This window comes from Ammospiza nelsoni, chromosome 1 (assembly GCF_027579445.1).
Source record: "Ammospiza nelsoni isolate bAmmNel1 chromosome 1, bAmmNel1.pri, whole genome shotgun sequence".
NCBI lineage: Eukaryota > Metazoa > Chordata > Aves > Passeriformes > Passerellidae > Ammospiza > Ammospiza nelsoni.
The window spans coordinates 136,395,507-136,467,369 of record NC_080633.1 but is presented as its reverse complement, the minus strand read 5'-3'; the positions used below and the strand labels follow the sequence as shown (position 1 = coordinate 136,467,369).

The 71,863-nt window shown below is 38.2% G+C and overlaps 3 protein-coding genes across 3 annotated transcripts; 1 reads left to right on the top strand and 2 right to left on the bottom strand.

The window, feature by feature from the left end:
• Positions 1-14,882: 14,882 nt before the first annotated feature.
• LOC132073099 (ATPase family AAA domain-containing protein 2-like) lies at positions 14,883-35,321 on the bottom strand. The gene is made up of 16 exons (XM_059471893.1): positions 35,285-35,321; positions 34,862-34,960; positions 33,720-33,798; positions 32,790-32,958; positions 32,459-32,574; positions 28,925-29,099; positions 28,266-28,354; positions 27,795-27,954; positions 26,551-26,641; positions 25,803-26,108; positions 23,991-24,084; positions 22,399-22,582; positions 20,657-20,842; positions 19,425-19,560; positions 19,081-19,199; positions 14,883-15,432 (listed from the first exon to the last, which is right to left on the bottom strand). The coding sequence occupies exons 1-16, from the start codon at positions 35,319-35,321 to the stop codon at positions 15,394-15,396; spliced, it is 2,079 nt and encodes a 692-aa protein (XP_059327876.1). The 3' UTR covers positions 14,883-15,393.
• A 3,615-nt stretch (positions 35,322-38,936) lies between these two features.
• Positions 38,937-49,101, bottom strand: SLC7A13 (solute carrier family 7 member 13). The gene is made up of 4 exons (XM_059490542.1): positions 48,302-49,101; positions 45,742-45,873; positions 43,722-44,086; positions 38,937-42,979 (listed from the first exon to the last, which is right to left on the bottom strand). Exons 1-4 carry the CDS (start codon positions 49,023-49,025, stop codon positions 42,734-42,736), a joined length of 1,467 nt encoding a protein of 488 aa, XP_059346525.1. The 5' UTR covers positions 49,026-49,101; the 3' UTR covers positions 38,937-42,733.
• Positions 49,102-51,462: 2,361 nt separating this feature from the next.
• On the top strand, positions 51,463-70,246 carry LRRCC1 (leucine rich repeat and coiled-coil centrosomal protein 1). Its single transcript, XM_059477344.1, has 19 exons — positions 51,463-51,616; positions 51,698-51,903; positions 52,254-52,319; positions 53,074-53,241; positions 55,052-55,221; positions 55,322-55,531; positions 56,352-56,554; positions 57,264-57,435; positions 57,758-57,906; positions 58,944-59,148; positions 61,482-61,621; positions 62,896-63,097; positions 64,199-64,384; positions 65,562-65,736; positions 66,432-66,595; positions 67,436-67,644; positions 67,824-67,961; positions 69,300-69,435; positions 70,044-70,246. Exons 1-19 carry the CDS (start codon positions 51,540-51,542, stop codon positions 70,173-70,175), a joined length of 3,108 nt encoding a protein of 1,035 aa, XP_059333327.1. The 5' UTR covers positions 51,463-51,539; the 3' UTR covers positions 70,176-70,246.
• Positions 70,247-71,863: the final 1,617 nt, after the last annotated feature.

Sequence of the window (71,863 nt, the reverse complement as noted above, 5' to 3'; positions counted from 1 at the left end):
TCGGGAAGGGAAAAGGAATCTTGCGGACTCAAACAGAAAGGCTTACAAACACTCTGGAAAGGAGATAGGTTCAAATGAAATGCAATTGAAAAAAGCAGAAAATCGGGAATTTTAGTGTCTTCAAAAAATGGGCTGTCAGGAAATCAGCTGCATTGTTAATGACCACAACATGCCAAAACTAAGTTCACAGATGTTGCAAAAGCAGGGGAAAAAGTCAAGGAGGAAGGCACAACTTGCAGAGGAAGATATGAGGGACATGGCATGGATACTTACAAAAAAGAAAAATAATCTTTCCCAAACTCAAAGCCAGTAAATGCAGGCAGGCCATACGCCATCAAGTGCAGGCACATGCCGCAGTGCTTGTGAAAATTGGTCCCCACTGAAGGCCAAAACAGAGAAGAAGGACTTACAAGCATGCTGGAATGGAGATACCATCAAAGGAATTGTAGTTGAGGAGAAAAAAATAAAATTTGGGAAATTTAGTGACTCTAAGGAAATGGCCCGGGATGATACCAGCCAAAGGGCAAAGGACCAAAACATGCCAAAACTAAGCTCACAGATGTTGCAAAAGCAGAGGAAAATGTCAAGGAGGAAGACACAACTTGGAGCGAAGATATGTTGGACATGGCATGGATACTTAAAGAAAAGAAAAAAATCTTTCCCAAAGTCAAAGACAACAAAATGCAGGCAGGCCATACGCCATCTAGTGCAGGCACATGCAGCAATGCTTGTGAAAATTGGTCCCCACTGAAGGCCAAAACAGAGAAGAAGGACTTACAAACATGCTGGAATGGAGATACCATCAAAGGAATTGCAATTAGAGGAGACAAAAAGAAAATTTGGGAAATTTAGTGACTCTAAGGAAATGGCCCGGGATTATATCAGCCGCAATGCAAAGGACCAAAACATGCCAAAACTAAGCTCACAGATGTTGCAAAAGCAGAGGAAAATGTCAAGGAGGAAGATACAACTTGGAGCGAAGATATGTTGGACATGGCATGGATACTTAAAGAAAATAAAAAAATCTTTCCCAAAGTCAGAGCCAAAAAAATGCAGGCAGGCCATACGCCATCAAGTTCAGGCACATGCAGCAATGCTTGTGGAAATTGGTCCCCACTGAAGGCCAAAAAAGAGAAGAAGGACTTACAAACATGCTGGAATGGAGATACCATCAAAGGAATTGCAGTTGGAGGAGAAAAAAATAAAATTTGGGAAATTTAGTGACTCTAAGGAAATGGCCCGGGATTATACCAGCCGAAGGGCAAAGGACCACAACATGCCAAAACTAAGCTCACAGATGTTGCAAAAGCAGAGGAAAAAGTCAAGGAGGAAGGCACAACTTGCAGAGGAAGATATGAGGGACATGGCATGGATACTTACAAAAAAGAAAAATAATCTTTCCCAAACTCAAAGCCAGTAAATGCAGGCAGGCCATATGCCATCAAGTGCAGGCACATGCCGCAGTGCTTGTGAAAATTGGTCCCCACTGAAGGCCAAAACAGAGAAGAAGGACTTACAAGCATGCTGGAATGGAGATACCATCAAAGGAATTGTAGTTGAGGAGAAAAAAATAAAATTTGGGAGATTGAGTGACTGTAAGGAAATGGCCCGGAATTATATCAGCCGCAGTGCAAAGGACCAAAACATGCCAAAACTAAGCTCACAGATGTTGCAAAAGCAGAGGAAAATGTCAAGGAGGAAGACACAACTTGGAGCGAAGATAAGAGGGACATGGCATGGATACTTAAAGAAAAGAAAAAAATCTTTCCCAAAGTCAAAGCCAACAAAATGCAGGCAGGCCATACGCCATCAAGTGCAGGCACATGCAGCAATGCTTGTGAAAATTGGTCCCCACTGAAGGCCAAAACAGAGAAGAAGGACTTACAAACATGCTGGAATGGAGATACCATCAAAGGAATTGCAGTTGGAGCAGATAAAAAAAAAATGTGGGAAATTTAGTGACTCTAAGGAAACGGCCCAGGATTATATCAGCCGCAGTGCAAAGGACCAAAACATGCCAAAACTAAGCTCACAGATGTTGCAAAAGCAGAGGAAAATGTCAAGGAGGAAGTCACAACTTGGAGCGAAGATATGAGGGACATGGCATGGATACTTACAAAAAAGAAAAAAATCTTTCCCAAAGTCAAAGCCATCAAAAGGCATGGCATGCCAGCAAGGGCATGGACATGCACCAAAGATTCCTCTATTGGTCCCCATTGAAATCGCAAGATTCCTTTCCCTTCCCGAAAGGAAATGAAATTTCCTTTCGGGAAGGGAAAAGGAATCTTGCGGACTCAAACAGAAAGGCTTACAAACACTCTGGAAAGGAGATAGGTTCAAATGAAATGCAATTGAAAAAAGCAGAAAATCGGGAATTTTAGTGTCTTGAAAAAATGGGCTGTCAGGAAATCAGCTGCATTGCAAATGACCACAACATGCCAAAACTAAGTTCACAGATGTTGCAAAAGCAGGGGAAAAAGTCAAGCAGGAAGGCACAACTTGCAGAGGAAGATATGAGGGACATGGCATGGATACTAAAAAAAAAGAAAAAAAATCTTTCCCAAAGTCAAAGCCATCAAAATGCAGGCAGGCCATACGCCATAAAGTGAAGGCACATGCAGCAATGCTTGTGAAAATTGGTCCCCAATGAAGGCTAAAACAGAGAAGAAGGAATTACAAACATGCTGGAATGGAGATACCATCAAAGGAATTGCAGTTGGAGGAGAAAAAAATAAAATTTGGGAAATTTAGTGACTCTAAGGAAACGGCCCAGGATTATATCAGCCGCAGTGCAAAGGACCAAAACATGACAAAACTAAGCTCACAGATGTTGCAAAAGCAGAGGAAAATGTCAAGGAGGAAGATACAACTTGGAGTGAAGATATGTTGGACATGGCATGGATACTTAAAGAAAAGAAAAAAATCTTTCCCAAAGTCAAAGACAACAAAATGCAGGCAGGCCATGCGCCATCAAGTGCAGGCACATGCAGCAATGCTTGTGAAAATTGGTCCCCACTGAAGGCCAAAACAGAGAAGAAGGACTTACAAACATGCTGGAATGGAGATACCATCAAAGGAATTGCAATTGGAGGAGAAAAAAATAAAATTTGGGAGATTGAGTGACTCTAAGGAAATGGCCCGGGATTATACCAGCCGAAGGGCAAAGGACCAAAACATGCCAAAACTAAGCTCACAGATGTTGCAAAAGCAGGGGAAAATGTCAAGGAGGAAGACACAACTTGGAGCGAAGATATGAGGGACATGGCATGGATACTTACAAAAAAGAAAAAAATCTTTCCCAAAGTCAAAGCCATCAAAAGGCATGGCATGCCAGCAAGGGCATGGACATGCACCAAAGATTCCTCTATTGGTCCCCATTGAAATCGCAAGATTCCTTTTCCCTTCCCGAAAGGAAATGAAATTTCCTTTCGGGAAGGGAAAAGGAATCTTGCGGACTCAAACAGAAAGGATTACAAACACTCTGGAAAGGAGATAGTTTCAAATGAAATGCAATTGAAAAAAGCAGAAAATCGGGAATTTTAGTGTCTTCAAAAAATGGGCTGTCAGGAAATCAGCTGCATTGCAAATGACCATAACATGCCAAAACTAAGCTCACAGATGTTGCAAAAGCAGGGGAAAAAGTCAAGGAGGAAGGCACAACTTGCAGAGGAAGATATGAGGGACATGGCATGGATACTTACAAAAAAGAAAAATAATCTTTCCCAAACTCAAAGCCAGTAAATGCAGGCAGGCCATACGCCATCAAGTGCAGGCACATGCCGCAGTGCTTGTGAAAATTGGTCCCCACTGAAGGCCAAAACAGAGAAGAAGGACTTACAAACATGCTGGAATGGAGATACCATCAAACGAATTGCAGTTGGAGGAGAAAAAGAGAAAATTTGGGAAATTTAGTGACTCTAAGGAAACGGGCCGGGATTATATCAGCCGCAGTGCAAAGGACCACAACATGCCAAAACTAAGCTCACAGATGTTGCAAAAGCAGAGGAAAATGTCAAGGAGGAAGATACAACTTGGAGCCAAGATATGTTGGACACGGCATGGATACTTCATAAAACAACAAAAAAAGCAAAAAATCTTTCCCAAAGTCATACCATTAAAATGCAGGCTGGAAATACACCATTAAGTGCAGGCACATGCAGCAATGCTTGTGAAAATTGGTCCCCACTGAAGGCCAAAACAGAGAAGAAGGACTTACAAACATGCTGGAATGGAGATACCATCAAACGAATTGCAATTGGACGAGAAAAAAATAAAATTTGGGAAATTTAGTGACTCAAAATATTGCCTGGGATTACATCATCTGCAGGGAAATGAACAAACCATGTGAAAACTATGCTCACAGATGTTGTTAAAACAAAGGGAAAAAGCCAAAGAGGAAGACACAACTTGGAGAGGAAGATATGATGGACATGCCATGGACACTTTGAAAAAAAAAAAAAGAAAAAATCTTCCACAAAATCAAGTCCATCAAAAGCGTATGCCAACAACTTTAGGCATATGCAGCAAAGCCTGCCTAAATCGATCCCTACTGATGGCCAAACTCAAAAAGGAGTACTTAGAAACACTGTGGAATGGAGATTCCATCCAAGCAAGTGGAATTCGAGGAGAAAAAAACCAAATATGGGAAATTTGGGAAATTCTTGGACTACAAGGAAATGGACTGGGATTCTATCAGGTGCTGTGCAAAGGACTAAAACATGCCAAAACTAAGCTCATATATGTTGCAAAAGCAGGGGAAAATGTCAAGGAGGAAGACACAACTTGGAAGGGAAGATATGAGGGACATGCCACGGATACTTATGGAAAAAAAAAAACCACAAAGATCTTGTGCATAGTCAAAGCCATGAAAAGGCTTGGCATGCCATCTAGTGCAGGGACATGCACCAAAGATTCCTCTATTGGTCCCATTTGAAATCGCAAGATTCCGTTTCCCTTCCCGAAAGGAAACGGAATCTTGCGAACCCGAAAAGAAAGGCTAACAAACACTCTGGAAAGGGGATAGGATCAAAGGAATTGCAATTGAAAAAAACCAGAAAATCGGGAAATTTATTGTCTTCAAAATCAGTCTGTGAAAAATGAGCTGCATTGCAAAGCACCAAAACATGCTAAAACTATACTCACAGATGTTGCAGAAACAAGGGAAAAGTCAAGGAGGAAGACACAACTTGGAGGTGAAGATATGACGGACACGGCATGGATACTTTGGAAAAAAAAAAAATCAAAAAAATCTTCCACAAAATCAAATGCCATCAAGAGCATATGCCAACAACTGTAGGCAGATGCAGCAATGCCTGCCTAAATCGATCCCCGCTGAAGGCCAAAGCAAATAAGAAGGACTTACAAAGACTCTGGAATGGAGATTCCATCAAGCAATTTCAATTGGAGGTTAAGAAAAGCAAATGTGGGAAATTTGGGAAATTTAGTGACTACAATAAATTGGTCCAGGATTCTATCAGGTGCAATGAAAAGGACCAAAACATGACAAAGCTAAGCTCACAGATGTTGCAAAAGCAGGGGAAAAAGTCAAGGAGGATGACACAACTTGGAGGGGAAGATATGATGGACATGCCATGGATAATTAGGGAAAAAAGAGAAAAAACCCACAAAGATCTTCCTCAATGTCCAAGCCATGAAAAGGCATGGTATGCCATCTAGTGCAGGGACATGCACCCAAGATTCCTCTATTTGTCCCCATTGAAACCGCAAGATTTGTGAAGAGTGCGAACTCGAAAAGAAAGGCTTAGAAACATTTTGGAACTAGATAGGATCATATCAAATGTAATTGAACAAAACAGAAAATCGGGGGATTTATTGTCTTCATAAAACGGTCTGTGAGTAAATGCGCTGCAATGCAACGGACCAAAACATGCCAAAACTATGCTCACAGTTATTGCAAAAGCAGGAAAAAAGGTCAAACAGGAAGACACATCTTGGAGGGGAAGATATGAGGGACATGCCTTTGATACTTAGGAAAAAAAATAAAAAAACTAAGAGAAAGAAAAATCTTTCCTAGAGTGAAAGCCATGAAAAGGCATGGCATGCCATCTAGTGCAGGGACATGCACCAAAGATCCCTCTATTTGTCCCCATTGAAAAGGAAATTTCATTTCCTTTCCGGAAGGGAAACGGAATCTCGCAAACCCAAAAAGAAAGGCTTAGAAACTTTCTGGAAAGGAGATTGAATCAAATGAAATGAAACTGAAAATCACCCCAAAAAATCCAGAAATTGGGGAGTTTTAGTGTCTTCAAAAAACAGTCAGTGAGGAAATGAGGTGAAGTGCAAAGGACCAAAGGAGGTAAAAACTAAGCTTACAGATGTTGCAACAGTTGGGGTAAAAGTCAACGAGGAAGACACGACTTGGAGGGGAAGATATGAGGGACATGCCATGGATTTAAAAAAAAAAAAATTATCTAAATTAAAAAGCATTGAAAATACCTTTATGTCATCAAGAGCAGGAACATGGACTAAAGCTTGCCAAAATTGGTCCCCGGCTGAACCTGAATTAAGGACTTAGGACCACTCTGGAACGGAGATATCATCAAAGAAATTTATTTGATGGAGAAAAAAATAAATTTAGTGACTATAGTGAGTATAAGAAAGTGTTTGCAAGTGTTTCCTGAAGAAAAGCAAGTGCAGTCTGCATGCTGAGCCAATGTAAAGGGAGATCTCCACTGTCAGGCACCCAGGGATGATGTTTTGGGATTGATCTACAAGCACGTCTAGGGCCATCAGAGCCACACCAAAGCTTCTGTTTCACTGTATTCTCTAAAACACCCTGTATGTAGATACAGGGAGTGGATGATGCAAAACTAGCACATTCAGCTTTTTTACTAGAGGCTGTGCCCAGTGTGGCACAGGTGTCTGCTCCCTTAGCAGCAGACTTCCATCTGCTTTACAGCAATGAAGCAGTGTGATGCACCTGCAATGGACACTTAAGGGACTGAAAGGACACCAAATTCTGGGACAAAGGAAAACTCAGATAAATCTGCTTCTCCAATTCCAGCTCAGGCTGCTGACACAGTAAGAGAGGCCATGAGAGAAAAAGAGTCATTCCCATTTCCTAGTTGTATTGATTGGTGTGTTTTATCACAGACTTTCAGTTCATCCTGAGACTCCTATGCTGTCACACAGTTGCCTTTTCTTGGGAACACATCCAGGATGCTTGAAAACTCCCATTTTTTTTTCCAGAAGAGTAGATTACTGCAGCTACTGGTAGCATCAGGATGTGCAAGAGCAGTGGCAGAGTACAAAACACTGCAGCAGTTACTGGGGGTTTTCAGTGCACAAAGAAAGAGACTGGAAAGAAGAGATGTTATGTCCGAGTACAATCAGAGGAAAAAACCTGAAAAGTCTCAAAAAATACATTAAGGGAAATTTTCAAGGGATCAGTTTTGGTGATTAATTTTAAATAATGTCATTTGGATCAATACAGTGTATAGGGACAAGTGTTTCTTTTCAACATGTGAAAATGTTTTAAGAGATGCATTTTAATAAATTTTAAAAGAATTTTTGGGAAACAAGAAAAACACACTCAAAGGATCTTCAAGGAGTTGAAAGGTAGTGGGGTGTTCTTAAATGCATTAACGTTTACATGAAATGGAAGTTCAAACAAGACCCTTCAATCTTATATATGATTTATGCCAATAGAAAACAAAACCCTGGTATGTTAATGGGAGTCATTGCTTTCACTGGGATTGCTGCAAGCCTCATGATAGTCCTACTTTAATTTAAAGTTTATGTACAACTTTTAATTTAAAGTTGTAATTTGCTCAAATTAGGACTTTTTATTTGAGGAAGATTTCGTAAGCTATATTGAAATTCAGCAGACGAAGATGAATACTGCTTCCCTGCCCATCTCCCAGCTTCTCAATTTTCATGTGTTTCAGATCATCTCACAGACAGCTATTCACTGATTAGCATCATGCTGCAGCTACCTGCAGGTGTATTTCTACCTGTTCCTCTGCCAGATCACTGATCTCTGTTTTGTACTGCTAGTATGCAGTTCATAATACAGTATATAATTCACCATATACAGTATATAATGCACCTTACTCCAGCTTGGGTCTGGAGCATAAAAGCCTTCTGGCTCTGAAGGAATTAACCTTCCACTTGTCAGCCTGCTAGAGCACCTCAGCTGATGTTGTAGCGCAAACAGGAAAGTTACATTTCTTATAATAAATGCACAGGGGATGGGATCAGCCACGGTGATGGCAGTGTTTACCTGGAGCTGCTGGTTCCTGACCCTTTCACTGGTGTGAGGAAAACCCCTCTCACAGGGCTCCACTAACATCTTGGCGCAGATGAACACTGCCTGGCCCTCAAAGTCACTGATAAGGAAGATGCAAGTAGCAGTACCCACTCAGATTTCAGCTAAAGTGGCTGGAAAGGTATGGGGGGGTTGGAGAAGTAGTAACTCTGTCTTTTACCTGCGCAATAAGTGTCTAGAGCACTTAGACTAAAGCACAACTAAATGCTGCAAGACTAATACATAAATCACTGGTCTTTCCTACTAGTGAAGAGAGATACCAGAGGGAAAGAGAGGCTTCTCTGCTCCCAGTAGAGCTTGAAAGTGACTTTCTCTTCTACCCTCATCTAGTTGTTAAAGGACTTCTCTGATGATAGACTTTCAGAATTTAATCAAAGACTGTTTTGTTAACCATGGGTGAAGGGAGATACTTCCACTGGACCAGACTAAAGCAACTATGATCTGAGACATATTCTTGCATTTGAAGGTTTCTGCTCACACCCCCTACCTCAAGTGCTTGTTTGTGTGGCTTTCAGTGGAAGATGGCTAAATGGAACCATAGACCATGCAGAAATCATGGTGACAGGTAATTTAAAATTTTTTCAGGCATCTCCACATGATGGTGAGATACCTTTCCAAAAATTAACTCTTATGTCTGCATTATATGATCAATATTTTTAGAAGAAATACTGTGACATGATCAATGGCTGGATGCACTTTAGCCAGGTCCCAGTTAAGGTTATGAACCTGATACCAGCTGCTACAAGGCTCACTGAATAATCTGCACTAAAAAAAAGAACTAGGAAATTTTGTATCACCCATCAAGAACAAGAAATGCAAGTCGTCTCCAGGACTTAGAAGTCTCCTGGGAATTACTGCTTTGGAACAGGCACTAGCAGCCTTGGCAAACAAGTGGCTGAAAATAACTCCTTGGAGTGACACTGTGGTCTAACCTGGAATCTAAATTATGCAGTCTGAATGAAAATTCCCCATTTCACATATAAAATATCTGCATTACTTATTTTGTGTGACTGCATTTCAGATACAAATTCCAGTTTCAGTGTCGTCAGAGAATGCTGACAGAGGTCTCTTAAGAGAAAATGAAGAAAGAATCACATTAAACACACTTTTGAACCCCTTAATTTTAGTGAAGATTTCCCTTCTGACCAGGGCAGGTTTTGAAATGTCTTGGTCAGTCTAATAATATATATATGATGAACAGAAATTCAGTAACAGAAAGTAAGGAAAAAGGCAAAATCAATCCAGAAAGTGAAGAGAGACAAATTCAGAGAGGAAATACTTTTAGAAATGCATTTTTAGACATCAGAACACATACTAAGGCCTGTCCATTAGTGGAACAACAAACGTCATCAAGCAGCAAGTGTAAGATAGCAAGCATGGAAATGAACACCCAGAGGAGATGCCATTTCTGACACCAAATTTGAAAGCTTCTTCTTCTGGAGACAAAATTCAAGACACTAATTCCATGTCCTGAATGTTTTCACATTTGGGTGACATTTTGATATTTTGCATGTACTTCAATTCTGCTGAACTAGTCCAACCACTGACTGCAGCAAGAATAAACTAAAGATGAGAAAAGAGTGAAATGATAAAACTCACATTTTGGCAGATGTGTTTTTCCCTCAGCAGCTTCTGAAAGTAAATTCAAAACAGTGCCATAATTTTTTTTCTCTTAGAATGAGCTCAAGACCACAAATTGAGATTATTAGACAATTCAGGGGAAAAAATTGAAGCAGAACAGAAAGGTCTAAACATAACAGAAAGAGCTTCAACAGAAATTTCTGTTGGAAATAATGTCAAAGTCTGCAACTTACTTGTTGCAAAAAGGGACTAAGGAGAAATGGGAGAAATAACTTATTCTCCTGTTTTCCGAATATATTTTTTCCTGTAGCTTTTGTGAAAGCTCTGGTCTTCACTGTTCTGGCAACTAAAGTATAATGCAGTATAAAGTCTTTGAGACAGAAAGTATATTATTCCCCTTATTTGATGTTGCTCTAGCAAAATGTAAAAGTATGTACAGTGGGTGGAGTTTTTTTCTTTAAATACTGAATTGAAAGTCATTGTCATTACCACAGCATTCAACTTAAAATACTTAAGCTTAAACTACCTATTTAAAAGCCTAATTTGTCCAGCAACTTTTAAATAGACTGGAAGGCCATGATTGTGACAGTGTTCACAGGGTTTCTTGGATGAGGGAAGAGATGAGGATCTGCCTCCTTGTTTCAGAAAGCTTGATTTATTATCTTATGATATATATTACATTAAAACTATACTAAAAGAATAGAAGAAAAGGTTTCATCAGAAGGCTAGCTAAGAATAGAACAGCAAAGAATGATAACAAAGGTTTGCAGCTTGGTTCTCTGTCCGAGCCAGCTGGGATATGATTGGCCATTAATTACAAACATCCAACATGGGCCAATCCCAGATGCACCTGTTGCATTCCACAGCAGCAGATAGCCATTGTTTACATTTTTTTTCTGAGGCCTCCCAGATTCTCAGGAGGAAAAATCCTAAGGAAAGGATTTTCCATAAAAGATGTCTGTGACACATGATGACAACAAACATCCAACTTCTGTTCCATGTGGGGTCAAATTTATTCCAGTTACTTCTGTCTGGAAAAGTGGAAACAACAAAGTAATAGACACATCGCCATGTTAGTTTAAGTGCAGCTAGGCTTTGATCTCATAATCCCAAATATAAAACTAATTGTGAGCTCAGTAAATAACAATTAATATTGCACAAGAAGAACTTAAGGGCATTTCATGCCCATTTCCACATTCAGCCCAAGACTGGCAGGATGCTGCCTGGAGCTACTGGATTTTCCCAGCTTCCAGCAAGCAGCCTCATGGCACCAAGCCTGCTTGTGTACTCAGCACAGCAATTTGGTTCCATGCAGTGGGTTTGTGCATCTTATGAACAAATTAATTTTCCCATATGTTACAATACTGCAATATTTCCTCATTCTTCAAGAATGATTTACAATTAATCTTTGTCCTGCAGTCTCCAAAAAATCCAAGTTACAAATAAATCTGAGCTAAAGAACAGATTCTCTAGTGCCTAAGAGCAGGCAGGAATTCACACTGCATTCTTCCCAATCATTAAATGAATCAATAGCATCCCCTCCTGTTTGCACCGACATCTTTTCATGAAATTCCAAGGAAATTCATTATGTTTGTGGTATCCTCACAACTTCAGTTGATTTTAACTGATGAGCTCAGAAGTTTTTGGAGCCAAGTTAAATAGACAAAGTGACCAAATGCAATCCTTCTCAGAAACCAGACTAAAAGGGACACCTAAGAGATTACTAATACTTATCTTTATAATCTTCCTTTTTTGGACCCAATTTTGGCTTTACCAACGGGCTACATTAAGAAAGAGGACAGAGGAAAAGAGAAAAGGATTGCTGAATTAAAAGTGTTGTACACAAATCTTGCATTGCATTGCATTGTACACTTCCCCAAGACTGGGGAGGTTTACCAGGTTTATAATCTGATGCTGTACATCATGCAAAGAAAAGCCTGTGGGCCCCAAGGAGACTCTGAGTCTGCTGCATACCATACACACACAGTACTCAAAGGACAGACATTTCCTAACCATAGACTTGATACTCCATAGGACAACTAGCATGTCAGTAACCAAAGAGGAGGGGAGATCTCAAAGGAATTGCGAAGAAATACATAGGTTTTATGCAAGAAGTTGTTTACTAAGAAGAGTGATTCTGGTTTTGAGACACTGGTACTGACATTAACATACTCATATTCCCCTGTGGACTTTTAGCTGTAGATTTGCCATTACATGTCTCATTGTGCATGCTTTCTCTTTTCATTGCATAAATTGAACAGGAATTGAACACATAGAAATAGAATACATTGTAAAACATCAACTGACATTTTCCCTTAGTATTTTCATGCTTTTGTCAAAACTAGAGTCTAAAACAGATGCCATGTTTTTCACATTGATCTTACACAGTGTTCACTGAAACACTCAATGTTGTCAGACAGAAATTCCTAGGACAAGAAGAAAGAGCATATTTATGTGAACAATGTATATTGACTCTAATCAGAATTCAAGACCAGCCATACCCAGCCCCTCTGAAGACCAGCTGGGACACAAGGCTGTTTGTGTTCTGCCAAACTTTTATGTCCTTAATGCAGCAGAAAAACACCTTGTCCTGGGAGTAAACTCTAATTAGGAGAGTTTTCCTCTGGTATCTCTTCCATTTATGACAGTATTGAGAGGAACATTAAAAGATTTCTTTCAGAAGGATGGCATTTACCCACAGAAACCCAAAGGGAACCAAAGATAGACCTTTTCATGGCTGTTGATCTTGTTCATATTGGTGTTTCCGCAAGGTGTATGATACTATTCACATTTACTATGTGAGGAAATCTCTGATGGCCATGGGACAGGGCTTGTTCAGTTTAGAATCCAAAGTTTCATAACAAGTACACCAAACTAAATCTCATGCTGAAAGCAGCAGAAACCAGACCAGATTCTTCTACTTCACCATGGTAATGCTACTAAGACATAAGTCAATGATGAAGAGGACAGAAGTATGAAGAAGTACACAAGGACTACAAAGATGTGAGGAAGTTATTCAGGGAGAAAATTAATAGGCCAAAGTTCAAGTACAACTTTGTTAGGGCCATAAAAGGCAAGAGAAAATGTTTTTACAAATATATCAGCAACAAAAGGAGAGCTATGGAGAATCTCCATTCTTTACTTGACACAAAAGGAAACATAGAAATCGCAGACTTCAGGGTACTCACCCCTTACCCTGGAAGACAGGGACTGGAAGCAGAATACAGCCTATATAATTCAGGAGAAAATGGTTAGTAAACTGCTACATCACTTAAAACACCCATAAATCTATGGGCTCTAATGGGGTACACCAAAGGGTACTGAGGGAGCAGGCAGAAGAACTTGCCAAGCCACTTTCAATCATTTACCAGCAGTCCTGATTAACTGGAATTGACTGGAAGCTGACAAATACAACATTCATCTACAGGAAGGGTTGGAAGGAGCATCCCAGAAGCTACAGGCCTGTCAGTCTGACCTTGGTCCAGAGGATGTTGAGTGCCATCATACAGAACATAAAAGACAAACATGGGCTCAGGATCAGCCAGCATGGGTTTATGAGAGGTAGGTGCTACCTGCCTGATCTCCTTTTACAACATGGTGTTCCTGCTTGGTGGATGAGGGGAAGTCTGTGGATATTTTCTACTTGGACATGAGTAAAATCTTTGATACTGTCACCCATGGCATTCTCCAAAAGAAACTGTCACTGTCTGCTCATGGCTTAGACTGCAAAAGCAAAGCAGCAATTTTAAAGCAGATTCCTCAATCCTTTGCAAGGAAAAAAACCCACCAAAAAACATCAATGCACCACTCCAAGGATTTCTTCTTTCTTAGTTCAGTAGTTTTGAAACTGATGGATAAAGAAAATAATAAAAAAACACCCTAATCCATGTAGCTGAAACTCCTGAAAGTGTTCCTTGGGAAGGAAACAGAGTCCATGACAAGCCTCACTCCAAGGCAGGGCAGACCATTTCTGAGTTGGATTTGGTCTGTGTTTCCCATGGAAATGCAAGACAGTCTGGAAAGAAGAGCCTGACTTGGAAAGATAAGAATTTTAGCTTTTGAAAGCTATGTTAAAAATACTGAACTCCTGCAAGTTGAATTATCCAGTCATTGAAGTAGCAACACTGAGATGCAGAAAGCATGGGCTACATGACATGCTTTATAGTCATGTAAGTTGTCTCTTTTTTACTAAGCTAGACCAAGATTATAAATAGTTTAAGTAACATTTTCACCAGTTTAGATTATGAGTTTTAATTAAGCACAAATGAGTCCTGATATCTAAACAGAGTTTTGTTTTTAAAGCATCTAAAGTAAAACATACAAACACTTGACTAAAGAGTATTTCACAGGTACTTGAGGCCAGCTAAAATGCACTCAGAGGTTATGTATTTTTGTCTTAAGCACTGGTCCTGATGCCTTTTTGTCATCAAAATATGGGCACTCTCTGTGTGACCATTATTAAAAAAAGACCAAAGCAGTGTCTAAGATAATCTTTGTAAGATAACTTCACAGGTAAGAAACTGAATCAAAATAAACAGGAAGAACAAATAAATCAGCACATCCAGATGCATCAGCTACTGAGGGAGGAGGATCAAAGGAGCTGAACTCGGAGCTGGAGCCCTGGAGGAGGCTGCACCACAGCTGCCTACGAGGCGGCAGTGCCACCCCAGCCTGCCTGCTTCTGCACCCTGGGCACTCAGGTGCCTCCTGACCCATCCCCGTGAGGTGACAGGGCAGCCAGAGCCACAAGTGTGTCCTACTCCTGGCCCCTCAGCTTCTCTTCACTAGAAATAAACTTGAAGCAAAGAAAAAAATAAGCTATTCCAGTGTCTTCCAGTGATAAAAAATATTTGGAAGGTTTGAGACAACAGCAGGAATCAGAATCAAAACACTTTAGAAGAATTCTATGCTGTTCTCTTGAAAAGAAAACACTGTTGTTGTGAAACGGGTTCTTTCACCCTGTGTGCAAAAGACTGAGCCATACAAAGTAGAGGTATTGGATTTATTTTCAGTTCTGTGCAGAAAAGGGTGGTAGGCAGTGAATCCACAAAGCCAGCATACTGATTATCAAAACTTTCCAGACACTAACGTTGATTGGCTCCCAATTACACAATCTTCCTATTCATTAATATTCAATCTTCTATTGGTTGAATGATTCTCTTGCTTCATATGCTAATTAGCCCACATGCTCCATCTTTTTTCAAGCTGGTGCCTGCTTTTCTCCAGCTGATGCCTTCCCTTCTTCAGACAGATCCTTTCTCAATCCAGTGGGCATGATCTACTTCTGTAACTACCTAGTTGAATAAACTTGGCTTGTTTTGTTCCTCATACTCTGGCATTATATTGGTCATTTCACCAAGTGTCACTGGTTCAGCACTCCGTTATGTCTGGTGTCAGTTACATACTTAGCTTCTTTCTTCTCATCTTTTTTCCTATAGCTGTTACAATTAGTGAGACATGCTAAATATAACTTATCTATTTGGGAGCCATATATTACAGTGTGTCAAGTACACTGACGCCAAGTATCACAGCCAACTCAGGGCTGCAATTTCTTTCTTCATTTCCTAATAACAGAAAAAAAAAAGACAAATTAGAAGTCAGTGCAAATACAAGCCTGAGAACCCTGATAACTTCTTCATCAAAAGAATCAAGAATCTGTACATATGTGTTAGTGATATTTAGCCAATATATGTGCTACCACCATCACAATTCCTTTCTAGCCCCACTAGCTTCAAACAAATCCTTAGGCACCCAAAGCAGAGAGTAGGCCAGAGAAACTGCAGGGATCTATCTCAAGGAACAATGGATCTCTATCAAGGTGCTTTCTACAATAAAAAAGAATACAGTTCCTGAAGAGCCACTACTGAAAGCTGGAACTAAAGCTAAAAGTAGACACAGAAAATGAACAAAAAAGTCAAGTCCAGTCACAAGAGCCCACAAGCCCTGGTATAACATAAACAAATCTTTCCTCATACTAAAACACATTATTTTGCTAGATGAGAGAAGGGCACATTTTCCAGGAATGGTCTCCTTGACTAAAGAGAAGAGGCTTCCTCTTTTTTTTTTCCTTGAGGCAGACTTAGAAGCATAAATAATTTTACGTAATTTCATGCATAAACATCTGAAAGACAAATGGATTCAAGGATCTTAAAGACTGAATACTCAATCTATCTAAAACAACTTAATACTGAGAATGCCTGCCTGGGACCATGGATGCCTGTGGAAGATTTCTGCTGAGCTCCACAACTCGGAAATACTCTCTCAGTGGAGGAGATTAGAGCATTGGACTCAGTAGCATCAAAGCATTGTAGGCAGAAAGTTCCCCACATATCATATTAAAGATGCTTGAGCCATGCCAAGTTAAAAAGGAAGTCTATTGAGCCTACAGAAAATACTGAAATTCTTGTAATGTTTCATATTTAATTTCTTTTCAAGAATGGAATGAGTGCTATCCAAGTGTTACCCTATGTGCCTGCCTGCAAGGGAAGAAATAGGAAGTGGCAGACTGAGAAAAGTGCTCTCCTTTCACAGCCCCCCATCTTCTTTATAGAGCTGGAAAAGTTCTTCAGAAAGACTAGTGACAGACAAACTGGTTTGAGAGGCCTGTGTAGGTGAACCCATTGCCTTTTTCTACCAAAATTACCAACAATTATGCAAAAGTCAATAATGGGTTTGCAATATGAGTCGATGTCTTCTATCCAGAAATGAAAGTCTTGTAACACAGGCAACTAAGCAGTAAAGAGTGATAAATAATTGTGAGCACATACATATGCATAACATACATATACATAATACTATGTGACAGAAAGTGCTATAAGACAAAAACAATTACCTCCACTAATTTGGTTTTGTCTGGATTTTCCCGCTGTTGATAAATGCACATGCTAAGAACAGAATATAGTTTTGCCATGCTCGATATACTGACATTCTCAGTTGCTGTGACGACAGCATCCAACAATTTCTGAAGACAAAAAAAGTGGAAACTACAATTCAGAATAGGACAAGGTATGTCCTACTTTCGTATCTTGTGAAATAAAAGTGGCACTTTGGAGAGCTGATTAAATATCTCACAAGATTTAACTGGAGAAAACAATTTCTCACACTTCAGACAAAAGGAAGGTTTAAAGTTCAGACAATATTTTCTTACTCATCAATCTATGACATCAATGATCCTAACTGCCAATCAACTGCCTCCAGAACAGAGGGGAATGACACAATCCACTTTGTTATAGAGTAGCTGCAACTGAGAAGCCACAGTTGTATTTCATTAGAAATGCAATACAGGGCCCTGGAAAATATGTCTTTGGAAGACAAGTTACAGATCTTCCACGTACAACTGTGCCAGCTGGAAATAGCAGCTCCTTAGGCACTCACCCCTATCCATTAGCTGGATGTTACTGTGCCAAACACCAGCTAGCTCCTATCTTTCAACTCAGAAGTGGATGAACTAGCAGAATGACCACCTGTAGCAAATTGCCAATCTGGCATACAGTTCCTTCTGTTGTGGAGATGTGAATGTGATAATCTGTGGAAATGCAACACTACCAAGCCAGTGGCACCACTGCTGTCCAGTAACTGTGGTGTGTGAGGTTGTGAAGATATAGCTTAAGAAAACAGCTGCATCAAATGAAAATATTACTGCCTCACAGCTGCTTGCCATTAACTCAGCCCTTTTCAGATTAGCTAGGACAACATTTGAGTATTTCCCTGAACTTCCTTCTATCCAACGTGCAGCTAGGAGGCACAAAACCCACACAGCTTTCAGCTGCTGCAAGCAAAACACGTAGGACATGACAGCGGTGCATGGCCAACATCTCCAGTGAAATGACCTCTAATTGCTGCCACACAGGTGAGTGCATGCTTTGCTATTTGTTCATCAAGTTGTATGCCTATTACCAAGCAAATAAACAAACAGAAACTGCCACTAATCAAACCAACTTAACAAACCCAAACAAATAATAAAAAAAAATCCTATCCCATACAAAACCAAGCGGATATATTTTGGAGGTTCATGCAGCTTAATGACTTCAGGAAAGTTCCAATGAGGTTCTCTGGTACAAGTGTCAAGTTCCAGTGACACTCATGTTAAGGAAATAAGTTTTCTAAACAGACATGTTTCGTGACTGTAGCTTTCTCCTCACAGCTGAAAATATATATAAGCTGAAATATCTTACCCTTTCTCCAGCTGGAAATAACTTTGGAGCACATGCTATTAGCACTCTCACTCTAGAAAAACCTATGTGGTTTCTCTCCATATGCAGGCAGATGTGAACAACAAAATCCCCTAAAATTTGCTTCCTTAGGACACCAGCCTTAGAATGCTAGTTTCACTTCTACAAACTATGTCACAGCTTAAAAATGTGACAGAAATTGTTTGGATAAGCCCCTTCATCAGAGGAGATACCACTCTGGTCATATTATCCCCATACAGAGGAAACATCCAAACAACACTCCCTTTCTCAGACAGATAAACACTGGCCTCCTCTGCCTTGACCAAACTCCAGGAGTTCAGCCAGCAACTGCCCCAATTTTTGCCCAACCAATATTCCCTGAAAGTCAGGTCCTTCTTTTATACCCTCTCCAGTTCAAGCAAAGGAACCTCTTTTACCCCCAGCAGCTAGGCCCACTTTTGACCCTTTCCCCAGCTATAGCCTAGGATAACAACTCCTCTCCTATAGGGGATTATAAAAACCTTATAACTCTGTAACTGTAAGAACATAAAATTCTAACACTGGATTTTGAATGAATTCTGCAAAAGTGGGTATTAGTATTTTATCCAGGATGTGCTTTAGGTCAACCGGCTAATTTCAGGTTTAAAGCCACAATTGCTAAAAATCAACGTCTTTTTCTGGTTCCAAATACATGAAAACATGCAAACAGAAAAACAAAACAACCTTACCAGAATCCATCATAAAAACTGCATTAATAACTAACAGTAATAAAAGGTTGTCATTGGGCTATATTAAAATCTAACAAGCCCTTTTACATTAAAAATTAGGACGAGAACCCCATCTTCTAAAAATACAGCAAGAGCAGCAGTTTACACCAGCTGCAGAAACAACTGTCATAGTCCCTTACAGGCTGAATTATTTCACAAGCTATATATCCCTCTTGTAAATTGTTTGAACTGGCATTGGTTAACAACTGACTTAATTCACAACCATAAAGAAAATGTCCTACTTCAGAATTAACAAAATTGAAGTTAGACTTACTCTGAGCTCAGAGTAATCTACAAACACTCCTCGTTTTAGAATTTTGATTGCTTTCTTGTCCAATACTTGTGGTTGCCCATCCACCTGAGAACATCTTGCAGAAGGGTGTGCCTGTGAATCTGGAATAATGTAAATTTAAGTCAGGATTTCTCGTAATGTGGAAGAGAGTATCAGCTAAGTATCCTGTACCTGAAATAGGGTACCTCTCTGCAATAACAAAGAAAAATTTTAGTCAATTCATGGTGCTCAAATGCAAGTACATGAAAAATGATTGATAGAGAATTATCACCAAAGCAAATACTGTATTAGCTGTTAACAAAGTTGTATAGGTAGAAAATCCTTACCTGCATTGTTTCTTGATGCAGGGGGTTCAGCAGCTTGCTTCATAATCAAGTTCTCATAAAACCCTCTCCTTTCAGCACAGGTAGGCCGCGGGATATTGAAAACTTCTTCACGATTAGTATTAAACAATGTTTTTATCTAGACCATGAGAAGAAAAGAGATTTCAGATATAAGGCCACAAAGACTTTTTGTTTTCTATTCCAAACAGATGAGTGTATTTCTAAATTACACTGAATACTCATCTAGATAAAACAAGCTTTAAAAGTCAACTTCTTGGCCTTAAAAGGCTGGATTCCCATAGCACTGCAGACTAAAATACCTTCTCTAATCAACCTTCTCAAGTTTAAGATCCATGAGAAGAAGTATGATAAACCAATCAGAAAGGGGTGACATTTACCTCCCCAAATACTGCTTATTGTACATTTACCCAGCTTGATGTCCTTCAGCTTGAATATTTATGACAGTTATAGAGGGAAGAGGCAAGGATTGGCAGACAAGTGACAACTTTTGGTAATGTGGTATTCTTGTTTTTTTTTATTTTTTATTTTATTTTAGAAGGTACTTAATAATTTTATAAAAACTTTGCTACTTATACAAAACAATCAGAGCAACATATTAATATTTTAAACACCTTCCTTTAATGAACACTCTCAGATTCTAGAAAACACAGCATGTGTTCTTAATTAATTTCATTAAGAAATACAACTAAAAATTGTTTTCCAAGTTGCTTAAACAGAAGTTTGTCCTTAGCTTTTTAATTTGCCAAGTTTCCACCCAAATGAAGACATTGATTTTTTGTGAAATAATTTAAATTAGAAATTACATTCTATCACTAACAGTATGACCACAGCACTTTTTCAGTAAAAATGTTTTCAGAAAAACAATCTTTTTCCGAGCTATCTTTCAAGCACTGTGTATTCTTCACTAAGTACACACCAAACAATCTCAAAGCTACTGAACTGGCTGTCTGAAGTGTATCTATTTGTCTGTCTAGTAAGCACAAGTGTGTGAGAAGGGAAAAAAAATTTGGGTCAAAGTCAATCTCTTCACTCAGAAAACACTTTAGACAAATGCTTTCAGCATTTTTTATTCTAAGAAAATTTTAAGAGGTTCTGGTGCCTGAGTAATAACAACATAAATTGGCTTAAGAGCAGCAGAATACTCCAGCATTTCAAGAAGTTGTAAATTAGCAAGAAACTGAGTAACAAAGAAAGAAAAGTATTGGCAGAAATACCTCCTCAGGGAGATCTTCATGTGGCACATCAGATGTTGCCAGGAGCAAAACTGGAGCGAAGTATGGAATGTTATTCAGCAATCCTGTAAAACCAGCTTTCAGTGTAGGTCCAACAGCCTCCCACCACAAAGAGATTTGTGGGATATAAATGATACTTGGTGCTGTCCTTTGAGCTTCTCTTATCAACTAGTAAAATGAAAGCTTGGATAAGAAAATTGCATAATGTAGAACAAGCCACTGAGTAACTACGTATCAGTCAGACTATCTTGTGAAATAGGAGTGCATAAAGCCAAGACATCAAGACAAACCAATGAATGAACAATTCCTTAACAATAAGGTAACATTTTCACTTTGAGTCAAACATAGACATTGCTATGCAGACAGAAACAGAACTGAATCAGATTTCAAAACTACTTAGGGGTAAGGTAACTCCTAAAGAGCCTCAAAACTCAGATGATGTGATGATGTGCCTGAAAAATCAAGACTAATCCTTCAGCAAGATGTATTAGCCTGGAGAAATCAATACATAACTCTGCCTGCACCATTTCCATTTCAGTTCATTTGCCCGTACCCATGTTAGACTGGAGCACAGCCTGAACAAAGACCTATGTGAAAAGATGAGGGCTAGCACAGTAAAATAAGACTGGTCACAAATCATAATTTCAAGAACATTTTATAAGAGGTCACTAGTCCTTAGCCTGCCTGAAGAGTTAAATCACTCAGAGCCTCTCATTCCTCTCATTATCAAAGCATCCACCAGACCAGATGATGTGCTTTGAAAGACCACAAACCACTGCTGACAAACAGCATTTCAATCACAGAAGAGGACAAAAATCTACTTCATGAGGGAAGTGCAACAGTCCTTTCACATGGCAATTTCTCCATGCATCATTTCGCAGTAAGAATATGTAGGGAGTCCCTGTCACAAATGTGCGATATATCCATGCAGCAGTCAGGGTATTTACATAGCCATAGGTGCAACCATGACATAAAAAAAAGAGAATTGCTCCTTCTGTATGGCAAACGAGTATCGAGTCACATGATGAGTCTGTCCTGACTTGTACAGCTCTAAAATGCTGCTAACAAAGATAAACATATTTTAATACAGCAATGCCAAGTAATTAAATTGATTTCCTGCCTAAAAGTAAAAAAATCAAAACTGCAGTAATCTGCTTATATTTTTTTTCTAGTTAAGGGACACACATCGGTTTGCACATTTAAGCATTCCATTAATTGGAATGCTTTCATTGCATTTCACTGCAGTAGTACAGACTGCATATGTATATTCAAAAAAAACTTCTTTTCACAAAAACTTTGGCTGCCTTACAAATACAATAAAAAAAAGGTTACAAAAAGTGCATGACACCATCAGGCTGATGCAGAGCCAGCTACTGGGAGCAGAGAGACCTAAGAAGTAACAAAACCAACTTTCTGGATCCCATCAAGACAAGCAGGATCACTTGCCACAAAGAGGGGCTTATTAGCAGCACCTCTCACCTTCCCAAGCTGCTAGCAACATCCTCCCTCTTTCATTTCAAATAGAAATGAAACATGGCTATGTAAAAATCTCCTTATTCAGTATCATTCCATCTACAAGAAAAGTGAATTTTCAGACAAAAGTCAACACATAACAGCAAATTCAAATCAGGCCAACTCCATTAACAGTGATTTGTGCTTATGTTACTAGTTTATATACAGTTCAAGAATCCTATGAGAACAACAACAGCAGCAAAAAAAGATACCTGTGAACATGTTTCTTCCTGTGATGTGGTGCTAACAAACAAGGTGGGTAGATCTAGTGTATAAGCTGGAAACTTTTCCAGGGCATGTAATATGGCAGGTGCCAAATCAAAAGCCTGCCCACATCCTGGCTCTTCAACTAGTAAGAACCGTGGCCTGAAAGATGTTGGCTGGTAAGAAGGATTTCTACAACAGTAAGAAGAAAACAAGTTTAAAAAAGTGTGATGAAGATGCACAGAGATGTTAAATACTTTTCCCTTTTTTTTTTTTTTTTGGTAAATATGTTCCATGTTCCACTAAATAATAAGCTGCTCTGTGATTCTGTGATCAAGAAGACCAGTCTATTTATCAAAGTCTATTTTCTCAAAAACTGGTATCACTCCTCTGCTAAAACATCCTGCCAGTTCCCAGCATGTCTATTATTTCTTTGGCTGGGTTAAGTAACAGTTCTTAAATCCCACAGGGGGAATGTCCAGACAAACACACACAAAACAGCTGGTCAGTAACCTGATAACAGGGCAAAATAACAATTCTTACAGCTCAAACCAGTCTGAGTCTCTTTACTGTCCATACACAGCCATTTTCTGGGTGTCTTTACTGTCCATACACAGCTTGTCTTGACTTTAAGTGAGATCTCTACACCTGTCAAATTTAGCTAAAATTTGGCCACAGTTCCTGGAGATGGTGGGAAGAAAGGGGCAAAACCACATTTCTAGGAAAAAAATGAATGTGGTTAGTGAAATACATTATATGTATCTGAAGAAGAACATGACTTGATTGCTTAAATTACAGCACTACACTAAATATGTGTAAGATTTATATTAATTTTATTCAGTCATTCTAGTTGTTTCATATTTGTCTTGGATATTAATTTCCTAGTCATCTTGCTTTACTTGCATGAAATACACTTGTGAAGAGGTTTGTGCATTTTCCCACCACATTACTATTGTACCTTTACTTGCTGAAGTAAAAGACCCTAGAAACCTAACCAACCTCAGCAAGTCATATTTCCTGGGCAGCACAGCCATAGGAAGGGAGAAAAATATCTGACAATAATCTATTTTTAGAGCTATTGGACTACACGACTTCGACAATTAAAATGTCAAAAGTTCACAAAAAATCAGTAGGGTAAAGGTAAAAATGGAGGCATCATTTAAATTTTTCTCCCAGTGATTTAACAAACTACTTCTTGATTTTGTTTCTGATACATAATTTGCTACTGGTTCAACCATCTTGGAAGGTAAAAGATGGCTACATAAATCCATGGAGGTTTTTTAAGCTAAAAGGACAGAATGAGCATTTTTTTTGGTCTTTGAAGGAATACTATGGATTAAACCAGCTTGCTTTAATGGTATGTGAACCAGTTTGACTCAGTAAAAGAAGGCTGGGCTGATCTGTTTTACAAGTTAGGGCACTATAGTCAGAACAGTTAGATCTAGTACCCAGCTGGATCTTCATGGTTGAATTCTTGCAAATATTGATCACCCCTCCACACACTCTTAACTCCTTCATCTAGCAGCCCTCAAATATTTACATAACATTTTACAGATGCAGCCATCTCAAAAATGTCACCATAAAGAGGACAAACATGTACCGGCTCAAAGTGCGGAATTCTGCCTTTTTGCTCTCAGGCTTCTTTTCAGAGACTGATGGTGAGTCATCATCATCACAGTCAATCCCATAACTCCCTAAAATAGTATTTAAAGACAAGAGAAATTTGTTATCTTTACTGAATAGTTCATATTTCACTCTTGCTTTAATACACCTTTGAAACCAGTGCTGGAAAACATTTCTCTTGCATTTTGTTATTTGAATGCTATTATCTGAAGGGTACATCCTACCGCAGATCTAAGGGCATTGCACAAACTTATGCAAAGCTGTCCCATGTCCTGTGATTTGCATCAGGTATTATCTCTGTATTGACAAACACTTGGGAAGTGTTTTCCTTAGAATGAAGATGATCAGGAACAGTTTCTGTAGTTGTTAGGTATCAGAAAAACCCTTCTCCCCTCATTTAAGCATTTATTTACTATATTTATAATAACTATTGATTATATCAGTGGACAAAGAAAGGGTTACAGATGTCATTTATCTGGACTTCTGGGAAGTTTTCATTTTCATCATTCCCCACAGTGTCCTTCTCTTTAAATTGGAGACAGACGGGTAAGTGATAAGTGGACTATTAAACGGATAAGAAAGTGGTTGGATGGTCACATCCAGAAGGTAGTAATCAATTGCTCAGAGTTCCAGTTGACGTCAATGACAAGTGGTGTCCCTCAGGGGTGCCTACTGGGACTAGTGTTATTTAATATCTTCATTAATGACATAGATAAGGGAATTGAGTGTAACCTCAGTAAATTTGCGGATGACACTAGGCTGAGTGATGCAGTTGACACACCTGAAGGATGGGATGCCATCCAGAGGGACCTGGACAAGCTCAAGAACTGCAACAATGGGAATCTCATGAGGTTCAACAGGTCCAAGTTCAAGGTGCTGCACCTGAGTCAGGGCAATTCCCAGTATCAACACAAGCTGGGGATGAATAGATCGGGAGCAGTCCTGCCAAGAATGACTTAGGGCTGCTGGTGGCTGAGAGGCTGGACATGACCCAGAAATGTGCTCTTGCAACCTAGAAAGGCAATTGTGTCCTTGCCTCCATCCAAAGCAGTATGGGCAGGAGGCCAAGGGAGGGGATTCTGCCCTCTGCTCTGGTGAGACCCCACCTGAGGGCTGCATCAGCTCTGGGGTCCCAGCAAAGAAAGGACATTGACCTATTGGAGCAAGTCCACAGGAGCACCACCAAGATGATGAGAGCGATGGAGACCTTTCCTCTGAGGAAAGACTGGGAAAATTGTGTTTGTTTAACCTGGAAAAGACAAAGCTTCAGGTTGACCTACTTTTGAATTTTCAGTACCTGAAGAGAACCTACAGGAAAGATAAGGACTCCTTACAAGAGCATGTGGTGGGAGGACAAGGGGAAATGGATTCAGACTAAAAGAGAGTTAGTTAAGATTGGATAATTGCAAAAAATTCTTTACTCTGAGAGTGGTGAGGCATTGAAACAGGTTGCCCAGAGAAGTCATGGATGCCTAGTTCTTGGAAGTGTTCAAAGCCAGGCTGGATGGAGCTCTGAGCAACCTGGTCTAGTGGAAGGTGTCCTTGTCCAAGGCAGGGGGGTTGGAACTAGATTACCTTTAAGGTCCCTCCAATGCAAATCATTCTATGATGCTACAATTTGGAAAGAAGTGCCTCATATGTGAAACCTTAGATCCATCTCTGAGATTACAATGGGATGTGAGCTACTGTCAGTAATAGGGGGCTCCAGTAGAGAACTCAGAGCTCTCCACTGAAACACAGCTCCCACTCTGCACATGCAAAGTATAACAATTAGATGTTATTGTAATACCTTGAGTCTTCAGTGCAAGCTTTGCATGGGGAAATGGTCTCTGCAAGGCTTGTAAAATTCTTTCCAGGGTGTTTTCTAACAGAGGCTTTGAAATAGATGGTAGTGCTCTCCCAGGTGAAGCCCCAGCTCTCTGTGATGCTGGAACAATCTTCTGCATGGCCATGGCAAAATCCTTTGCTGTTACTTTAATCGATCTGGCATCTATCTTCAGTCTTTTGTCACTTTCATGTATCTGTGGATAGCGGCGGCGCAAAGCACAGAGCCCAGCTTCAACACACAAGGCTTTAATATCAGCACCACAGAATCCTGACAAACAAAACAAGAACCAAATGTTACATCAACATATATTTGTGTTATATAGGTTAAAAACTGCCTGGATGGCCTGGCCAGGAGTGTTGGTGAATGATGCTACATCCAGTTGGCAGAGAGTTCACTAGTGGTGTTCTCCAAAGCTCAGTACCGAGTCCAGTCCTTTTTAATATCTTTATCCATGATGTGGATGAGTGGATTGAGTACACTCTCAGTAAGATTGTGGACAACACTACGCTGGTTGGGAGTGTTGATCTGCTGGAGAGCAGGAAGGCTCTGCAGGGGGATCTGGACAGGCTGGATCAATGAGCATGAGGTTCAGCAAAGCCAGGTGCCAGCTCCTGCACCTCTGTCACAGCCCCATGCAGTGATACAGGCTGGGGGCAGAGCGGTTGAACACTGGCCAGGGGAAAAGCACCCACACTGCTTTCAAACTCACCAACACATTTCTCAGCCAGGTCTTCAAGTATGTTGTCTGACGGCTTCAGGGTCCAGTCTCGTGTGTGAATTTTGAAAATTTCTAATCTTGCCTAGAAACAAAATAGTTGCATTTAGTTTGCCTTAAGTTTTCTCTTAAGAAAACAACCACAACACAAAACCCCCAAACCTCTCACAATATTACAAATACTTTTGTCTGCTAAACTTCTAAGTATTTTAAACATCAGTTATTAATACATTCGCTGCTTCTTCAAGCAGGAAATTTAATCATTCTTAAATTCTTACATCAAACTCTTGTAGGAGAAAAAAGGCAGGTGCATCTTCCATAAAAAGTGAGTTTTATAAGCATGAGACCTAATGATTTTGAAGAACAAATTGTAGTAAAAGCCTCATCTGTAAATGGACATTTTGCATCGAAGAAAATTCTCTCAAATTTAGCAAAATTTCACAGTGAGGTTTCAGTAGTTCATCAAATTTGCTTTTCTGCCAGTTGATTCAAAGAAAACAGTCCTATTTAAAATTGGTACAGTTGCTACCAAGAACAAAAACTATGACTCAGACTACTGTCACTCATCCAGAAAATGTCAAACATGGCCCATTATCATCTCTGATCCGAGCAAGACTTTCAGTGAAGTATCTTCTGGTTCACAGATTAATTATGGCACACTTCTAGAATTCTTCCACAGCAGGGAATTGTGTATTAGATCTGTTTCATGGCACCTTGTCTCTTGTTCCTGAAAGCACATAGATACTGTATACAAAGGTTTGTGCTAAATGCAGTGTTTCATGCACTTTTGCTAGCCTTCAATACAACTAGCCTTTTATCTTCGCTCCAAAAATTGCCAAGAAATACCAGTGATAGTCAGAGAAAAAACACAAAAGTAGGGTTACAATTTTGTACACCATCTCTCCCCCAAACATCCCCATCCCAATATTTTTGTTGCTATAAAACAAATTTCTTCATTGCTTAGCTATTGCCACTGAACTCAAAGTGCTGCCCCTGTGCAGTGTACTTCATATCTTTGTCCAAGAGATAAGTAACTACTTGTTGACATCATCTTACTCCTATATATATTCAGTACCAGGTTTGCCCTTCACAGTACAATGGAAAGTCTCCAGATATCCCTCTTGTATCCAAGCTGTACACTACAGATGGAGACTTGCACTCCTCCACGATGCTGCCTTGTTAAAGGGGGTTGGTACAAAGATGGACTTTGTCACATAAGACTGATTTGAAGTTCTGACCTCTTTGTTTGGCAAGTTGAAGCGGAATTCTCGTTCAAAGCGCCCAGGTCTTCGTAAGGCAGGATCTATGGAATCCAGTCTATTGGTCGCTCCTATTACCACAACCTCTCCTCTGCTGGCTAAGCCATCCATGAGTGTCAGAAGTGTCCCCACAACAGAGCTAACAGAAAAACATAATTTTCATTCACTGGTATAGTAAATTTTCTTGAGTCCCACATAGTGATCATTCAAAAACGACAGGTTTCTATTGACAAGACACTGATCAGTGAAAGAATTATTTTAGTACAGCAAAATACAGGTAAGGTAACACAGACCTTGAACTGATATCAAGCTTAGTGAATTGTTTCCATTTATTGTTTAAAAATCATCTGAAATTCACTAGCTCTGAATTACTAGTTTTCAGGTAAAATGAAGGTGTCACATCAAGATAAACAGGTTGTGGTCTTTTCACAAAGATCAAACATGTCCTACCTGTGAACCTGATCTTGCTTGCTGGACCGTACAGGAGCAAGAGCATCGATCTCATCAAAGAAAATAATTGAAGGTCGCATCTGGTAGGCCTACAAATAAAACACAGGAACACGGACATCAGGAAAACATTACTACTTGAAAGAGAAGAAAGACATTATGGTTGGAAAGGCAATGGAACTAGATTTTTTAAATCAGGGATCTCTATTAATTAGCCTAATGTGAAACAGCAGCTTGTCAACAGAAAACAGCAGCTTGTCAACCCACTGAGACTGGGTGACAGGAAAAAATCATACCAGATTTTTTTACTGCTATTTGGCAACCATGAGGACAGGGCTCAAAGTTTCTGGAAGTGACTTGCCATTACTAATTTGAATGAACATGTGCATCTGTTTCCCTGTCACGTAAAGCTACCATCTCTTGCTTCTTGAGACCATTTTTATGACTGAGTTGTGTACATGGTGAAGGGTTTTTCAGGGTGGTGGTGATTTTCTTGTTTGCTTTAGTAATCTTTTCAATACATCTCAAGAGACTCCACTGAGAAAGGGAACACTGGTAATCCCATTTCAGTGGAAGATTACAAAACATGAAAAAGAGTGAGTTCTTGACCACAAAAAGTTAGCTACAATTCCAACAGAACACATGGCATATTTCAACCTTACCTGCTCAAACACTAAACGCAGCTGTCGTTCAGATTCTCCTACCCATTTACTCATGCAGTCGGCAGCACTTCTCATAAAAAAGGTCACTTTCCTGTCACCTCTGCTACATTCATTAGCAAGTGCACGAGCAACCAGGGTCTTTCCAGTACCTGGTGGACCATAGAATAAACAGCCTCTACAATTTAAAAGAAAGAATTTTTTTAAAAATTCACATAAGAAAAAATGTAATGGCAAAGTATTTATTTCAACCCCCATCCCTAAAATACACAACTCTGCACTCCTAGGCTGAACACTTCATGGATATTTTAGTAACAGCTGAAGTGCGAGAAAAGTCAAAAGTGTTCCTACACAATTCTGCAAGACAAAGGAAACAAAATTAATACAGAGAATAATGCAGATGTACAAAAAGATAGTAGCATCCCAGTTCTGACAAACCAACAGAGATGGTTGCAGTAGAGTGAAGCAAAACAAGAGCAAATTTCCAATGCAGAATCTAAGACTGAGCTATCTTAGGAATCATCAGTTCATTTTTTCAGAGATAAACTGCATATTCGTTCTTGTTTTCATAAAAGTCGAGATTCGAGAGCAAAGCATTTCATTCCCCCTTAAAAAGTTTTGAGTTACTGGATTTGGTCTCCCTTTGCTGGTGATTAAGGAAGAAGAAGTAGTCTAAAAATGGGAAGGTATTCTGCATTTCTGTATTTCCATCAACTAGAAGAGTCAATGCACTGCTGCTTCAAAAAGAATTTCAACGAATAAAGAAGCAAAACACAGATTTTCTTTTGTTTGTAATACTTTTAAATTCACTGGAAGCAAATAATTTAAAGTCCTATTTCAATATACCATGAGCAAAGATACATAAAGCCAATTAATCTCCAATAATTTCATTTCATAAACACAGAACTGGCTTAGCTGTGTAAGAAGGGGACATGTGGAGGGATACAATGTAAGAAAATAGTGCAGGAGGTAGTCTCACACCTGAGGAGTTGCAGCTGTACTAATCACCAAAGATTAGGAACAGGCCTGCCCTTAATAGACCACAGCTGTGTCCCATAAGAAGCGAGTGCTACAAAGAGTGGTTTAGCTGGTTGAGGAGGGAGTTGGAGTTTGTTGGTTGTGCTGTGAAGAAGAGTTAGTGCTGTGAGGAACTACACATGAGAAATCACCGAGAAGGTATGGGAGCTTTGCAATAAGATGACAACAATTGGTGAGACTGATTTGATTCTGACATAATCCTGTAGTGATTCAGGTAGAGAACTGTAGAGAGAGCAGTAAGGAGGTGATCCTGTGGTGGTTTGGGAAAGAGGACTTAAATATTAAACAATGTGATCCCAAGGTGATTCAGGAATATGACTGCAGACCTAAGAGAAATTAGATGGTGGAGTCAGGCAGACCTGGGAGCCTAGAAGTCTGGACAATGTATGAGATACCACCCCCAAGAAGAAGAGTGCTGGATATGAGGAGTGGATGCTACACACTTTGCTTGTTTGGTGCATTGGAGCAAGCCCTGTGGCCCCTGCCAAGGTATGGCTGCAGTCCAGAGGGGACCCAGTGCCAGGTTCCCCCTGAAGGGCAGTATGTGCAGCAGGACACAGGAATGGCACCATAGAAGCGGCAAATGGCCTGGCCACAGCAGCAGCAGCTGGTGCCTCAGCAATAGCATGGCCCCTGAGGAGCACAGGGGGAGGTTTGCTCAGTTGCTGCTGCATGAGCACTGGAACAAAAGCAACATAGAGCTCTGACAGGCAGAGTCAGAGCTGCACAGACAATATATAAGAGAAGCCTCCTAAAACTGTTTAGTGGCCATCTCCACAGCAACCCAATGTCATTTGGGATTGGGCTGTAGGGCGAGATGCAGCCGGAGATGGAGCCCAGTGTAGCACTGAGAGCAGCAGGGGAGACTGCTTGGTCCAGACCTGACAGATTTTGATACCTGGAGCACAGGTGAGCCGCTGGGGACACAATGAGAAATAACATATCAAGTGAAGAACAGATTGTTTCATCTACATGGAAAACAGAGCAGGGCAAGAGAGGCTTGCAGTGACCAACTAATACAACAAAAAACTGTAAAAGGAAGAAGAGAATTATTAAAACAGCAGTTGGAACTGGGGACAGAGTAGCTCTATCATTCAGTATAGTGTATTTGTTTGCTGATGAAACGTGTGTTTTGTTTGTGAATTGTAGCTATTAATCTTCAATTAGGCATAAGTGAAAAAGTTTATATTCCATAAGCATAAGTACACCCGACAGATACTGGATTGATGTTGTTCAAGTTGTATAGCTATTGATAAAATGATGTAACTGTTGATTTGTTACTATCCTAATATATATAGCCTTTAGCTTATTCTTGTGAGTTGGCTTATGAAGGTATACAGCTATTGATACTGTCAATATTCTAGAAGTGTAAGTATAAGAGTTTCTGATAATATGTAATGTAAGTTTGAGTAATGAATCAAGGAGATGGAGATGCATTCCAAAGTTAAATGGAAGTTACGCAAAAGATGATTGTACTGGGTTTACTGTCTTTTGCAAAGGGCCCTGCAAAAGACAGTAAACACAACATTTGTTTATGAAAAGCCTTAGGTTGATGCTCTAGACTGTGAAAAGCAAAACTAAATCAGAACTTAGAAACATATGTTCCTAGTGATGTGTTGCCTGAACATTTGTATATAGTTAGTCCTAAGTGAGATATGTGAATATAAGATCAATTTACTCAAACATATCTTTCCAGACATGTTGCAACTTTGTAATTAAAAGAAAAGGGGGAATTGTGGAGGGACAGAATGTAAGAAAATTGTGCATAAGATAGTCTCGCACCTGAGGAGTTGCAGCTGCACTAATCACTGAAGATTAGGAACAGGCCTGCCCTTAACAGGCCACAACTGTGTCCAATAAGAAGAGAGTGCTACAAAAGAGTGGGTTAGCTGGGTGAGGAGATGTTGGAGTTTGTTGGTTGTGCTGTGAGGGGAGCTGCAGTTTGTTGGCTATGCTGTGAAGAAAAAGGACTAAGTGTTATGAGGAGCTGCCCATGAGAAATCACTGAGAAGGTGTGGGAGCTTTGCAATAAGATGACAACAGGTACAGATTGTTATTTCAGCTCAAACATAAAAAACACTGCAAAGTTCTAGCTGCAAGTCCCATCAATTGTAAAACTAATACCTGAAATACTTGAGGGAAAAAAAAGAGTTGGTGTAAGACAAAACTGGGCTTCCACAAAACAAATTACAGTCAACCAGCAGCAGATATTGCCCTCCTACTCACAAACTGATCAAGTCCACTTGCATGCCAGACTCCAAAAAAAAAAAAAAAATCTCCAACTCCACCTTTTAAAGACTAGTTTTGACACAGTAAATCTCTGAACATACATATATGCTATATTCTATCCTTTCTTTTAAATTACTTTTTATTAGTGCCTAAAAGAATCTTAAACACTGCTGAAAACTTTGAAGCATAGAAACATGTTGATACCCCAGCTGGATATTCTCCTGAAAATAACTGAGTTAAGAACTTACAGTTTTAAATGGTGTCTCTTACCTTGGAGGCTTAAATTTCAATATCTCAAAGACGTCAGGATAAAGCAACGGCAAAATGACCATCTCTTTTAAAGCTGAAATGTGGTCAGAGAGACCACCCACACCATGAAATTGTGCCTAAAGATGAAGTCAACAGAACGCATGTTAAAGAAAGCTGCAATAGCTGTAAGGTTCCATCACAAATTAGATGTCAGCACAAAGAAAATGTTAGTGGCAATTTGAAATTGCTTTAGAGAAAACTGTAAGTCAAAGGAGCTGCAGAGAGCCCATTACTGGAAGCTTCCATAAATACTGCAAATGTCCCACTGACACCATGAGGTAAAAATACTTACTGAACCATCTATTTGCATTTGCTCCACACCAGCCAGGCTTGCTCCAATTTTCAAGTGATCCTTGTGAACTTCATTGAAGTTGCCTTTCCGAGTTGCTTCTGTTTTTATGTGATCATTCAGAGGTCCCTTTATTCGGAGCTCATCTTTCTGAGAGTTGGCTGAAGGAGACCTAATTTGAATTAAGGAAAAAGAAAAAAGTGCTTCCTAATTTATGATGCAGTTAGATAATTTTTGATTTTCTAATGATACCAAGTAAATCCAAAAGACCTTATAAATGAGCATAAACTTCCTAAATAGTTATTCATTCCAACAGTTTTATGTTTAATGGCCATGACTAAATAAACAACTTTAAACTGAGCTAATTATTTTAACAACTCTTAGCACCTACAAATATGAGTATTGCAACTTATAATTTAGAATTTCATTAGGCATTTTTCTTGTTTAAAGATAGTTTTGTAAAGAAATGTGAACTCTCTTGAGTAATTGAATAAAAAATCCATTTAAACTTCCATACAGGCTCTCCTTGTAAGTTGTCCTCAGTTTTAATAAATTGTACCCTTGAAGATTAAGTCTTAAATCTTAATTTGTGCACTCTTCAAGTCTAAGATTTTCAGAGAGACATTATGGCTTCCATTCCAGAAAAATGAAATTTCAGTTACACAATCTTAGCCACAAGTCCCATCACCACCTCATTAGTGACCAAAAAATACAGCATTTTCAAATAAAATCTAAGGACTAGTAAAAAGGATGTCCTCCCCTGCAGTGTATGTTTTCCTTATACCCTCAGACTACTACAGTAGTAATCTGCAATTATATTAATCTCTAATTATCACCAGTCCAAAAAGCCTTGAAAGTATTATTCAGTCATATGAACAGCACAACACATATCAACAGCAGTCTTATAAAGGAAAACTATCATAAACCACCAACCTTTTAGGTTTTTTGCTGGAATCTCTCTCTTTGACAGGTGGAGTATAGTTGGATGAGCTTACATTACGTTTTCTTAGATCTGATAAAAGCAAAAAACTTAGAATTTGTTACAAACAAGTTTGAGAGAAACCAGGATAGTCAAAGGCAAAAAATGGGACATGTATTATCCATCTCTAAGTTCAGGGAAAGTTTCAAGGAGGGGATGTTGGGTGGTTTAATCAGTGCACAATAGAAATAAAAAGACACACCTGATTTTTAAGAAACATTGAAAACCACAAGAGTAAGACTATTAAATCTCTTTGTTATTTTTTTAAGCGTGGATAGGTAATTTTTTAAATTGAAAAGCAACAATAAGGATGCCAAATTGCAAGAAAAAAAACAGAATGCACACAGGATACATGCATTCAATAAAATTTACTGGCAGAATGAAGTAAGAAATATAGAGAAGTTGTGTGCATGTATTTTCATTTAGAAATAAAAAGGAAACCTAAATCAACAACCCCTCACTTTCATACAAGAAATTAGCTCTCAAGAGAAACTGTATAATATATAGTATTGTACAACATACTGTATTGGGTCTGGCTGGGATAGAGTTAATTTTCCCCCCAGCGGCTCTCGCTGTGCTGTGCCTTGGTAGCTGGAAATGTGTTGAACACACCGGTGTTTTGGCTACTGCTGAGCAGTGCTGGCACTGCATCAGGGCTGTCTCCCCAGCATTCCACTCCCAAGCAGTAGGCTGGCAAGATCCTGGGAGGGGGACACAGCTGGGATAGCTGACCCAAATTAACCAAAGGGATTTTCCATACCATATGACGTGAGCTTAGCTATAAAAGTTAAGAAAATTAGGAGGAAGGAGGAGTATTTGTTTTTTCAAATGTTTGCGTTCTGGAGCAATCACTACCACGTGCTGAAGCCCTGCTTCCTGGGAAGTGGCCAGACATCGCTTGCTGACGGGAAGAAGAAAACAAAACCTCTTTTTTTAGTTTGTTTGTGCACAACCTTATTTTTTTGCTTTGGTGACCTGCTTTAACCTACAGATTGCCTTCCATCTTATTTTCTCTCCCCAGTTCAGCTGAGAAGCGAGGGTGATAGAGCAGGTTGGTGAGCACAGGTGTCCAGCCAAGGCAGCCCAGCACACCTACTTTCCAAGGGAGATTCGTAGCGCTCAACAGCTTTCCTCTGCCGGAAGGAGCGGCGCAGGCCATCACCTTGTCTTCCTTCACTTCCTTCTGGTGAAACCACTGCACATCAACACAATGGTAAGTTATGTAAGTACTGTTGCAAATGTGATGTATTCAAAACACACTATATGACACATTCCCACCTGTCCACAACTTTTTATCTTGTAAGCATTTCAGAAAAACAAGTGGATTTTCTTTTTCCTCTGAATACCTGTTCTAAGCTCACTACTGTACAGCCCTAGAGTTTGTAATGGCAATAGCAACATAAATTCTTTAATAGATGAAAAACAACAAGTAGTTCAGCCCATCTCAATTGTTAAAGACAAGGCTTTTGGCTAGCGTGTAGTCAAGAAAATTTAAAGCAGAAATAGCCTGCAATGCTACCTGGATCATCAGGATTTTCATTGTTAGTTCTTTCCATATTGAGGCTTTCCTAATACAGAGAAACAAGAAAGATCAGTCAGAATTATGCAAAAAAACTGTGGGCATATTTGGTATTTATATAGTAACATTTTCAAGGCACTCTATATACACAAAAGATTGAATTAGGCACACGAGGAGAGAATGGGAGCATCTCTCTGGTACCCAGGATTAACAACAAGTATTTCTGCTCTAAAATAGGGTTTAGTACATGTGATAGTTAAACACTTCACCAGATGCAAAAAATTATGCATCAATTAATCCCAGGTAAATAATCCAAGAGTGTAGCAGAATCTAGGACAAAGCAATTGCTAGCAGGCAAAAAAAAAATCATCCTGGTATTTTGGAGATGATAAACAAAGTACTGTGGAAAAATCTGATTTCATTAAAAAACAAACAAACAAACCAAAGAAAACATAAAGGAATTCACATCTAAACAAAAAAAGACCTATCAAAGCAGGCTATGAAGATGTTCAAAAAACAAAGCACCTGTAATAGAGGAAAACTAAGAGGGAATTTGGCTGCTGAATATAATTTTAACATGAGTTCCTCTCACAGCAGAGGACTACTTGAGCTCACAGGCAAGGCCGGCACAAAACCAAACACAGATACAGTAGTCATCAGTTTTTAGTAGGATTTGAAGTGAAATCTCAAGCCCTGAAACAGTTATTCATAAGTAGAGTCCATTCAAAAGTCATACGGCAATTCAGAAAGCATAGTTTATGGCATGTTTGCAGCATTTCACTGCTATTTTTGAGTTTCTTCTGAAGAAGATATTCCTTCACCCTTAGAGCATAGAGATGTGCCATGACTGTAAGGTATTAAACTATAACTGGAGAGCAAAAATAAATAGTTTTCTAGACTAAAATGTGCTTTGGAAGAGGTTTGTTGAGCTAAATTAAAAATACAACTAAATAATTCCTCTACATGAAATACCCTACAAATCTTTTCCCTACCATCCACTTTTTTGCAAGACTGCTTCTGAAGTACTATGATACAGAATTGATATGTAAGAACAAAGATAGCCAGGTACAAAAAACTTCATTGAAACCAGCACACATAATCATATGATGTTTCAATACAGCGTGCACAAAGCAAGTCTTTGACCTCCAGCCAAGTTCTTCATCACTACATAAAATTAGGTCCAAAAGTTCATTTTTTTACAGAAAGATTTAAGAACAAGTGGTTAAGCATTTGCAAACATGTGCCATTTTCAGGTCTACTTTCCCCTCTTGCTGAGCACAATTAAAAAAATCTAACTTAGCAATTTAAAAATGAATTCTGAAGATCATATTAAGATAACAAAGAAACTATGGAAGTTTGTCATCACAGTTAGGTTGGTCTGCATGACGGCATTAAGTCATTTTTATTTCACAGCCTTCCTCAGACAGTAGACTCAGAGTGTGTTGGGAGGAAGTGACGAGGACCATCGACTTCAACTCTTAAGATTGATTATTCTTCTTGTAACTGGAATTAAGGTCTTACACTGATTTTCTATGATTGTATATGGTGGAAAAAACATCTCATTGCTGTTACACTTTGCAAGCCTTTCTGAAAACAATGTCAGTGTGGGCTTCACAAAGGGAATTAAGATACAGACACACAGACAGAAACACTAGTACTGCTTCACTTTGTATCCAACTTTCCACCATGTCTTAACTCGACCTGGCATTACAAAATTAGTTTTAAGCATGAAAGAAAAATTAATTAAACATCAAGATGCTTCTGATGCAAGAAAACTGATTTAGAGGAAAAGTTAAATCTACTCAGTCACAACATAAAGTCACTGTTTTGGAACATAAGAACCAGCCTACACATAACAGAGGCTCAGGTGTGATCTCTCTGCAACAGGCAATCCCAAAATGAGGACACCAGCAGCCAATTAAAACTTAGCTGTGCTCAAATTCTTTACACATGAAACACCTGCTAAATATATCCTTCTGAACATACTTTCAAGTCTTAAACAACCTCAAGAACCTGTTGCCAAAAAAACCTCAGGTTCAGAAGAGCTTGGCTGCAAAGTACAAAGGCCAACACTTTATATAAACTAACACTTTAACAATAACAACAGGACATACCCATGCAGGCAGAGTGAAAGAGAGGGACCCTATGTGCCAACTGCAGCAGAATGTTTACAGAAGGGCTGTGAGGTTGCTGAGCAACAGCCCCTCGCCAAAGTTCCAGCCTTGGCCACACCCAGTCCTGCTGCGACTCTACTGTGGAAAGTCCCACTTGCAGCCTAGAACTTGGCAATTACAGAATCTTGGAAAGGTTTGGGTTGGTGAGAACCTTTAAAGATCATTTGATTTCAACCCCTCTGTCATGAGCAGGGACCCCTTTCACTAGACCAAGTGGCCCATCCAAGCTGGCCTACAACAGGGCATTCACAGCTTCTGAGGGCAGCCTGTTCCAGTGCCTCACCACCCTCACACTAAAGCACACGGTACATGTGGTGGCACCTTGGAAAGTCTCAGCCCAAACACATTTATCCCTTCCCGCCAGGAACAATACCTTTTACTGTTGTCAAAAGACAGGGAATATCCCTAGCCAATATTATGCGCAAAGCCTTGCTAATAGGGCTAATTTAAGTAGCTTTGCAAGATGATGAAAAACCCTAGTCACTTTTAAATCTGCCAAACAAAACATTGATTTGTAGTGGTGTAACTACTTCGTCAAGTCTGCAGCTTTGGTGGACCTCAAAATCACCTTTTCTTCAGCTTTTATCCCAACCCATACTATAGAAAGTATAATGTGATACTGGTTTCGTAGGATTTTTTTCCATACATACAAATGAACTGGCATTAATTCTGCTACTCGCTTTTAATTCATTATTAATTCAGTTTCATGTTATCTGTTCCATTACTTTTTCCAAGGAATTATGTGACACTGTCAAGTCTATAATTTCCTGGTTAATTTCTTTTATTCTGTTTAAATATCAGCATGTTACCCTTCCTTTGCAATGCAATCCTGAAATTTCCCGTGTAGCAAGAGTTACTGAAAATCGACAGTAACAGTCCAGCTCTTCAACAGTGCCTCTAAACCTGTAGGATACAGCTTATTCAAACCTGCTCATTTAAAATGTTTCATTTCCTGTTCCAAAGTAAAAATAGTTCCTGAAGCAGATACAGCTCTTATCCCTCCAAATCAAGCCAGTAAGAATGGGAATGCCCAGGATCCCCCATCACTTGAAATAAACCATAGAAGACAATGACAGGAATAACTTCTGTGATACAGAGGAGAACACCACAAGTGAATGCTCTTTGACCTGTTAGTTGTTAAAACACAGTTGTTTCTGGTTTGGCATATGTGGAAACTGAGATATAGGGAACCTTACCAATATCCACAGTGCACGTAGTAAACACAAGAACAGAAGTTGGGAGGTCGGAACAACTCATGGCCTAACAGCTACAGGCAGCTCTTCATACATCCTTCACTATTAACCTAGAGATTCCAACCAAGTATCACCACATCAAAGCACAAAACATCATATAGAGCTGTTCAGTGTTAGCTCTGATTCCATCTTTTATTGGAATCACAGTTAACATTAACTATGAAAAGGAAAGTAAAACAAGTAATTGCCGGGGTTTTTCTTTCTTTGTACAATTTCTGGGGTTTGCCTCAGGGCGATTTATTTTTTGTAACGCAGTCAGCACATGTGGAATAAGCATGATGTATAATTGCAAGTAATTTTTTTTATAATATTGATAGTAATTTTGTATTTTACATTGTCTTTTTAAGAAGATAAAGGATCAAAAAAAAAAACGGCAGTGCAAATATACATACAAATATTGTGTTAGAAATCTAGAAAAACATATAGGGAGATTAAATGTCAAAATGGACCAGTCAGTACAATATTGATAAAAAATTTATTTAATTGTTGTAAGGCTGAAGTTCTGAAATATGCAAGCATGCATAAGCAAAAAAGAATTATGAAGTCAAAGACAAAAAAAATTAAAAATGTGAATAAATGTCTGATATAGTCTAGTAATAAAAGTCAACTTCCATACAGCATTTTCTGGGATATATTCAAGTAGGAAAGCAGCTGAGACCAACTGAAACAAGCTATAATGTTAAAATATTGATTTGCTCTTGACCAGAGTAGCTAACATGAGTTATAAATTTGAATTCTATTCCTTTATGCTTACTGCTTGGAGATGTGGAATGAGCCAGCAACAATAAGAAATCTTTATACATTTAATAGTGTATTTGCCTCTTTGTGATTTAGCATTCTGCAACACTCAGACAAAAGAAAATCTGCATTAAGAGAACATCAGTGACTCAAATTCAGGGGATGGGCAATACCATATCTGGGATTGCTTTTTATGATGCTAATTCAGCTCAGGTGTGTGAGTCCCTTTCCAACAGGGGTCATTTAATATGAGCATTCTTTTTCAGAAAATCCTGTCTCTCTTGGATCTGGGAATAAGTCAACATTTGTGTTGAAGAAGATGCTAAATGTGAGGTGGCCAATCCCTCATTTACTGTAGAAGAGGAGGAATTTGATGTAATGAATGATGTAGCACTTTAGGAATTAAGTATTGCCCAGAATACACATTAATCTTTCTCTATAAAATTCCATGGACATACTGGAATAATTTAGATCACAATTTTTGAAAATTGAAATTAATTCTGTATTCCCCATTTTCTATACCAAACTTTAAATCCTCATGCTTAATTTGTGGAATTTAAAAAATCTCACAGTTGTAATTTAATCTCAGGGAACATCACAAAACTGATTTCTTGCGCAACCTACACATCAGCTTAACTTACTTTCAGCAAGCAAAGATGATACCACTGACACAGCTCATAACAGTCCAGAGAAATTAGTGGTTGTTTGTGAAGGGCCTAGGTGCTGACATGAGGAACACCATAGAAAAGTCTGTAAGATATCAACAATGTCTGTCAAGAGCAGCATTTGAGCATAGAGTGATAAACAAAATGCAAGATCACATGCTGAAATGGGGAGAATATGATAGTGAATTATTTGGCACCATCCATTCATTCCAATAAATGAGGTAAGGGTATATAGAAAGAACAGTTTATGATCTAATAATGCAAGGCCATTGAAAGATGCCTTTGCAGAGGGGCTTAAACTTGCATGGACATTTTTAATTCTGATCTATTCTAAATCTTCTCATCTTGTACATTTATGTGCCATTTCCTAGATTTTTGTTAAAAAAAAAACTATCTACTTCATATTCCAGAAAGATACATAAAAGCAATTTATTTCATATTAAATTTCATTGGGACTTTTGAGTTCCCTGATTGACTGCTAAACCTTTATATTTGAAGTTTGTATCATTAACAAATACATGCTCCAATTACACAAACATACCCTGACATATGTTATCAGTGGGTACCCAACTCATTAGGGAATTAAATAGATAGTTGACAAACTATCTATTTAAGAAGATAAGAAATAACATGGAAATAACACACCCAAGTGAGTAATTTCCCCCGATGCTTGCTTTTTCTAATAATTTGGTGTACAATATATTATTATTGTTACATAAACATTTTTTCCTTACAACTTCCACTTTTCTTTTACATATTAAAATATAGATTTAAATAAATTACTTGAAAGTTCATTTGAAAATCTGTGGCATTGCCACACCTGTATTTACAAATCACTGATGGATGCTTTAGTCACAGTACAATTAATTTCTTCCATTTACAATTCAGTTTTTAAAATATAACTCCTCTACAATGTTGATGAGTCTCATGAAGTTTTGAATTTAAACAGCAAGAGAAATGTTTTTCCAATAGCACTATTAAGTGAAATTAAACATTGATTCCTTTCTTGCATTCAGCAGAATCCAGTCTCCAGTTCAGCTGTATACATTGCAGTCCTCATTTGTATGAACTTCTCTTCATAGAGCTTGTTAAAAGGTATAATGTTTTCTTCAAATTTTCATTCTGTGTCCATTATCACCTTGAGAAAAGCCGCTTGCTACATATATTTGTTTTAATTTGGGGGCTCATTCCAGTGCAAAGTCAAATCCTCTTAAACCTTCAGTTGATTCCTGGTTTTATTGATGGCCACCCTAGACTTTGGGTAGCTATGAAGAATTCTTTATTTGTCATTGTTATTTCCAAAATTGTTATACATTAGTGAATCGAGTATTATAGCAAGATTTTTTCATTCCACTGTGTTATAATACAGTGCCCTGTAAGACAGTTTCACCAATACAACATCCATCAGACCAGAGAGATCACGGTGGAGAGTGATCAGCTGGGGCCATCTGCTGGTTGTGTTGCTGATCTTTCATTGCCAGATTTGGAAAATCACTTTATATTTGCAATTCTATTGTAATTATAAAAATAGCAGCATATATTAATAATCACCTCCAAATGATGGTTTGTGTGTACTTTTAATTTATTTTTAAGATTAAATATTCCATGAACTTTATATGGCCCAATTATAAGAAGAAAAAAGAATTCAGTTATCTTGTTTTCATAAACAAAATTTAAATGGAGGGAAGGGGGCTAAAAAAAGCTTTTACTTCTCAATAACACCAAAACTAAAACAAGGAATAAAGTAATATTGATGCTAAGATGTAAATGATTTAATAAAGGAATCTACATATCTTTAGCTATTATTTCTGTGATGAAAAGGATAAATAATTTTTATTGTCTTGATGCATTGTAAGATTTCACCTTGAATTTTTGTGTTGTTCTAAAATAGCTAAGATGCACCATGTCCAATTTTCTTGCTATTTAAAATGATCAGTCAACTTTATGATAGTCTTCAAAGTCTTTTATTAAAAATAAATTAATGCCAAAAAAAGTAGCAGATGAAGAAAATATAAAGTCTTTAAAACCAAAAGTTCTAATCAATGAGCTACTGCAAACTAAGAATAATCCAGACAATTTAGTTCAAAGTGTGAGTGTATTTTTATAATTATGCTATTATGTATTTATTCACTTATTGTATGATAATACTGATAATTATTTGTGTTTGTGTGATTGAGTCTTATTTCCATTTTTGCAAGACTGTAAGCAACTTTTAACTGTGTTTTCAGGAGCAGCAGAGAGCATTTTACAGATTTTGCAAGTTTATGAGAGATCCTTTGGACATATTAAAATAGTATACATATATATTTATGTATTTATACAAACATATACATATTAACTTATACTAATGCCATGATTTATTTGATGAGGAGGTGTTTGGTCATAGGTTGGACTTGATGGTGTCAAAGGTCTTTTCCAACCTAGTTCATTCTGTGATTCTGTGCCCATACATACATGTGTGGGCATGTTTGCAATATATGTGTATACATCTATAAATGTATATGCATGCATGCACACCTATGTATCACACATCACAACATCTAAATTGTACTGTTTATAGCCTCAGTTAAACAAAATCCTCTGTTGGCTCTTAGTTGTACTGAGATTAACTATCTGCCATTATTCACATTTGCCCTCAGCAGGTCCATCAGCAGGACAGACTTCTAACAGGAGCTGTAGGTGGCAAGTAATTTTATCAAGAAATGGAAAACGCAATTTAAAATGTATAAAAGGCAGATAAATAATGAAACTTCCAAGCATAAACAGGAAAGCGTAAACATATTGCATGTTTGGAGACCAGACTATGGGAGCTAGAACTAGGAAGAAAGACATTGCCACCATCATAAATGGAACTGGTAAAAACACCTGTAAGAGAAAGGAAAAAAAAGTGGGTTAGGAAATAAACGAACCAACTTGACTTTTCCGCCACATTCATTAGAGTAACAATGTGTTTGTCACAGTACAGTACCACCTCTCATGCTGCTATAAATTCACCCAGGACAAGAGTCATCTGACTCAAATTGCCTATAAGAGAGGAATCTTTTAAAAAATATTTGTTTAGGCTTCTTCTTTTGTCAAGGGGGAGAGACAGGCAGTATTGGGAATCCATTTTTATCACATATGATAATGTGGGTTCCTATAAGACACTCAGGGCTGGGTGCCTGGAAGCTTTCACAATGAACATGCACTTCTAACCCAAGCTTTCTGACTGCTGGAGTAAGAAGAAATTCAACCTATCTTTAATGCCTGTGATTATGTCAAGGAAGATGAGAGCAGATCGAAGTTTAATGAACTAAAGGGCAATGGGTCCTAAACTGTTTTTGTTATTGCTCCACACTGGTATGGTTCCACATTGTTTGCACATCTCCCCCATTCTGCAAAGAACCATCTCATGTGTTCACCTTCTCTGGGGCAGAGACCATCTGTTTGTTTCTCTTCTTTTTACAGTGAAGCAAAATTTTCAAATTAGGCTCAAATGAGGCATTGAGATTATTATTTGTAATTTTGTGACTATCCACTTTAGATTTGCACTTCTTCTATAACTTTTGCATGCTACCCAGGACTCAAAAAATAATATATAAAATATTTTTAATTTAGGTCCATTTACTTTGTATGGTCGGTGTAGATGAGGTTCCCGGTATCGAAGTACAATCAGGCTTGCACAAGTCAATCCAGTCATGAGCCAGGCAGAAAATCCAAAGTAATTTGTTAGCATAATAAGGTCAGAGGGGATGATAAAAATGGATGCAATGGTGGTTGAAAAAATCATGGCTGGTGCTGGCGTACAGGAGTGGACATTAAGCATGGATATTAAAAGAGGTAAATGTCCTGACTGACTTCCAGCATAGCTTAATCGACTGAGTGTGAACATGCTGCAGTTGAGGGCACCAAATATTGAGACAGCAACAGAGAGAGGAATGATCCAGGCAACAGAGGGGATCACTCGATCAGCCCAGGTGACTGCCACAGCAACTGCAAGAAAGCAAAGAATTTGTGTAGTACAAAGACCATCTTCTGAATAAGTGACAGACTCAACAGGAAAAAAACTTAAAATACAAGAAGCACCTATTATTTACCAGCAATGCCTGCTTTTTCATTGCAGTAGTCAAACACTAATCCAATCCTAAAGGTATTTCATTCAGGAACTAAACATTTCCTGGGAGGATGACAGCAATGAGTGCTGCCTGCCAGAGCAAGCCAGGGAAACCTGCTGGGGCCAATACCACAGTCATGGACTGCCCAGCAGGAGTGAGTCACATCTCACATCCTTCATCACAAGCACAGACACCTGGGCAAGGAAAGAAAATTAACTCCTTGATCCCTGACATAACCATGGTGCTGACACAATCTGCTGTTACAGGAAACTGCCAACAAGAGCACATCTACAGTCAGAGATGAGTCAACAAATGTGCTATTAATGAGATTTTGCTTTGGGTGGAACTGGGAAACGTGAAAGATTGTTTCTAAACAAGAGGTATTCAATATTGCTTGGAGATTAGCTACAGCTGATATTGTAGTGAGAACAATATTTAGTGGGTCTATAATCAAATGCCATGAGGAACATGGGTCTTGCAGTGTCCTGTGCAGTGTAGGAAGTAGTTAGAGATGGAGAAAACAGTGCCCCCAAACTCAAAAAAAAAAAAAAAATAGTGAAGGAACAAGAAATATTTTAAAAAGTGCTATAATTTTAAGGTTATCTTCTGAGCTGGCATAGGTAAACACAGTTCCCCTGGTATGCATGAAGCTGGTCATGCCAGCTGGCAGCTGCAGTTCATGGATAGTCTGGTATTTGCTGCCTCCTTCATTGTAACATACAAATGATCCAACTCTCCCAGCAGACAGCCTGACAGTGGCTGAGCGACAATATGAGGTTACTGAGTGACTGGTACACTGTTCTCATTTATATTAGTGAGCTTTTATCATAGGAAAAAAAAAAGATTGATCCATTCAAATGAGGTATGGTTTTTGTCAGGCCTGTAGGCAAGGTCTGACAGCTCAGTGTCATTACCGTGGAATTTTAAATGTGCTGCTTGGACAGTCAAGGAGAAATATAGTTCCCTTTGGAGCCTTACATGGCCAGTTTATTGATACAGGATCTGAGAAAGGGTTTATACACACTGGATTTTGTATAGACTCTTCTGAGAAGTCACAGTATTTATCATGAATAATACACACCCAAAATGGCTACATTTTTATGTCCATAGTCTTTTCTATACTCTTGAACATGTCAGACTTGTCCACCTCCTAAAGAGTGATGGCTTTAGTCTGAGACTCAATGAGACAGAGAAAGAAGGAAGAGATAGGATTAAAACTATCTCTTTATGAAACAAAGGAAAACAAAGATCATCTCTATACTTGGCACCTGACTTTCACCTTATTTTTCAGGTTTTAATACACTTCTGATTTCTTTTTAGACAGTGTAGGATAAAGCCAACAATTTCAACAATCTGCCTGCATTCATCCAATTTGTGTCATACAATAAAATTAAAGAATTCTCTGTTAAAGGAAAATGAACCCAAATTTCTGGACTGGGAAGTTAGGTGAGCAGAAGTAACCCAGGGCATTGACATCAGATGGATATGTCAATGGGCCAGTTCTTTTTAATTAAAAAAATATTAAATACATACCTGAGGAGACAATTTCCTTAGGTGTGAGGACAGTCAGATATGAGATGTTCACTAGTAGATAAAAAACAATTACTGCAGGAACAGCAGTCATCACAGTTAAGGGGATATTTCTGCTGGGACGTTTCATCTCCTCTGAAAAATACAATTTAAAACAACAAATGAAGCAAGCAGTGTAGCTTCTGCAAGTGTTTTTCAGTGGTGAAGCTGTGCAGTTTGACAAACTGATGCCAAAGTCCTGCCCCAATCCCCAATCATGGCTGCTAAATTCTCTGCTTGTGAAGTCCTACAGTGGTTCTCAAACAGGTTAATATCACAGATTCTTAAACAATATTGTTTTACTTAGCTATTTAGAACTATTTTGGAAGGAGGGCTGGATGAAGAGCTGATTGATTCACAAAGTGATAAAAATGAGTGATAATTTCCCTTTGATTTATCACGTCTTTGACTTATATTAGAAAAGTGATTTGGTAGAAAATTTTCAAGTAGCCTTACCTGAAAATCACTAGCTTAAACATGAGACTCTTAAGTCACATTATTTATTCTCATATCACCTCATGAATACTGATCTTAAACTTAGAGAGCATATTTGCATATTTCTACTCAAAACCTTTCTCTTTGCTTTTATATCAGAAGTAACAGAAAAAACCAAAGGTATAGACATAAGAGCAATAATGCAGTGGCTTTAAAAGAGGGCCATTCCCAGATGGATTTTGATTATTGTCATCTTTTCCAGGGAAAAGATGGTGGAGGAAAACTGTTTAGTGCTAAGCCTGATAGCTTAGAACTACTCTTACCAAACAAGAAAAAAGCTGAATTTTGCAGGTATATAACTCAGACACAGGCACACATTCTTGGGCATGTCACAGTCCCAGCAAAAGATGGAGCTGGTTTCCAGAAGCTTAATCTCAATCACCCTCATCTCAATCAGAAAGTTTTGTTTAAATTTCTTTCACTCCTTCCTCTTGTTCCTTCACCACTTCCCACTTCCCTCAGCACTTACAGACAATTTCCTGAGTATTACCAGCAAATAACTGATAAGAGGGAAGAAGTGAAAAGTGAAATGTGCAGCTTACTTAAACTCTTTTTAGGAGACAGAAATCTGCTTCCTGCTTTACATTTGATTTCTATCTTCTGCTCAGGACATCAGCCTTGAGCCATGATCCCTGTGCTGGCTGTAGTGCATGGAGACAAGACTGAAGGACCATCTGAACAGTGAAATTCAGATACTATAAGAAAATTTGGGATTTATTTCAGATATAAAAAATACACTTAGTAATTTTGAACTCAGAAGAGAATAATAACCAAAATATCCAATTTACATTTATCTTGCCATTTGTTTTGTTGTTTATTGCAGTCTTGCCAGCCAGCTGACACCTGATGCATCAGCTGAAGCTCACAGAAATGAAGGTATTGTTGAAGCATAGGAAACTCAGGTCAGTTTGAAAAAATTGCATATGTTACATCTGTCTAAACAGCTGTGCTGCCCAATGTATGGCATTTATTAGTACTGCTAACTGATCAGAATAAATCTGTATTTTACCAGAAGTCTTGCATTTTCGCAGGCTTACAAAGCCAAGTACTTGTCTTTAAGGAATACCTCAGGTTTCAAAACCACACTTTACTGATTTATATACATTTTTTTAAACTGCAACCTATTTTTAAAGCTGGAGTACCTGGATTATAAAGACAACAGTCAGGTTTTTAAACATTAACCAAATTTTCACACTGTCCTCACCACTGAACTTTGTGGTATGCATTTAACACATTCCATTTATTTAATATTTTACATGACAAAGGTCAATGGACACAAATGGTTAAAGATATAACAGCAATATCCGCTTGCTTACAATATAATTCCATGAATCTGATGATACTATAAAACTCTATTTATTTAACTTGTGATGTGAATACCTAACATAATGAACATCATCTCTGTAGCTTTAATGAAAAAGTTTATTACTGCCATATGTCAGCAGATACAGAATAGGGAAGTAAACAGATATTCAAAAACCTTTTGAACTTTAAAATGGAGTACAAATTCTATGAAAAAATCTATGCCACCTTGCACAGACCTCTCTTTACCCTCTACTGGACTTCAATATTTCCCAGGAAAATATATCCCATAAAATTACTACATTCTAACAAAACTCAAAATTAATTTGACCATGTTCAAACCAGCTGCATAACCACAGATAAGGCACAGATATTTAAACAGAAATTACCTATTCACACGTAGTTTGGCATGGATAACCTGATACTTTCCTAAAAATATGCTACATGGACGCTGAGAAAGACAAAATGCAAATATTTAATGTATGAAAAAAAAATTAACTATTATGATTTCTCTTGTACTTTCTTGAAAATGTCAGCTTCATTCTGCACAAAAAGCAGGAATTTTCCCTGGAGAGGAACAACGCCTCTTCTACCAGCCCAAACAAACACTTACGTAAAATGAGAAGGACCCTGTGGTCTTGAAGCAGAGACAAGTTCTCCCAAAACAAGCTAAGGAACACAAGAATGAGAACTGCAGAATTAAATCTAAAGAAGAGGAGCAGAATACCTGCCATGTAGTTGAGGGACCACCAGCCGCCGTACGCGTACAGCCCCTGGAAGAAGGCTTCAGCAATCTGTGAGGCGTTGGGGATCTCTGAGCTGAACATGTCCTCAAACCTGGCCAGACTCTCCTTTTGCCTGGTAACAAGGAGAACTATGCCACCAACAGCAATCACTGACAAGGCCATCATCTTCAGCAGAGTGAAAACTGTCTGCACCCACGCAGACATTTTGACGCTGAGGCCATTTAAAATCCCCAGGGACCAGAGAACGGCCAAGGCCAAGCACTTCTTCAGCACATCTGGTGCAGGACAAATGCCATAGAATGGCTGTGTGGCATATTCAGCAAACAGCAAGGCTCGAGCAGCATTTGATGCTGGCTTGGTGAACGTTGCTGTCCAGATAAACACGAAGGCGGGTAGGGATCCAAGGCCTCTTTTAATGTGGCTGTACTCTCCTCCAGAGAAGGGCAGAGCGGTTCCCAGCTCCGCATAGCAGAGGGCACCCATCAGAGAAACCAGCCCAGACGCGGTCCAGATCGTTAGTGCAACGCCAACATTGAGTAAGGAATGTTTTAACACCCCTGTGGGAGACACAAAGATCCCAGCTCCAACAATTGATCCTATAATAAAACTTACCCCATCAAAATAACCTATATTTCTTTTGAGTTGAATCTTGGCTTTTCCTTTTCTTTGCACATCTTTGGGGTCATTGTTTTCTTCTTTTCCCATTTTTTTGTGTTTTTTTTTTCACAGCAAATTTCACTTTGTTGTCAGCAGTCTGTCATAGCCCTGCTTGCTCGTGAAATGTTATGGGAAGCTTGGCTTAATCATTCAGAAAAGAAAGCATACTTTGGGTTTGATGTCTCCTGTGTGAAGATAATTAACCAAATACTTCAAGAAACACTGGCAAATCATGTACATGTTGGTTTAATATGTACTTCAGAAATTATAAGGCCTGCAGGTATTTTTAAAGAAAACAACTTTAAAATTAATGCATGGCAAATGCTCATTTCTCAGATGATTTTCATCAACAGATTTCATTTTGTTTAATGTACATCTTCAGAGACAACCACAGAGGTGAGTAAATGTGACTTCTACATCAACCTTAGGGAAAGAGGAAGGATATGGCAACATGAGGAAAGAAATCAACCTTCCATATATTATTGACAGTGACATGGATGTTAGATGAACAGCCTGCCACTATTTTTCCACCATCTACTCAGAAAAGGGACAGTGATAACCAATAATCACCAGTATGCTTTGCCAAAATCTCATCAGTCACTGGGTATATTGGAGCTTGTTTATACTTCACTCATTAAACATTGCCCTAGAAAGAAAATTACCAGTTTTATTCCCAGTTTTTTTCTGAGCACACACGGATAGACTAGTACTCAAACATGTCCTAAGATGGCTTTAATCTTCAGACATTGATGTGAGGGAAGGAAAGAAGCTGTATCATAATTTTCATTTCTGCATGGGACCTGTGGAACAGAAAGAAGAAGATTGGAAGTTCCCACTAGTGTGGCATGTGTCTTTTAAGGTGTGACTGCTGATTTTTCTACATACTTATCTGTTGCATATGTTGTGTTAGGAGCTTCTCTTCAATCAGATGTGGAGATGCCACAAACAAATTACTTTTGTACCAAAAATGTAATTTTTTTTTTTTTTTAAGATGCAGAGAAAAATGGGCAGAAAGAAGAAAACTAACTGAAAAGAAGCTCAGCATGGACCCTAAGGGCTGTGTAAGTGCCCAAACTCCTAACTGCAAAGTTCTTACTTTTTGTCAGTAAAGTTGCAGAACCAGTTTTCTCCTGCAGGTCAAAGCTCAGCAGTGCAGTGAACAAAACTCATGCTTTCACAGGGGCCAACTTGAAAAGACAGAGTGGTTCACACCAGTCTTGAACAGCAGGATTTCCACTCAAATACAAAATAAATTCATCTGAAAATTAGTTTATATAATATGCCATCATGTAAGAAACCTATGGCTAAAATAGGCATGTGCATGGACTGCTCTTTTAATTGTTTCAATGACCTGAAGTGAGTTTCCTTCACCACAAAGAAGCTCTACAGCGTGGTCAGTGACAGAATCTACAGCCCCAGAGCAGCCTCTAACCATAAGAAAATTCTTCCATTTTCTCCAAATCCCTGCAGCACTCTCCAAATACTTTCATCTAACAGACTACAAAAACTGTAGTTCTACAAGAAGCACACCTGTACTTACTAAAACTTGCATACATTTTAAACTGCATTTATTAATTTCCTAAATTGTAGTATGTATTTAGGTATGCATTTACCATGCATGATTAAAATTCATAATTAAAATATTAATAATCTAGCATTCATGATTGGGAAATTCAGCATAGCATATGTTTTACATGGCTGAAATAAGTAATTTCTTTCTTTTTTTATTTTCTGAGTCTCCTTCTCTGTGAATGCACACATATTATGTGATATCCAGCAATCTTCCAACTCTCTTATTCTGCCATGTACAGCTGGATTTGGATTACTATCTTAGAACAAATCAATGTTACGCTCAATGGAATCCTAAAGTACAGATGCAACTTTTTTCACTGATCATCCTAGCGTTTGATTTCTAGTACAAGAAAAGCATTCACAGAATCTCCCAAACAGCATCTTAATAAGGATTTTTTTTTTTTTTTTTTTTTTTTTTTTTTTTTTTTTATTCCTGACAAAGCTGCCTAATCTCAAAATCCTCACTGACATTATCCCTTTGTGGCTGGGCACGGGACCAGGCTCCCCAGGCAGGTGGCCACAGTTCCAGGCCCAGTTCCTGAGAGTTGCACAGCGCTCTCAGGCACACGGTGTGACTCCTGGCGATGGCCGCCGATGATCCCTGTGCGTTTCTTCCATCTCAGGATGTTCTGTGATTCTGTGACACTCTTAAGCGCTAAAAAACACCAAGGCCCCCTCCGTGTCCCCTCGAGAAGAACGCAAAGCAGTCCAATCTCTAAACCCGGCCCCTTCCTGGGCCCACGGCAGGAAGCGGCAGGAGAGCGGCAGGGAGCAGCAGGAGAGCGGCTGGGAGCGCAGTGGAAGCACGGAGCTCGTCCCCCGCTACCCCGCGTGCTCCGGCAGCGCTCCCTCCCCGCGGCCGCGCCTGCCCGCGGCGGGAGCGGACGCGGCGGCGGCGGCGGCGGGGCCGTGAGGCGGGGCCGTGAGGCGTTTTGTCCCGGCCCAAGGCGGGCAGTGCTGCCGTGGGAGACGAGGGAGCAGTGAAGCGAGATGCAGTCAGCGCGGGGGCCCGGCGGCATGGCAGGGATCCCCGGCGAGCTCAGCCTCATGGATAAGGGCGTTAAGAGGTGAGTGCGGAGGGGCCGGGAGAGGGGAGGCCGCGGCGCAGGGCCGAGCTGCCGGCTGACGGTGGGCTCCTCTCTCCGCAGCCTGAGGGATGTGTCTCTGAGCTCGGACCTGCACACGCTCAACGCCCACTGTAACCTCATCGCCAGGATCCAAGGGCTCGACCACCTCCGGAATCTGCGGCACTTGGATCTGTCATCAAACCAGATCCGCCGCATCGAGGGGCTCGGTTCCCTGGCTAAGCTGCGCACCCTGAGCTTGTCCTGCAACCTGCTAACCAAAGTGGAGGGTCTGCAGTGTTCATTTCTGTCCATTTAGCAAGTTACGAAGGTTTTTCTAAGAGTCGCATTAAGGTTTACTTCTGGAATGTTAGCTTATAATTAAAGTTATACCGAGTTAGTATGCTAGCCATTTTATAAAGTGAATTTTAAGATGAGTATGTGTAGTCTTCATTAGCCTTATCATAGCAAAATGCCTTAACTTAGAATTAAAACCTGTTTTTTGTAATATGATTATAGATTAATGTCATAACTTGTAGTTATGATCTTTAAAGGTTCGCTTTGCAAGTTTTGAATTTGATGAAAAAAATGCATTTTTCTGAAAATCTTCCTGTTTCTACTTTTCCCCACATTTTTTTAGGACTGGAAAAACTCTTTAATTTAACTATGCTGAACTTGTCATATAATCGCATACATGATCTGTCTGGTAAGTGATGTTGCCATGTGCTGTGCAATACAAAGCGTTTGTCTCACTTTAATTTTGAAACACTTGACCAAGTGTATTTTGAGAAGTTTCTAGCACTTCAAGTGCCAGTTCACTGAATAATACTAATACAGGTGGCAATTGCTGCTCTTCTCAGCTTTAAAGTTTTTAACACCAAAGGTTGCTCTGAACTGGAATTTATTCTTCTATGTTTGGTGAGGCCAAGCTTGTCCAGGAAGTAGTACAGTAAACATTTCAGACTTAGTTTCAAAATATTCATATCTTTCATTTTTATAGAACAAAAATGCAATTTTCCATATGATATGGACGTTCTCATATATCTCTGTTGAAGTGGTCAGTTGTTCTTACGATTTCATGCTACAAAATCATGAGAACTTGTAATGGAAAATCAAAAGAACATTGGTATCAATTTTGTTATTGAGCTTGTGTTTTAAAATGAAACTTGAAGGAAAAGGTTTATTTTTACATGCTTTTTAACAGTCAGAGATTAATCTGTTTATTTAAAATTAGCTCACATAAGTAGCTTAAGTGTTGTACTCTGTGGTAGAGTAGCATAGGTAATTAACATGTAGAGAAGGAATATGGAGCAAGTGTAGTTCTCTCATTTCTAGTTATGATATATTATTTACTGAATATTTTTCAACAAGATGCCATTTGTTCTAAACCTCATAGTCTAGGACTGTAGCAGAAAACATGACTTTGTGGTTGTTTGGGTATTTTTTCCTGAAATTTCCAGGATTTCGATCCCTTCATGGAACCAGACATAAGATTAGCCACATTGACCTTCACAGCAACTGTGTAAGCAATATTAATCACTTACTGCAGTGCGCAAAGGGGCTGCGCTGTTTGGCAAACCTCACGCTGGAAAGAAATGGAAAAGCCAATCCAGTTTGTCACATAGCAGGTATGGATCTGGTCTTATGTAGGTAATTTGTGCTCATTAGCTCAGTGATTTCCTTTAAGCTGTGAGCTGTTTTCTGAAGCTTCCAAATTCATTCATAAACTGGCCAGCCTGCAGAAATCTAAATTCTGTCAAAATGAATTCATTATCCATTTTAAAAAATCCTTTTTTTCCTGACAGCATATTCTCAAAATTGTAAATTGTATGCTTTGATAAGGCTCAACATTTTCACCTGTGAGCCCAGAGGAGGGCCACCAGCATGATTAGAGGGATGGAGCACCTCTCCTGTGAGGAGAGGCTGAGAGAATTGGGATTGTTCAGCCTGGTGAAGAGAAGGTTTCAGGGTGACCTAATTGTGTCTTTGCAGTATCTGAGAGGAGTCTAAAAGAAGGAAGGAGAGAGACTCTTTCCAAGGGCATGTAGTGACAGGACAAGGAGGAATGGCTTCAAACTGCAGTACGTTTTGATTAGTATTAGGGAAAAATTCTTTACTGTGAAGGGTGGTGAGGCACTGGAGCAGGTTGCCCAGAGTAGCTGTGGATATCCCATCCCTGGAAGTGTTCAAGGACAGGTTGGATGGGGATCTGAGCCACGTGGTCTCGTGAAAGAACAATGGAATTAATATTATAAGCTGGAAAGGTGGAGAACTCAAAGAATGTATGTAGAGATACTGAACTTTTAGGCAGAGGGCAGACACAGGAAATAGATAGTCTTCTACTGCTAGAGACTGCAAGAGAAAGATAAGTACCAGTTAGCTTTTCCTTCTTTTCCCCCAGCTTTGGTTAGCAGTGACAAACTCTGGATACTCTGCACTAGGCAACTTGGAGGCAAGTTAGAGAATGCATGTGGATGCATCACTTTCAGTTGCATTTGAGCTTCTGCTTTGGGGGTAGGTTTTTCAGGCCATTAAAATGTTATGGTTCATTAAAATGTCTAAGTTCAAACAAGTTAAATTGTAGCATTTTATATTTTCTTTGTGTGTAAGAGAGGAAAGTCTCTTACAGGAAGGTGGAAGTGGAGGATTGATGCTTTTGCAAGAGTTCAAATGTAATTTGAAAGAGTGGGACAGTAGGAATTACAGCCATACAAAATAGCAATCATATGAGCATACAACTGATACAGGTGTAATGTATGTACAGTTAAAAAGAAACACCAGGTTTGAGGAAAGCCAAATAAGGTTTTAAGTAATGCTTTTAAATGCACTCATCATGTTTTACAAATACATTGAGACACTACAGAAACAGTAACAGGACTATTAAAGTTATCTGATTAACTTAGAAAATGCCACTAGTTTTCTTCTGCAAGTGTTTACGTACCTCTTCATATCTTTGTCTTCGGTGACACTTTCAAAACTGTAATGTTCAGCAGCCCAAATTCTAATCAATTAAAAGTGCTAACTTTGGTGCTTTACGGTTTCATAACGCTTTACGTCATTCACTGACAAAGGATGAAGTTGTTTAAGCCCTTTCAGAACTTGTTTCTCTATTACATTTATCTACCCTTCCCTTGGTACAACTGTTTGGGTGCAGTAGGCTGATGTTGAAACCTTGTCTGTGCAATTGCAGTGTGCTGATGGTGGCTGGGAAATCCCTGTGTAGATCAGGACTAGGCAGGCAGCTTCCCAGTTGATTTAATTTGTAATGTTGTCTGTTGAAAGCCTTGGGAGGGGAAAGGTGAGACAATTGTAGATAACTCACCACTATTTTATTACCTCAAAAATGCAGTGAATCATTTAAGATTATGAGGTACCTAAAATACACCGGGTGTCTTCTTGGAAGGTTGATTTCAATTTAAATGTGGTCTTTTTCTCAAGGTTATAGAGAAACTGTTCTTCAGTCCTTGCCCCAGCTAACAGTTCTGGATGGAAGAAATACTTCTGGTGAACCAGTGGACCTGGCAGAAGAGAACCGTTCGGATTTGCAGTGTTTAGAAGACATTTTGGGCTCTTTGGTTTCATCTGGGTGCCCTTCCACCCGAGATCAGGTGCCATAGTTTGTGTGCATTAGTTTTAAAATTGACACATTCTATTTTTATATTGCATGCAGCATATTAATGCTACAAGAGTTGTCTTATCTTCTGATAGAGCAATGTTCCCTTACCGCTGGCAACACCACACATTGACCAGGCGCTGGCTCAGTTTCGGCAGCGTTCAAGGGTACCAGTGCAAGGTGCCACCAGCTCCTCCACAGAGCTTCTCTCATCTTCTGAACCTGAGAAGACCCAGCTTGACAAAATACACAGTGAAATGAGGATTAAAAAAATAGAAGATCAGATTTTACAGATACTGCAAAAGGTGATTTTTTTTTTTATTTCTGTGATTGCACAGCAAGTTTTGTTTGTAAGATAAGGTGTGCCTTTCTGATCATGAAAAACTTGCTGAACCAGATTAGAGCATTTCTACTGGTATTATGGGCTGACTGTGCTAATGTGTTCTTAATCATTTTGAGGAGCTGGGAATAAAATAAAAATGAGTGTTTAAAATTGAAGATTGCATTTTGTATCATGAATCCTAAATCATTCCATACAGAATAAAAACCAAAGTGTATGGGACTAGCAGAGCTATCCGATCATGTTGTATTAGAAAATTATTTTTATGTTGTTTTTTTTTTAAATCCTGAAACCATCCATGTACTAGCTGAACCAGAGTAAAACATGAAGTGCACCAAAGTGCCTGGATTATACAGTTGGTGAAAATTAATTTCACCAATAGGTCAACTTGGTCTGATATGCTTCTCATGTATTAGTTTCTGTTGTTAACATAGACAACATAAGTTTGTCAGGTTTGCTTGGTATTGGTGTTTGCAAGGCTTTTTTGGTTTTAAGTGCTGTGTTTGTTTCACATTTTTCCCCAACTGCCTAAGGATTTTACCAAATTTCAGGTATTTCAAATGGAAACAACTATATGTTCTCAAGCATCCTGGGTTTACTTTAGCTTTAAAACAATAAAATATTTCAGCAAGGAGGGAAGGGATTGTAAAAGTAAAGAACTGGAAGCAATTGTTCAGTTTTTGTCAAAATTATTTTGTATGAACTTTTTTAAAAATTGCACCTGAATAAGTGTTAGCCAATCAAAAATTGTAAAATTTGTATCTAAAACTTTGATCTCTTCTTAGGTATCTGATAGTTCAAGACAGGAAGCTGCTCCAAGTGCTCTCAAAGCTAAGAGAGACACAGATCCAACTTCTGAGAGTGACAATGAAAGTGGAAAAGAGAACAACAGAAAGGTCATGAAAAGAAGCAAGATCCCCACTTACCGTAAAACTGCCTTACCTACAAAAGGTCATGCAAGTCATCTAAAGAAAAAAAATACTGGCAGGTATCTCAGTGTTTACTATATAAAGCCAAAATTAATGAAACTGAATATTGTCAGCGTGAACACTGAAAATTGAAACATTTCACTGAAAGTGGTAGGTTGAGTAAATTAAGTCAGTTAATAGTACCCTGAAAATGAGTAGCTACTGAGGCTTCATTCAGTTGTTTCTCCACATGAGCTGTTACTTTCTTCAGGTGAGAAGGAAATTGAACTGAAGATTCCTAAACACTTTCGAAATCCTAACAGCTTATGTTTCCGTCTTTATTTTAAATTGTGGTGGCAAAAGAATTCTCCACAGATGGAACTGAGTAATTAAAAGATTCATGATATCAGAACAGTAGTCAAGAATATATATTTTTGATGAAGCTGAGGATGCCATAGTGATTAGTTTGATTTGTACAGTAAATATCAGAAGTGATGAGTAGAAGACAATACAAATTGGAATATATTTGTTCAGTCAGCCACTGCAGCTCTACAGCTACTCTACTCTTCTAAAGTTATTTTGTGACTGTGTGGTCATGAGATGGCTTTAGGCAGCATCTGCTAGTTCTAAGTATCTTTTTAGAGCTGAATATTTGAATTTAGCTGTTTCTGTGGTCTGATTGCAAATTATTTTCTAAATCGTTTTGAACTCTTTAGTATTTAACTGCTGCACTAAACTGTAATTTTTTTTTTCATTTAAAAGTGTCTGAATCCACTGTTACTCTTTAAGCTCTACATATAGGGAAGAGAAGAAAAGTTCCTCAAAGTGTTCATGCTCCAGTGAGAATGACTCTCATTTTAAAGTAGTGGGAAGAAAAGCTGAAATACTAACTGGAAGACAGAGCAATATGGAAAAAGTAGAAGAATGTAATTCAAATCACATAGAGGAATCAACATACCGAGTAGGTTTTGCATCATTTCCAGTTAAATATATCTTCATCTCAAGCCAAACATATGTCTCCTGGTCAAACTAAAACTGTAGGTTACGAAAATAATTGCATGTAGATATTATCAAAAATAGTGGAGTTCTTGTAGTGCCAGCTTGGGAGATGTGTTTTATTTCACTTTTATGGGAGTTTTTGGCCTGGTCACTTGGACTTTCTTCTGTCATCCATGAATTCCAGAAAGACAAAGTCTTTTTCTACAATTATATATATTGTTTATCATTTTTGGCTATGTTTGAATGTTGCCTAGTAAGTTGATGCTTGTCACATTCTTGCTAAGGCACTGATTCAAGAACTGGATCAAGAGAAAGAAAAGAGGTGGAAAGCAGAGCAAGCAGAGAAGAAATTATTAGAGCATGTCAGTGAGCTACAGAAGCATGCAAAAGAAGAAAAGAATATTCAGAGTATGGCTTTATTCACTAGAGACAGGTAGGGAAATAATGCTATAGTCTAAGAGTTGGTTATGGTGGGTTTTTTTAGTTTCCAATAATTCATTTTGTAGGCTTAAGAAACAAGGACAGCTTTAAACAATATACTGGAAAATAAGGCATCAAGAAGTAGTGCTAAAATTTCTCTGAGTATTACCTAGTGAAATTCTCTTCTGCACCTTTCTTCCTGTTCTTGTCACAGAACAGTATCAGTATGCCACTTTCCTCTGTTTCTAGCCATTACTTTGCAAACAACCTGTATCATAACTATACCTTCAGTTCAAACTCTAGTAGCTGTCCCATATCATACTTCTGCCTTCTGTGTCCCAGTCTCCCTTTCCACATACATCTAGAGCATTCTTTGCTTTTTTCTGCACAGCACATTAGAACAAAAATGTTTCTGGCAGGCCTAGAGTTAGCCCATAGGCAATGTATTGTGCAGGGCAGGCCTAGCACATCGTCAGAGAGGAAGATGTCGTCATCCTTGTGTGTTCTGAGTGGCAGCCTTTCTTTTCCAAAGATCTCCTTATTCTTGGAGATGTCTGCTCCACTTGGCTTTTTCTTCACCGTATTGTATTTATCAAAGCCTCATTTTCTTTTAGGAAGAACTAAATCATGTGCTTCTTGAGTTACCATCCATGACTGACTGTGAATATTTCCCTTTTTTCCCTTTTTGTTTTAGGTTCACTTCCTACCTTTATTTTATACCTATCTACATTTATACCATCTTCTCTAAGAGGCTTATTATGTTCCTGTAAAGAAATGTAATACTGGAATGTAATTTCCTAAAAGATACATCTATGAGGTTGTCCCCCTCTCAGGTTTTTGAAAATGAATCTCCATATAGTAATGCTACACATGACTCTATTAATAGTTTTATCTCTTTACACAGTTTTAAATGACAGTGATATAAATAGTAAAACAGTAGAAAACAAGATGTGTAGCTACAACAGCTACGAATGCCTTTTTCTCAATGTATTTGGCATGAAACTTACAAGTAAAACATTTATAATACAACTTCACTGCATTTATTCTCAGGTTAAAGGAATTGATATTGAAAGAGAGAGATGCCAAAGCAAGACTGCAAGAAGATGTCCAACAGTTGAAAGGTGAAACTGAAAGGCTTACTAATGAGCTAAATCAGGCAAGAAATAAAGAAGCAGAATATCAGAAGGCCATGCAAGCTTTAGAAGAAACACTATCCAAGATGGAGACACAGAGGTTGCAGCAGCGAGCAGCAGAGGTAAATATTTTTCATGAGTAAATTATGCAATGGCAATAGGGTGGCTACCATAGTCCTGAATACAAAGAAGTACTAGATTTTACCAACATTGAGTCTGAGTTTTCCAAAATAAAACCTGGGACTTCTTTTTCTGCATAGTAGTAGTTAGTAACAGGTATCCATTTTAACTGTCCATTGATGTATTTTATAAATATTAATGTTAAATATAAATTTTATGGTGGCCTTAAGATAAAGGAGAACAAATCCTATGTACTTAACACTAAGAGTTGGTATTTTCTGAAAACAGAGTGATAAAGACAAGTTTTTAAAGTTGCTAAAATCAACAGACGTCTTACTACTGGGATGGAAATATGGTGGTTCTGTTTGTTTCACTGGCCTAAAGAATTAGATGTTTTTAATTGCAACCAGAGCAAAACAGTAATTGCTGAGAACATGAAAGATTCTGGTTAGTTTTTGTGATGTTTTGTGTTTGTTTGTTTGTTTGGGATTTTTTTTGTTTTATTTTTACAGCTGGAGAAGATAATGATGCTTTTGTAGTCCGAGGCTCTTTGTTAAGTATACAAATATATAAGATCAAGATGCTGGACCAGATACTGCCACTATTTCTTTGTAGGAAATTAATTGTTGAATTTTCAGTGTCCTCCAATACTCCTTTTGTTTGTTTATATTCCTATGTTAGTCCATTCCTATGTCACTTAATTTAGAGAAAATGAATCTTAACACATCCATCCTGAAAAGTCTTTGAACTGATGGTGTAGTGCTCTAGGAAGTGTTGATGTTTAGGTTCCCTGAAAGGAATGAAAATCAGGGAGTGTCCTGACAAACCCATCCAAGCACCCTCTACTTCAGGCTCCTGGTTGGGGACTTGAGTGGCTCTTCCATTTCTTCCTTAGCTGTAGACACCCTGGAGCTATAATAGAATCTAGAAGTGACCTTCAGTTTAGATCAGGTGTCTGCCTGTCAGTTTAAAATGTACTAAATTTAGTGTGTGTGTGATTTTTTTCTATCCCATAAGAATGCAAACACCTCATTGATGTATGAGGCTTTTTATTTTTCTTTTGATGAGTTTGTAGAAATAAGTCATCTCTTTTGGTGGTAGTAACATTGTTTTTATTAAGGGAAGATCTTTTTTTCCTGTCCTTAAGATCCTGTAGCAAATACTCCTTAATAATTATGTTTCAAAGAATAATCATGATGCTCTCAAAACTAAATCCTCTTTTTGAATGTTCAGATTTAATATACCTTTGGCCTATTCTATCAATTCCAAGATTAAGAAATTCTAGAATATTCCAGAGAGCTTTCTCATTGTATATCCCAGCAATTACTTTCAGAGGTAAATTATGGTTACTCCATGTAGCCACCACTATTTAAGGCCTTCAGTCAGCATTACCAGATGACTTCTTGAAGAGATTCAAGATGAGTAAGTTTACTATGCATCTAAATGTGTACCCTATTCCCTTGTACTTCCTTGACATTTTTGTCAAAATGTGTTCTTGCTTGTCATTTTTAAGTGCTTCAGTTTAGGAGAGAATTCCTTCACTTCTTCCACAAAACAAAGGAATACAGTGTGATGTGTCTAAAAGTTACTCATTAAATTATTAATGAAAAGGCTTGACATGTAGAATATAAAAACTTAGCCTTCTGAATTGTCCTGATTTTGAATTACCATTTAATGAGTAATAAAAACCTTTTTTATAACTTTTTTTCATATCTTTTTTCTTCATGTTGAATCAGAAAAGAGTTTTGTATTTAAAAGGCTTAAGTCTATAAAATAGAATTACTCATAAAAGCTTGCATCGAATGGAAAAGTGGAGTATGCCATCTGCTGTTTGTACCAATTCTACATTTTTTGTAAAATCATTAGAAAGCAGCTCTGTTCAGCAGCTCTAAACTGTACAAATCAGAAAGATGGAGATTTTTGACAAAAGCGGAGTGTTAAAATGAAGTTAATGTTGAATACATCTAAAAATGTTTTGTTTGAAACTAATACAAGTACTACAATAAAAGAGTTTCCAATTGCAGAAATTGTTCTGCCAATGCCCTTCTTCTTCCACTTCTGCAGGACACCTTGAAGTTCTTTACAAATTAAGTAAATGCCATTGGTTCTTTATCAAGGTTGCTGTTTGAGTTGTAAGAAGTTAAGACTTTATTTTAAACATCTTATCTTAGATTTCTTCAAGTGTTACAATATATTAAGAAAAAACAAAACAAAATCAAACAAAAACACCCAAGCAAAAACTCTTAGAAGGCACCTGTTCCTTTGTGTTCTAGTAAAAAACATGACAATTAGATTACAGTTTTAAGAAAATCTTGCTCTTGTCTTTTTGACATAGATGAAACAGTTGCAAGAAGCAGAGCTTAAAGCATCAGCAAATGAAAGAGAAGTACAGTTACTTCGAATATCTGTCCGACAACAGAAGGAGAAGGTAAAACAACTCCATGAGCTTCTTGTACTAAGAGAGCAAGAGCAAAGGTATGGGGTCATTATTTTCTTTTCACAAGTTAGTAGAGATGTTTGTGTTGCCAGCATGGTTTTTTGAATGTGTTCTAAAGTATGGATGTGTTTCTGTTTGGGTTTGGTTTGTTTTGGGTTTTTTGATTAGTGGGAGAGATGGTCATTGTGAAAACGTAGATGTCTTCCTACACATTTTCTTGCTCATTTAGGAATATCTTGTAGATTCCTGACTCATAAGTTCATGTAGGCAACTTCCAGCCTTTCATGTGAAAGGTTTTTCTCTTACAATATGGCCAAATTCTTTATTTTAAATACTTGATCTGTAATCCAGGAATAATCAGATAAAAATAAAATCATATTTGAATTACTGACTGAAGAGCTGCATATGCTACAATAACACAAAGTATTCTGCGGCCTCTGCAGAACCTTGCTTGTTGGGTGGCATGTGAGTTGCCTGGCTGTTTTCCTCTTTGAAAATTTCTCTTTTTTGGAGAATACTTGAGGCTAAGTTCTGTGGTGTTCAGCTAATACAATCAGATGTGTGTAAAAACTATATCAAGAATACCATGAAGTATAGTATTATATAAGGGAGGTTATTAATAAAATAAGCTAGTTAAATTTGCTGAATTGTACAAGGGAAAATGTACTGTCACCATGAAAATGGTAGGTTTAGATAGGAAGAATCTTACAGCTTTATTTTGAGAACTTAAAATAATTACCTCATAAAACTCCAAAAGATATAATGTGAAGGACAGTGGATTTTTTTCTTTTGCTTTAAAGTAGATGAACAGAGTAGCATTGAGGTACAGGGTACATTTTTTTCAACATTGTCCTTTTAGGTCCCTGTTGCTGCTGCTTTGAGGTTTTGGGTCTGAGTGAATAGCAGCAGTTGTTGGGTGAAGGTGAAAGGAATGACTGACTGCAGAGTAGGGCATCTGGCTGTACAGGGCTTTCCCTTATTCCAATGTCAGTTCCAGACATGCTGTTTGTTAATAGCAAAGCATACAAGTGCTAAATCCCAGCAAAAGCACAATTGAATAATTTCTACAAATGTTTGAATTAAAAAGTAAGGATATTCCTTTGGGTGTTTTTAACAGTAGTCAACAGAATTTTCCTCATGCTAGGGCCATTGTCAGAGAAGACTGAAGGCTGTCTGTGAGATGACAGCCTTTATTATGTATTTATTTATTATGTAATTCATTATCCTTGTTCAGTAAGACCAAGGAAATGAATTAAAACAGCACTGTGAGATCCTGCAGTTCATATCTCAAGTGTATGCTTGGTAATTTCAGGAAAGAACTTAGAACCCGAGTTGCTTTGAATGGACCTGAATTTCAAGATGCTTTGTCAAAAGAAATGGCTAAAGAGGAGCAGAGGCATGAACAGTGTGTTAGAGAATTGCAGGAGAAAATTAACATGTCAAACCAGAAGTACAGAGAGTTAGAAGATGAATTTCGTTTAGCTTTAACTATGGAAACAAAAAGGTTTAAAGAGGTAAGACTAAGAGAACATTTTATCTCACACTAGGTGGGGTTGTAGTTCTCTTAAATGTGTTGGGTTTGGGTGGATATTCTGGGTGTGGTTTTTTGGTGTTTTGTTGGGTTGGTTGTTTATTCTTGTGATCTTTGCTCCAAGGATTCATGCAAGAATACTGGTAGAAAGATTTGAAATATCAGTGATTAGAACAATGACAGCAAATGCCAAGTCAGCATTCAAAAACCCCAACATTTTTGTTCATATGGAGAACTTAATCACTTAATCAAAATAAATTTTAAGAACCCCTTCTGTCTGATGTTACTAATTTCTTTTAAAATATGTTGACCTTCAATTAGAATATATTCAATTACAGTAAAACCTCTTTATTGGTTTGTGTTTTGATAAGGTTATCATTAAATATATATATACAAGTGTATTTAGTAATATAGTTCCTTATTGTGTAAATTTTCAAAATTGAATTTTGGATACATATTTTGAAACTCAAATTCAAAACTTGCTTGCTAAATTCCTCAAGGAATTCATTTCTGTGGCTAGTATTTACATTTTTTCATATGTTAAATAAAATATTAAATTCTTCACCTTAAACTTGGTTTTCTTTGATTTAAATAGATGGGAAATTGGGAAAAGACAGGGGTTTTACCCTTCAAAACTTTCTGTTGCAAGAAAGAAAAGTCTTGAATTAACTTTGTCCTTCTTTTGTGATTTTAATGTCAGTTTTAACAATGAGATTAAATCAAGGCATTGGTTTTAGCTCCCAAGTATGGTTTTTCTGCTCTGCTTCCCATCCACCCATAATTTTTTTTTTTCTGTGTGTTGGGTTTTTTTTGTTTGTTTGTTTGTTTGTTTGTTTGGAGTTTTTTGTTATGTTTTGTTGGGTTTGGGGTCTTTTTACAAGTACGCAGCTGGGCAGAACCAGTTTTTCAAGTTGTAGGTTCACAAATAAACAGGAGAAAACTGGTTCCAGACTATCACTAATTTCCTATAGAGTTGATGAATTTCTGTGTCTTCACTTGAAATTCGAGTGTCAGTTATGTTTATATATGCACCTTTTTTTTCCACATAGTAGCATTTTTCAAGTCTTGTCTTCTAAAATTTTAGGTAAAACAGGGGTTTGAAAAAGCTTCTGCTGATTTAGTTGAACACAAACAAGCCCTGTTTGAGTTGGAACAAAGGGAAAAAGACATGGCAAGTCTGATCCAAGACCTGACAAATTTAGTGGAAGAACAGAAAGCAAAAATTGCAGAATTAACAAAATCAAATGAAGAAGCTACAGCAAACCTAAAGGTATTTGTTTCAAAACATTTCAATTACCCAGATTATTTTTTGTGATGTTTCATCTGTAAAAGTTAATGATTCCATACAAGCTTGATTAACTAAAACACACAGGTTTCCTATTGCACTTAAATGCAGTAGTGCACACCAGCCTTTATTCTTGCATCTTGCACTTCTGTTTCTCACAAACACTGCTCCCCATATAGAACAATGTCAACTCACTCATGTTTTGGAAAGTGAACTCCTTGCCCTTTGAGCAGTAGAAGTTTTTACATATCAGTTGGGCTACATTAATAGCCCTGACCCCTTATAAATTCAAAGAAATGGAACATGCTTCTGCACTGGTCACTTATATGAAGTAAAACTGTAATTGAACAAATAATGCAATGTAGTTATTAGCAGCTTAGTACCTCCTAGTTGTATAATATTAGTATTATTTGTTATCTACTGAGTGTCAGATTTTAATCTTAAATCCTGTGGGCACAGTTGTTTTGTGATAACATATTCTAGCACTATTATCTGTAAGTATTTTTTTTTTTAATTCAAAGGACATAACTTTTGAATGGTTGTGTGATCCAGTCTAGCTTTGTGCTAAAACTTGGGTGGAATACAACCCCTACACAGCTGCTTCTAATCTCCCCTCTACATGTTGTTGTTGCTAGGGTGCCCAAACATTTTGTTGTTGTACAGAATATGATTCTGCCAGTCAGTGATGCTTTCAAGAATAACATTGAAAAGTACCTATATTAAATAGCTGTAATCTGTAAAACAACATGTGGCTGGGCTAATTGAAGATACATATTTATCTTTGGAAATGAAAGTATGTCGCAGCTTCTGTCTTCTTCTGATTCAGTTTTTAATATCTTTACTTTACTTTACTTTGCTTTTCTTGACTTATGCATTTATAATTCTAAACTGCTTTTTATTATGACATTAATACTTTAGAGTGAGTATTTAGAAGTCAGCTTTACAGTTTTCTGGGACTGAAGTATGTCTGTTTGAAGAAAACATTTGTGTTTCACTACTGGAATGAGGTGCAGATAGAGCCCTGAATGCAAGCAGAATATTTCTCAGTTAACTTAATTTGGTGTATATAAGGATTACTTTCCTAATCCCTTAGTATTGATTTGAAATTTTGCATATTGTTTTAAATGATCTTCCTGTCTTTTCCCAATGTTTGTTTGTACAGTGTCGAACTGGAGAACTTGAAACTGTGATTGAGGAGGACAAACAAAAGGCTGTTCAAGTTGAACTTCTAAAAAAGGAAAATGTTAAACTTGTTTCCCAGCTGACAGCCCAGGAATCTGTGATTGATGGATTAAAAATGGAAAGAAAAATATGGGGGCAGGAGTTGGCAGAACAGGGTAAAATAGTGTTTTCTTTTCTTTTGCAGGAGAAAAAAAAGGTGTTCAATATCTTATGTTTCAGATAAACACTCCAATAGAGTTTTAATCATGACAAGGTCCTTGGATGCCTTCCTGATCTTACCCAATTGTAAAGATGATGTGCAACAATAAATGTTCTGTGGCACATGGGCTGATACAGGATCTGTAACGGCGCTTGTGGGAGTCAGCTGTGAATACAGTTTATCTGTTTCCGAAAATGTGAAAATGCCATGAAGTTGTACAAAGAACTTTTAAACATGAAACTAGAAAAACAAGGATCTGTAAATAATGTTATGTAATACTTCTTGTCTAGCAGGGAAATCTAATATGGAAATTTCAGTATATCTCTTAAAACAGTGTTAAATGCTAGGAGAAAAAATGTTTGGGCATTTTTCATTTTTCTCTATTCCTGTGATTCAGCACCACCTTGTGGTCTTTAGGGGTCTGTACTAATTATTGTCAACTATTTTTAGAGAAGTTTTCATAAAGGATAAAACACAGACCTTCAGTTCTACATTTCCTCTTAAGTGTTACCTACCTACAGAGTAAATACCTACAGTGTTTCCAGTGGGAAAAACAGTCAAACCTTTGGTTTGTAAGGTTCTTACCTTTGCCTCCCCCAGCCCAATCTCCCAACATTCCACATCTTGACATCAATATCCTGTTTTGTCCAGGAGCTCATCTTGCACAAGATCGGGGGAGACTGGAGGCAAAAATTGAAGTTTTAACAAATGAGATTGACACATTAAAAAAGCAAAAGGAACAGGACAGTGATACCATAAAAATTAAAAACAAAATAGTGGATGATCAGACAGAAACAATTAGGAGACTAAAAGAAGTAAGTAAATCTGACAATTTGTGTGCTTAACTTTCACTGCAAGTCTTAGTTTTAGCTATGATAAACCCTTTGATAAAAGCTGGGTCTGCAGTTAGAGTTTTCTGACTCACCAATGACAATCAGGCTGTCAGTGGCAATTCATTTCACTGAGAGCAGAAGAGGGCTTTTTATTAAATAGATGCACAGTGATATTACTTTGAATCTCTCATTGAACCATATTTATGTACAGACTTTCTTCTCTTTGCTTCAGTGTATTCTTGATAATGATTTTGCGAGGGGTGAAACTAGGATAGCATAATTCTGAGTGTTTAAAAGAAAAGGAAAAATAATTTTTAAAAGTTTGCTTCACATTTATTTTACAACATAAATATTTTTTATTTAGTTAGTTCTTGTAAAATAGTATTTTGGCATCAGAAGTAATATGTTTTGTCCCAATAATTCCATTTGTCTCATTTAGAGATTTAAAACTTTAGCTTAATAATCAAAGTTTTATAGCATGTTATGCCCAAGTTAGATGCATTAGTAATTGTTACACAGATTGTGTAGATTACATATAAGTTGTTTATTCAACTCTTATGTAGAATAAGAGTTCAAAATAACTTTTTCCTTATCTTGCTTTCAACTTCAGATTTATGTTTTGATGACTTTTTTTAAAATTCAGACTTCTTTCAGATGAAGATGAAGTAACTGACTATCACTTTACTAAGTGTTCTTCATAGATTCAGAAGACTAAACTTTTATGTTCTTTGCTTTATTCCATCATAGACTAAACACATACTCTTAAGGGGTAACAATAAAGTTAAGGAAGTTTATGTGTTCTAAAATATTTGTCTTCTAAAGGGCTTACAAGAAAAAGATAAACAAATCAAAAAACACCATGAAGAAAATCGGGAAGCTCAGAAATTGCTTCAAATACAGTTGGATGAAAAAGCTGCTGAATGTGAAAACCTAATGAAAAAATTAGAAAGGCAAAATGAAAGAAAAGAGGAATTAAAGCAACTGCTAGAAGAAAAAGAAGTAGAACTTGATGACATTAAGAATGCACACAGGTAATACATAAATATCACAATAATTCTTTGGGATCATTGTATGCAACACTGCTCTGAAGTTATTCTTGCTTGCTATTAAAACCCACAGAAATGAGGAAAAATGGAAGCATGTGAAACTCTTCTGCCTTCCTAACAAGTGGTATTTACATTCATTGTAAGTATGTGCATTTTTTTTTCAGTGCACTGAAAAAGAGGTGGCAAGGTAAAGGAGAGCTGTTAAGCCAGCTGGAGATGCAGGTTAAACAAATGAAGGAGAACTTTGATTTCAAAGAGAAGAAGCTGATTGAAGAGAGAAATAAAAGTCTTCAAACTCAAAGGTAAACACTAATAATTTATTTTGTGACTACTCAGTTACTGTAGAGTTACACTATTAATAACTGTGCAGAAGTGCTTGATTATGGGGTGAAACAATATGTAATACCTTTTTAACTACCTGGTGAGCCCAGTTACAAACTGGGCCTAGAAGGAATTCTTGCTGTAGAGGTGGAATGGAATTGGCATTCAGTTAGAGCAACTCTATGGAATTGGCATTCAGTTAGAGCATTTGGCATCTGAACATCATTATTTCCATTTTCTTTGAAAATGACCTCATACAATTGGCCTTGTCCCATCAATCCAAGCTGCCCTGATCCCTTCTGTAGAGCCTTCCTGCCCTCCAGCAGATCAACACTCCTGCCCAAGTTGGTGTCTGTTAATCACTGTTTCAGTCTGTGACAGACTGTTTCTAAATTACCTATCATTCTTTTCCCATACAAATAGCAAGATTAAAAATTTATTTTCTTGTTCCTCTTACTGTCAATTTCTTCAATTAATTAATAGTTAAATATGAGATGATACAGAAACTAGTACTCATAATCTGAAAAATTATTTCATATGCTTCTGGAATGATGGAGAAGTTTACTAAACTGATGATTTTCACTTTATTCTTTGGCCCCCTTCTCATGTTTTTCTTCCTTCCTCCCAACTGTTCTTGAAAAAATACCAGCTAGTTAATAAGACTGCATAAAAATTAAAAAAAAACAGAACCACAACAAATCAACAACAAACAACAATAACAAAAAAGCCAAACAAAACAAACCACCTCAAACAGTCAGTAGTATTGGGGTTTGAAACTTGCCGAAGATCAATAGTGAAAATGACATTTTGTTCTAAATAATTCTGGTTTGTTTCAGAATTTTCTTGTAAATTAATTGTATAAAATTGCCTTGCATTTTGTTCCTGCATATTTAAGAATTATCCCTTATGAGCAGAATTTGCTTGCAGTTAAAGAAATGCTTCTTTGTGGTGAAGGAGACACTTTTCTATTTCTGTGAGACACAGGCTCACAGGCTGTTCACAGGATCACACAGTTCATTCACTTCTTGGGAACCAAAAGCAGAAGGAGATATTTGAAAATGGGTGGAGTTCTTGTCCATGTTGACAGTAGCAAGCCCCAATCTTCATATCCTTTGCTAGTGATTAAGTGTCTCTCCTTAGAGAATGCCAGAGTGCATAAAGCTAGAAATTGTACTTGAACAAAACAGGACACTTCTGATGCCAATATGTAATTGTATTCATGCTTATGTTATTAAAATCTTATCAAAGGCAGAACTGGACAGAGCAAAATACTTCAGTTGTTTGCAGGACCGTGATTTTTTTTTCAATAATTTTTTTAGGATTGCTGTGGAAAAGCTTCATAAAATGGATAATGCCTTCAGAAAAAAACTTGAGTCAGTTTTGGCAGCACATCAGGAAGAACTCTTGCACCTGGAAAATGAAAAGGAAAAACAAATTGAAGCAGCAAATGAAAAAGTAACACTCAATTTATACATTTTTATTGTATTTGCATTTTTATTATACAGCTGCTACAAGAGTGGTGCTTGGAAGTCTCCTGTTTGAATCTGTCAGGCTGACTGGATGGAAACAGTCCTGGTTTAGTACTCAATCTTTGCACAGCAAGAAAATCTCTAGACTTGTGCCTTTGTAATGTTTTATATTCAAGCAGAGTAAAGCTCCATGCTATGCAGCTATTATGAATCAATAGCTAAACATTTCCTTATCCATACAGGCAAGAGTAGTGTTGACTATGCCAGATAATCCATTTAACTCACCTGTACCAACCTTAACTGTAACTGTTTCTGTCATCTACTCCATTCTTCCTTAGCATGACAGCTGGTGCTTTTTTTCCTTAATAAGTTTTCTGTATTGATACAGTACTTGCTACCTCCTAGCAGATTAATAATTTTTTTGAAGAAAAAATTCTGCTTTTGAATCCAGTATCAAGAGTAATGCATTGCATATTCAAACATAAGCATGTAACTCTTGCATTGCTTATCAGTGTTAAAAATTGCCAAGATTATATGGGTTTAGGTGTATTAAGAAAAGCAAGAATTCTACTTCATCTCTGTGTGCTCTTTCAGGTCTATTCTGTCGAAGAAGAAATGCGGGAGCTTCTGCAAGAAATGGCAAACAATAAAAAAGCCATGGAAAATAAAATACGACGACTTACAAGTGCACTGAATGATATTCAACAAGACTTTGAGGATTATTGATATTTATATTAAAATGTATGTTACTGTTTCATATTCCCCAACAATTACACAAGCAGTTTCATCCACTACAATGCATTTGTCCTTGTTTTCTAGAGAATTAAGTCTTTGTTGTATGTTTATTAGTTCAGGGAGCAAACAAGTGTTTTTACATTATTTTCATAATAAATAGTTATTTCTAACCTTGGTTTATTTTTAACTGCTTTCAAAATGGGTCAAAACACATATAGATGAAAAGCATCATATGAAATTAGGAATTAGCATGTTTAATAAGAGAAAAGAAACTTGGAAAGTTCTAAGCCAAAAGCTTGAAGCTTTGCTTCAGTGAGGTAGATTATTGTAATAGGAGAACCAAGAATACTGAATCACAGACGGGCTTGTTTTGAAAGGGACCTTAAAGATCATCCAGTTCCAACATCCCTGTCATGGGCAGAGATACCTTCCACTAGACCAGATTGCTCAGAGCCCCATCCTTCCTGGCCTTGAATACTTCCAGAGATGGGGCATTCACAGCCTTTTTGGACAACCTGTTCCAGTGCTTCACCACCCACACAGTAAGGTTTTTTTTTCCTATCAGGTAATCTCAACCTGCTGTCTTTCAGTTTAAAACCATTCTCCCTTGTCCAGTCACAACACGCCCTTGTAAATAGACTCCATCTTTCTTGTACCTGAAAATGTCTTTAATTTGCCACTGCTGAAGAATGTGCAACTCCTGCACTTTAGAGTGGCTTTTCTGGAAGTGTAGTTTGGTTTTCTCCACAGCAATAGGCTCCCTACCAGGCTTTTGAAATAGAGAAGATAATAACCTAAGAGCTTCTTAAGGAAGCAAAATATAAGGGTTATGTTAATATATTGTTAGACTTATTTCATGGTGGAGTTTTTACCATCTCTGCAGTACTCAGGTGTTTACTTCATTTGCTTGTTCCCAGAAGATCCTAAACTGCTACTGAACAACCCCATCCTCAAGCACTTTCATGCTGCTGAAGTGAAGGGAGCCGTGAGCAGTAAAATCACGGGAACACGCCGGTACACCAGGTGGAGCTATTTCCTCGCCCCTTGCACCTCGCTGTAGCTGCAGCAGAGTCCGGTTGCTCCAGTGACCGTAGCAGCCACTAAGCTGACTTTGCCATCAGTCGTTTAGAACCCAAGCTTCAGCGCATTAGCACATTGGCACAGTGCAACTGATGGTGCATTTCGGTGCACAGCAGCCCTTTAAAAGTACTTTATTTAGTGCTAGTAAAAAGCCCTGGCCTTTGGGTAACTGTGTTAGGCCTGCTGGCTTTGTTATTAATTTGTTAATGAAAGGTTGCTGTGTGAACCAGAGCTTGATACCAGCTGCTTCTTGTTATGAGGTGCAGCTTAAGGGACGACAAAGGCCTTGAAAACATGGCCACAAGTTAAAAGCAGAAGCCATGGCAGTGAAAACAACATCCTGATGATCAGTAACTAGTCTTTAACAAAGCACAACATTGAAATCCAGGAACAAACTCTGATTTAAAAATGGAAGTAGCAGTAGCAAAGCAAAATTTTAAAAATGGCAGCCTGACAACAGAATGAGGTGCCTGCAAGAGCCTGGGAAAACACCCCCCACTGCTTTGCATGGGGGGAGGTGTGTCTGTAGGGCTGGGACTTGGCTAGAGATTGCAGCATCTTAGAAAAGGGTAAACTTCAAAATTTGTGGAAGGGACAGA

Bases quoted from the DNA above. Each gene is read 5' to 3' on its own strand.
- LOC132073099 (XM_059471893.1), bottom strand. From the start codon at position 35,321: ATGGAAAGAACTAACAATGAAAATCCTGATGATCCAG. The intron at 32,575-32,789 runs GTAAGTATTTTT...CTTCATCTTTAG, and splicing joins AAATGCAAATAGATGGTTCA to GCACAATTTCATGGTGTGGG. The intron at 28,355-28,924 runs GTAAGGTTGAAA...TTTTATTTGTAG, and splicing joins TGCGTTTAGTGTTTGAGCAG to GCCTACCAGATGCGACCTTC.
- SLC7A13 (XM_059490542.1), bottom strand. From the start codon at position 49,025: ATGGGAAAAGAAGAAAACAATGACCCCAAAGATGTGCAAAGAAAAGGA. The intron at 45,874-48,301 runs GTATTCTGCTCC...TGTATTTTTCAG, and splicing joins GTCCCTCAACTACATGGCAG to AGGAGATGAAACGTCCCAGC. The intron at 44,087-45,741 runs GTATGTATTTAA...GCTTTCTTGCAG, and splicing joins TAAGGAAATTGTCTCCTCAG to TTGCTGTGGCAGTCACCTGG.
- LRRCC1 (XM_059477344.1), top strand. From the start codon at position 51,540: ATGCAGTCAGCGCGGGGGCCCGGCGGCATGGCAGGGATCCCCGGCGAG. The intron at 52,320-53,073 runs GTAAGTGATGTT...TGAAATTTCCAG, and splicing joins TCGCATACATGATCTGTCTG to GATTTCGATCCCTTCATGGA. The intron at 65,737-66,431 runs GTAAAATAGTGT...TGTTTTGTCCAG, and splicing joins GCAGGAGTTGGCAGAACAGG to GAGCTCATCTTGCACAAGAT.